The sequence below is a fragment of the Coptis chinensis genome, chromosome 1 (genome assembly GCF_015680905.1).
Source record: "Coptis chinensis isolate HL-2020 chromosome 1, ASM1568090v1, whole genome shotgun sequence".
Lineage (NCBI taxonomy): Eukaryota > Viridiplantae > Streptophyta > Magnoliopsida > Ranunculales > Ranunculaceae > Coptis > Coptis chinensis.
The window spans coordinates 47,188,523-47,260,611 of NC_141456.1; the positions used below are offsets into that span (position 1 = coordinate 47,188,523).

The window sequence follows — 72,089 nt, forward strand, 5'->3', positions numbered from 1 at the left end:
AAAGCCTTTTCAGTACACAAAATATTTAATAGATCCCGGGCGTATGCCCGGGTCCAAAATCTAGTTACCTACCAAAACCAAGACTAAAGCAGTGCATAACATGTTAAAGGGTAAAAGTGCAACTTTAATTTAAATTTCCATAAATACTCCTATTCAGATATCCCAATTACAGGCATGCCTACCTTTTACTTTTCAATATTAACCTCATTGTTGACACAACATATTAACCTCATTGTTGATACCCAACAAAAAACAACCTCAATGTTGACTTTAATTTATATTATCCAATACATATCAAATTAGTAAACTGTACATTAAAAAGGGAAACAATGTAATTCCACAGTTCACACACTCCCCTTCAAAAGACAACATATCATCTCCTTCCAACCAGGACAAACAATTTCTCTGTCAATCTCATCACAGTGACATTCCCCAAATTGGTCTCTTCCAACAAAACACTGTCCTCCACCACCTGGATTGAACATATCTACCCCATTTCCTTTTTGTATTGTCTGTGAACTTCTATGGCTAATCTGACTTGAGACATAGGGTTTTGGTTTCCATCCTTTAAATGGTTTTGGTTATTTATTTGGATTGAAAGTCACTTCTAAGCAATTAAATGGGGTTCATATTTGCTAAGATAAGTTCATTTGAATGCATAGGAACCCAATAACGTTATTGTGGTGCAATTTGAATGAGATCTAATTACCTCCTCATCATCCATTTGCTTTTATTTCAACGAAGAAAACCAAATCTCTTACTCTTCTGCTGGAAGAAGATGCTTGGGCACTGATCCTATACTCAAATTCATATCATGCTAGGTTACTCCCTACAACACTTTGTGATACACGTGCCCATGGACTAGTTATAATTATGCGTACATAGACAAACTTTACCAACCAAAATAACAAAAGGAATTTAAGGAAAATAAAAATTTACACAAGCAGATGAATCATGTATAGTAGAAGAAAGCCCTTTTACCTTGGCCTGAAGACTAAGGGTGTGTTTGTTAAATTTTAACTCATGGAAAGGAAAGGAAATAAAATGGGTGGTCCACTATAGAATGGAATGGAAAGGAAATAATTTTAAATGGTATGTGTTTGGTAAACTAGAGAAAGGAAAGTAAAAACTGGGGAAAGGAATAATCATGTTTGTTTGCAAAAGCTATGGAAAGGAATAATTGTATTGTTGGGTCATGGGTGTATTAGTAGTAAGTCCTATCTATCTATTTCCTTTCCTTTCCTTTCCACAAAATTTTTAGGGGTTAGCTAAGGACACAAAACCTTTTCCATTTCTATGATTTTGTTTCCATATGGAAAAGCCCATTTCCTTTCCATAGATAAACAAACGCCTTAAAAACTATGGAAAAGGTGGACCACTCTTATTTTCCTTTCCTTTCCATAGTGTTTCCATCATAACAAACACACCCTAATTATTGTAGCCCTCATCAATGTATCCCCAATTGCCCATCTCATCCTATGAACAAGTTCATCTCTGCTTATCTTATTACTCTGATAACAAATTCAAGACAGTAAAATTAAATAAATAACTAAATAAACAAATCATAGAGCAAACCCATACACGGAAAGAAAGACAAGACAAAAAGCATACGGGCAAGGTTGTAATATTACCCTAAACTGGCCGTAAAACTGATACACTAACTTCATGGAACTGTAAGGAACTTTGTCCTCAATTGCTGCAAATAACTTGGAGAAAGGCATCCAAGCTGATTTAGGAAGCTTTCCAGCAAACTTGATGCTTGAGTTTTTCCCCTGAGATGTATCCACAGAAAGTGGAGTTTGATGACAATCACCGACCTACATATCAGGTGTAATTTTTTCGTGAGAACATGAAAACTTTTCTTAAGAAGCATATAGCAATAAGTTGTGGTAGATGTATACTTATGAAAACATCCTCAACTTTTTAACAAACTCCTAGCACGTATCCAAAATGTCATATTTATAAAATGTCTCACAAATGTCATATTTCTGTGAACCACTTCAACTAAAGCGTGTATACTTTCCAAACTAAACAAAGTTTACTTCGCAAGGACGTGAAAAAAAAAAAAACTTACTGATGTCGAGGGCAAAATGACGGTGACAAGGGTATGAATGGAACCTCAGAAACCAGTTTGTGGAATTAGACACATGGGCTTGAAAATAATGCCAATAGAGGTACATATTAGAAAAAACAAAAACGTGTGTATCATAATAAATCTCAAAAAGAATCCGAATGAAAAGATGCAAAAGAAAATTATGCAAACTATACACTCACCATATTTCCTCCTACCGAAATATTATGTTCCATAAAATTAAGAATAAAAAGTTCATGATCAAACCAAGACTTTGGCACTACTGGGACTCCATCACTAGTAATTACATTCAAATCTAAACCACCTGTTTCGGCCAAAGTGTGGGCACCCACTACCGAATATGTCGGCACGTAATGCAAGAATCTGTCATCACACAAACCAACTCTTGCAGCACATTCAGAAGTTTCCAAGAGGCAAGAGATAAGACATTCTTTCTTTTAAGATTACCAACCACAGTTTTAGAGTTAACAACAGCTACCATATATCTTACAATCACTACATGAATATGATTCATTTATATAATAATTACCACATCTGGGTAGCAGTCGTTAAAACACACTTTTTCCTCCTCTGTACATTTTTGTTTTGGATTTATAGTCAGTAAAGTAGAGATAACAGGCCACAGTACACCCTACCCAACCAAGAGGCGCGCCTATACTCCACATCCAAATGGCATATCCTCCCTTACACCCAATGATCACTTCCTCCAAATACAGTGTGATAACGCAAGAAATGCCTCCTATACCTTTGCAACAGCATACCACACCAGATCGCAAAAGGTGAAATGTTCCATGTTATGCTACCCACAAAGAAATGACTTCACATTATCTGCCAAGCTAATGACTTCACATACAAAGGAGCAGATCAACTGCTCCTCTTAATCCGGTTGTCAATAATCTTCATTAAGTGCAGCATCATTGTTTAAGGGTGTAAATTTTGTTGATTTTCATGTGCATTGGGATGGGATAGTGAGATGAGTGCACCTGGGTAAAGGGTATTGGGAGTGTGTGAAATTGGTCGAGTAGCTCATGAAGGAAATATTTGTAAAGAAACTTTGGACTTCCAAATAAGAGCTAGTAAAAGGCGAAATTGGGCTAGGTTGGTGGAACTCTAGTAGATGGAAACAACACAAAACTAAAAGGCATTCAAAAGAATCCCTCATTCTTTCCAAAAGTTCACCGACAACTATGCATGTTTGGTCTCGCAGAAGGAATGTAACCAAACTTCACAGAAAAAATGCAACCATAACTAACCGTATCCCACTACGAAATGGCATTATGAATCCTCAAATCCCAACCAAGGTGTCTTTTATCTAACCCCATAAAGCCACAAATTGGGTGATTCTTAATGAGACAGATGGCAAAGTCTCAGAAACTCCAAGGCAATGGTCTTTCCTCCAACCACATATCCTTCCAAAATCAAATACACTCACCATTCTCCATACTAGATGTAATCACTTGCGTGATGCCTTAAGACAAAACCAAATGCCACACCTATACAACCACACTTTGGACCACTAACCAACCTACACAATCCACCAAATCTCTCAAGCAAACATAAACTCATGCGTCCTTCTAAACCCCAATGCTCTATAATATTTCAAATTATATTCTTTCCCAGTTCTCAACCGACATTATGATTCTCTTCCAAGTCATCACACAAGTTACTGATCATTTTTCAATTCTCTAGATCATGCTTTGTGGCATGGTAAACAGACACATCTAATAATAAACCGATAAGATAGACACGGTACTTTTAATCTAAGTAACGCAAGCACCTTAAGGGAGAGATCTACCTTGCCACCCTTGCAACTTCCTTTGGTAACTCAAAACAACATACTTTAACCGAGCTAATTTGTAGGAGTAATTATTTGAAAAGTGAAGCAATTACCTCTGCTACCTAGGGTCCTAAATTGGTTTTGTCACATGGCATATCTGGATGAGAGACCACCTTCCCAACTCAAAGATAAGTGCAGCAATTATAGATCTGTTTAGCAGATGTAAAAGTTATACAAACATTTCCAGTAACAATTTAAAGAATTTTTTTAAAAATCAAATAAAATAAAATAAATCACTACACCTACAAAACTGATAAACACTCCTCATATACGAGCAATTGTAACACTACTTCAAAAGGAAGGGGAGGGGGGGGGGGGGGGCAAGGTGTTTGAACGTGCCTAAGACATGTTACAGCCACCAGATAGCATACATCACTATGCATATAATCTTCAATTACGCAGTTGTCATATATGCACGCGGCAGTTGAAACCGAAATCCCACGATGGGCCACCAAAGCTCTTCCCATCCCTTTGATCAAAGGAATATCAGCTAAACAAGAACGACTTTGACAGTAATTTTGAAAGGGGTAGAAGGTGCTTCATAAATGGTATATCTATCTAACAAAACAGGGAGGAGTGGGAGGACAGATTCCACGTCATAAGGTGAGACGTGGTCGACACACCCCCTAACCATAGCCACTCAAAACTCATGGAGGGTGAATTAAAAAGCTTTTATGGGGTGAGTTAAACAGTTTTTCTCACCTCACCCACCCCTACACAAAAAAGTCAACATTGGACAAAATTTTTATGGGTTGAATCTTTTATGGGCTTGGAACCATGAACATGGGCTCAATTAAAAAAAAATTGTAATAGTGGGGGTAGGCATCCAAAAATCAGCCAAAAAACTGGGCTTATAAACTGTTGGGTCTCCAAATTTGACATGGTACTGCACAATTGGCTGACCCAATTAATATTATTGGGCTTATGGATAATGGGCAATTGGGCTGGCCTTGCGCCGTGACGAGTTGTTTCGCGCCGAAGATGCACATACACCTTGCGCCGAAGGTGTGACGAGTTGTTTCGTGCCGAAGGCGCGGCTGGCCTTGCGCCGAAGGTGCGACGTGTTGTTTCGTGCGGAAGACACGTGTTTCGGCACGCATACGCCTTGCGTCGAAGGCACAACGAGTTGTCTGGGTAGCGCGGCAGGCGCGTTGAGGTCTCACGGGTTGTAGGCACGGGCAATTGGGCTGGCTTTGTGCCGCGACAAGTTGTTTCGCGCCGAAGATGCACATACACCTTGCGCCAAAGGCGTGACGAGTTGTTTCGTGCCGAAGGCGCGACGTGTTGTTTCGTGCCGAAGACAAGCGTTTCGGCATGCGTACGCCTTGCACCGAAGGCACAACGAGTTGTCGGGATAGCGTGGCAGCAGCACGTTGAGGTCTCACGAGTCGTAGGCACGGGCATACCCTAGTCTGTTACAAAAACAGACCACACCGACACTTTTCTTTATCGGAAACCACACCGACACATCAACCTTCACATGTTGCACATGCAACAGATGAGCTTTTTCCTAATGTTAAAATGTCTCCAATCATGTACTTGTTATGCATGTATGGGAGTGTAGCGCTCAAATCCAGCTTAAATCATGTCAAACATCATTCCATAATTGCATTGAAATTACTCCGGTCCAACCAAAGACAACTTTTGCACCTTTAAAGATATTGCACATGATAATCACAAATGAACTTCAAGAAAATTCAGTTCAGTATCCACACAGGGACAACGAAGTAATGAACGGGTTATATTCTAAATAAAGCACACATCTACAAAGCCCATAAACCAATACCACCCACCATCCTTTATTGGTCTACAACTCAATCATATAGCATATATCCAGCTTCAACTTAGCATTTTTGGCATGGGCTATGACCCACTTCTCAACTAACAATAGCACTTGTCACTAATAATCATCCTGGTACTCAAGATAACTTAAAATATTTAGATCCCCACGAGGTGTACAATAATTTGATGCCGCCAAAGACACGAACCCGGGCACCAAATGGCGGTTGGTGCAATTTCATATTCCTAGCCATACATTCAAGATATAGCGGTTGAAACGACCTAACTTTGGCACTAGAATGTTTAACAAAGGGGCAATTAGAAATCTGCTTGAGAACTCACCAAAATATATCTTTGTCTGGATGGCTATTAGAGCCGTTTTGCTAACGAAGGTAACTAAGCAGTATACCGCGCTAGGCGGTGGTCATGAACGAAGACGAGGGGACATAGAAGAGATAGGCAAATGACCACAACGAGAATCAAATTAGGCAGGTTGGATTAGGTGGATGCTTGAAAAAGAAAATGGCTGAGAATGTTTTTTTTTCCCTCCCAAGACGTGTTTTTTTCCGCTCCCCCCCCCCAAAAAAATAAAAATTAAGAACTTACTATGTCTGTGGATTATGCAATCAAGTTCCATAGATCAAGCATGTCTCTATACAAACCGCTAATCCGCTAGACAAAGCATCCATGTAATGTAGATTAATATCTCTCATTTTTACATCACTGAAAATAACAATATCTTGATAAAACCAAAAAATGCGGTCCCACCAACAAAAGGCAAAGAGAAGAGGTGTGCAAAGCTATTATAGGACTTCTCAGATCATCACAAAAAGGAAAATACATTATTAAAATAAAACAATATTTTTAAGAAACATAACCAACCGAATCAGTAGGAGACATATTTGTCTGCATTTTCTCCTAAGAAGAATTAGAAATCATAACAGCCGAAACCCATCTTTGCTCTCACTCCCACTTCCAAGTCCTTTAAGAAAAGAGCTAGTCAGTATTATTAATCCAAGACTTACAATTAAAAAAGCAAAACATGTAACATAATAGAAAACCATAAAGGAATGATATTCCTACACCCCTCCAATAATTGACTGCAAGTCACAAGCTTGCCCACTGAATCACATGTCAAGCATAATTGAACCAAATATATAACTATGAAATTAAACAGATCATGGAATTGGTCGAATCAATCCATCATATAGAGGGTCTAGGAGTATCATCCACAGTGCTAGAAGGAAATAAAATGTGCCGCCACTAGATGTACTTGAAACTTTAAAGATATCACTTTTGGAAGCCCTCTTAAAACTGACGACATATTCTAGATAGATGTGAGTGTTCATATTCATATTCCAGATTGTATAACGCTCTGGATTAAGTAGATCATCTACACCACTATCAAAGTTCTCGCTCTGGGACAGAACTGTTCCGATTCAGGATCAGTTCCATGTTTCCCAGAATGACACGGCACAACAGCATATCTTGGAAAGCTTATACAGTGTCATTCAAAACTTTTTAATTTATGACTTATTAACTTGTTTAACGGACGACACTACATAAGCTTTCAAAAAACATGTAAACGGACATGTCCGTTTAAGAAACTTCATATATAGGCAACATCATATGGAAAGGAAAATTGCCTGAGCTACTTGAAATTGGCTTAAGCGACCATTAGAGAAAGGTATTCATGATCTATGTCTTCAAAATCATCTCTAAATACACAACACCTGGAAGCTAGATGTGCTACTTTTTTGTTCAAATCTTCTTGGGAAGCTAAAACTTTTGGGACAAGCTCCAATGGTCAACTTCCAACTTCCATGTTGTATGTATCACCTGTAGATGCCCTTAGATAAAGTGCATTGTCACAGCAGATGCTGTATATTTTCACCATCACTGTTAATTGTGATCTCTGAAGGTGCAACCCCGGCCTGCAGATCCGAGGTTCCCCTTTGCTGCTCCATTGGTATTGAATTTGATGGTTGGAGCAGTTGGTGGTGGGTGCCAATGTGTTGGAAAAACGATACCAATCGATCCCCACTAAGATAGCTTGCACTTAGACAATCTACTACTCTAATAAAAATCTAAACTTTCACTACAACCAACAGCCAACTCAACTTCCTAAGCAATCAACAACTATCACAAACAGTAATAATAAAGCAAAGAAAATAAAGCATACCACAACACAAGATGTAACGTGGTTCGGCTAATGATGCCTACTTCTACAAGAGCAAATCTTTTTATAAGTGTGGAAAAAAATATTACAATCACTCCTCTCAAGTCTCTCCAAACTTACTAGATCACTCCTCTCTCCTTACAAACTTTTTCTTTTTGCAAGGGATTTCTCTCAATTTTAGTTGCTTTCAAAATTGTGTTTCTCTCTAAGACTTGGTTTTCCAAAATCCGAAACTTTTCTATTTATATTGGGGTGAAATATCAGTGTAAAAACACGATCTTGATTTTCTGGCGAAATATCAAAACTCGGTATGAATAGGCATGGGCGCGGGCGCGCTCTGGGCAAGACCAACTCGAGCGCGTGCGCGCCCTCTTTTATTTCCAATTTTCCCAAACTTTCAGTAGATATGTTTCATGAGAGGTTGAAAAAAAAATTATCTTCTTTTTCCAGGCAAGGGCGCAAGCACGCCTTGGGCAAAGCCAATCTTCACACAAACAGTACTTCTTCATGCCACATGGTGAGGGACTCACACCCAACAATCTCCCCCTCCCGAGCCATGAGGGAGGTACTCCAAACATTTCCGAATTAACAGGAGGTGTGTGCTACTATTCCGGCGGTAGCACAACAAACATCAAACTTACCTTTCGGTAAAACTTTAGTCATCTTATCCAACCCGTTTTGTCGGTATGGATCTTCTCAATGCACAATTATTTCTCTTCAAGAACTTCTCTAATCCAATGATAACACACATGTATGTGCTTGGATCTAGAATAAAACTCGGATTCTTGCTCAAATGGATGGAGCTCTGACTGTCACACAAAACTACAAACTGGTTCTGCTTTAGCCCTAGATCATTGAAAAACCTCTTCATCCATATCATCTCTTTGCAACACTCAGTGACTGCAATATATTTGTCTTCTGTAGTGGAGAGGGCAACACATTTTTGCAACTTAGATTGCCAAGAAACTACTCCCCCTGCAAAAGTAAATAGATAACCGAAAGTGGACTTCATAGAGTCAACATCACCTGCCATGTATGCATCTGTGTAGCCTTCAAGCAAGGTCTTACTCCCATCAAAACACAAACATGCCTTAGAAGTAACCTTGAGATATCTCATTATCCACTTAACACCTTCCCAATGCTCTTTATCCGAATTTGACAGAAATCGACTTACAACACCAAAGACAAAAGCAATATCCGGTCTTGTACACACCGTTAAATACATCAACCTGCCCACTGCGAATGCATAAATAATCTTTTGCATTTCATTCTGCTTATGCTCACCCTTTGGACACTTATCTTTGGTCATGTGGAATTGGCCACCAAGTGGACAACTAACTGGTTTCGCTTGATCCATATTAAATCTCTTCAACACCTTCTCAATGTAGCATTCTTGAGAAAACCACAACTTCCCACTCTTTCTGTCACGAGTGATCCTCATACCAAGTATTTGTTTTGCTTGACCCAAATCCTTCATCTCAAAGGACTTACTCAAGTCTTTCTTCAGCTTGGATATCTTATTGATGTTTTGGCCAACTATCAACATATCGTCCACATACAACAAGAGCACTATGAAATCCCCATTAGAAAATTTCTGAACAAACGCATAATGATCATAAGCGGACTTCATGTAGCCATGCTTCACCATAAAGGACTCAAATTTCATGTACCACTGTCTCGGTGCCTGCTTCTACCCATACAAACTCTTTCTTAGTTTGCATACCAAGTACTCCTTACCTTTGACCTCAAAACCCTTTGGCTAGTTTATGTAGACATCTTCCTCAAGATCTCCATGAAAAAAGCTAACTTGACATCTAGTTGCTCAACCTCCAAGTTTATATTTGTGGCCAAACCCAATACCACCCTGATAAAAGTCATCTTAACTACAGGAGATAAAATTTCATCAAAGTCAATACCTTTTCTTTGAACGAATCCCTTCACAACAAGGCAAACTTTGTGCCTTGGATGTGGATTATTCTCTTCATGCTTGACTTTGAAGATCCACTTATTCTTGAGAACTTTTCTTCCTTTTGGTTTCTCAACTAAGTTATAAGTATGATTCTTATGCAAAGACCCCATCTCATCTTGTATGGCCTTCAACCACTTCTCTTTGTTTGTAACTTCAAGAGCCTCTTGATAGTACATAGGTTCTCCACCATCAAATAGTAAAACATACGTATGTAGTGGATACCTGGTTGAAGCTTGTCTTTCTCTCTCGGATCTCCTTACCCCATTTTCTTATGGCTCAGGAGAATACACTTCTTCTTGCTCAGGTGGTGGTTCATGCACTTCATCTGCATCTTCTATCTCAGTAGGTTCAATCCCATCATGAGCAATAGGATAATCATCATGAGCTTCAAACCCATGGTTCTCTGCATTCTCAATGCCTTCTGCACGTTCCACAGTAGAAACTTTTAGTTCTAAGTCAACAAGATCATCAATGAAAGCTTCTAGCTTTTCACCATTCTCAAAGTCTACTATTGTTTGATATTTTAAGAACACAACATCTCGACTTCAGATTACCTTCTTGTTGATCGGATCATAAAGTTTGTAGCCAAACTTCTCATCCCCATAACCCAGAAAAATGCATTGGTTGGCTTTGTCATCAAGCTTGGATCTCTCATCCTTGGGAATATGACAAATGTTTTGCACCCAAATTCTCTCAAGTATCCATAATCAACATCTCTACCTAACCATACTCTCTCTAGATAATCACTATTTAGAGGCTTCGAATGTGATAGGTTGATCACATGTACGACTGTGCACATTGCTTCTACCCAGTAACTCCTTGGTAACTTAGAATGAGACAACATGCATCTCATCCTCTCTATAATAGTATGGTTCATCCTCTCGGCTATACCATTGTGCTGTAATGTCTTGGGAATTATCTGCTCATGACGAATCCCATGACTCTTGCAATACTCTTCAAACGACCCAATGTACTTTCCCCCATTATCTAAACTAATACACTTCAAAGACTATGGAAAGTCTTGTACACACTGAGAACCTCATATTTGGTCTTCAGACTATATGCATGCCCATATCTTTCTTGACGCATCATCAATAAAGTCAAGAAGTACAAAGTTCCCTCGTGGGACTTCACTTTCATAGGACCACATAAATCTATGTGTACTAGCTCAAGGATATTCTCCTTTCTGTGAGAGGAGAATCTTTGGAAAGACACCCTGTGTTGCTTTCCAACCAAACAATGAGTACATCTATTTAAATGCGTACTTTTTATGTTTGGCAAGGCCTTTTGCTTGGCAAGAACTTCCATGCCTTTCTCTCCCATATAACACAGTCTCTTATGCCATAGTTCGGTGGAAGCTTCTTCTTGTGTTGCATTCAACTCTGCTATACACAAACTATCTTTTGTCTTGTAAATCGAGCAACTCTTCTTTCTTCTGGCTACAATAAAGGAACCTTTGCTTAGTTTCCATACCCCATTGCCAACCAAGCTCTAGAAACTATCATCATCTAACTTTCCAGTAGAAATTAGGCTTAACCGAATGTCAGGGACATGTCTTACATCCTTGAGTGTCAAGGTGTAGCCTGATAGGGTTATATACTAAAAGCATTGCTTTTGTATTAACTCTAATTTTGTATATTTTGAATGAGAATCATATGGGCAAATGTTATGCATGTTATTAGTTATATTCATGTGTCTAATACTTTATGTTGTTGTAGATGATATGGTGTGTGGTGACACACAGAAGATCATATCATCAATACCTTATAAAAGTATAAGTAAACGTTCACAACCTAGATGGATTTGGACAAACCATTGATACGGTTGTAGTATAATCTGGTATTAGTCTATCTTGACTACAGGATTACACTAGTATACTTTGTGTGTATTGAATAGGACCAAGTGAGGTTGTTTCTCTTTATACTGACTATATAAGAGAACAAATACCTCTGTTATTATGGATGTTTGTCCTCTTAATCCGGATATAATAACGAGCACTTATGTGCATTGTACATTGTTTTAAATCATCAATGAGTAAGATTCATTTATGAATCAACAAACTTGATGGATTGGGTAATGACATTGTATGTAAGGTGTGCTTTTGATTATAGAAGGAATCTGTGACCTGCAGGAAGTCGGGCTGATGATGTCCCCTTGAGGAGCTCATAAGGATTGTCATGTAAACCCTGCGGGTGGATTTAATCCGACATGACAATGAGGTTGAGTGGTACTACTCATGGATAAGAAGTTGATTAATGTAGTTGTCAGTAACTTGACTTAATCAACAGGCATTCGATATCTTAAACACGGGAAAATCAACAAGCATATAATATAGAGCCCATAAACGTAACACGTAATTTGGGATTAGGGCGGTAGTGCAACAATGGCCTTTAGTGGAATAAGCCATTTGTTGACGAACTTGGGCCGTGTGTTCTGGGCGAACATGGGAAGCCCAAGCCCGTCAGGAGGCCCAACCCTAATTTCTCCTCATGGTCCCTGTTGTAGCCTATAAATAGAAACCCTTCTCTCCTGGCCAAATTCACTATTCATTATTTCATTTTTGATTGGAAAAGAGAGGCAAGGAAAGAGAGAAAGAAAGGGTTGGTAGACGGCCCACACAACGTCCAATCTAAGGATAGGAATACAACAGAAGATCAAGAGGTTGCTGATTCATATATCTAATATTCTCAGAGTTATCTTAGTCGATCTAAAGGTATGAATTTCTAACCAAACCGTGAGAGACACCCTTTATTCAGCTGCGCGTGGTGCTTTGCGGTTCGTAGTAAATCATTCGGTGCAACCATAACGGTTCCTACAGTAGCCGACATTGGTTTCTACATGAACATCGCCAATGTTATAATCTTAGAGACTCCACTGTAAGGGAATTTCTGGGTATCCGATCCCCTGATCTTCCTTTGTGCCTTGTGATCTAGAAGCCTTTGCTGAACAAAGAAGGGATGAGATGATGGTAAGTTCAGGGTTGAACCGTCTGACGGTTGCCTACATATCTCCTTTGTTCTATTGGAGAATCAAACCCTATTTTGCGTAGTTCCTAAGAGTGAATCCCCATTGTTTATATAGGAAGGGCGATGAGAGTCCTAGGGTTAGGGCTGTCCTCACTGCTTGTGAGTTCCCTTCCATCTTTGGACTCCTGCCTTCTTATTAGGATTCCTCTTTTTATGGAAGTCTGAATCTAGACCATATCTTATGAGAGGTAAGTTTCCTTGTTGGTAATAATGTCCCATTGTGTATGGGAAGATTATATCTAAAATGTAACTCCTAAGATATGTTTTCACGATTCCTTCCTTATCATCAAAGATCACCATCTTCAGTTTCCTTCTGTTCAGGAACTGTCTACATCAGTTCCTAACGATTGGGGTAACTGTTATGTTTGAAGGCGGTCAGTCATGTGCCTGACACATGTCCACTAAACACTCGTGATAAGCACGAGATTACTTATTCATAGAACTGATCCGATGGTCCTCATCTCATTCTAGACATCTATAGTTTTAGGTTACACTACTACAGAATGACACTTATACCAATGTTTTTAAGTGTGGTATAAATATATTTACCACTGTTATACAACCGTGACAATAGGTGGTGTGGTATATAATAATAGCAAAACTGTGGTATATATGTTTAACGGATACCACGGTTTTTTCAAAGAACCGTGGTTTGTATGCCCATTATATACCACGATTGTCAACAAAACCGTGGCATATAAGCTATTGAAACCGTGGTTTATATTAGTGTATGTGTTATAATACCGTGGTATATAGTTATACTAAACACTACGGTTTATGCCAAACCATGGTATATATATATATATATATATATATATATATATATATATATATATATATTTTATTTTTTTTTTTTTAATAATAATGCTAGTAACAGTCTTCCACTTAAAAAGCGAACACGCATAACAAAATTTACCGACTTTTGTCTACATACAACATTTCCATCTTCCCAACAAATTCCAAAATGTTTAATAAACTATCAAACATTGCAAAAAGATAATAATAATAAAAAAAAAACTTCCATTAATTTTTTAGAGTGCACTAAGAAAACAAACTTCAAATTCCTTTTCATAAATTAAAAGGTAAGACTCATAAATTAAATTTGGAGGGTCCGAACATAGCTAAAACTCATCCTCATTTCGCCCATTTGAAACACCCCATTTTCTGGATGAACTAAATAATATCGAAGTCGAACACCGTCAAGTTCATCTTTGCGTGTATGTCTCCTTCAGTTCTAAATTTGTTATCCGGATGAGTCAAAGCACAACACTAACAGATTGATTATTTGCATCTTTCTCGATCTTACACCTGCAGAGTGGAATGCATTAAACAATAAGCTACTACCTAATTCAAAATTGTAATTGTAATCTAGAGGGAACTGGGAAGGAACCAAAAGATTTAGGAATAAATATTTGAAAAGAACACATACTTAGAAAGCATAAAACATACAAAACTATGGCTCGGTCGGGCACAATCCACGAACATGATGTGATATTGATGGTAAATCCAGAGGTTGATCTTGAACCAAAAGTTTAGCTTGACTTTGATTGGAAAAGTAAAGATTTCTTCGGAAAATCTCAATGTATTTTTTGGTCGGTGAGTATTTTTACGTCGCCATAACTTCATCCGCCATATTCATGGCGAGTTTATCAGGATGGAGAAGTATATATTTTTACCACGTAGCATGAAATTTGTGTATGCGCTTATTGGAGCATTTTAAGAAAACTTAGAAGCGGGGGTTTTCCTTTTTCAGAAACACAGAGCTGACAAAGGACAATAAGTTTTGTCCTCGGCTTACAAAGCGACCTTACATATCATATATAAGTTAGTAGAGATTCGATCTATGAGTTTGAGAGAACAACATGTAACATTCAACTTTGCTAGAGGCAGACATTTTCCCTTGACAAAACCTCAGATAATCATGGAGTCATGGAGAGATGACAGAGTAACTTAGTTGTAGAGACCCAGAGGACAAATAGAGAAGAACGGACACATACCTATTGCACTGCGACCGTGATCGATGCATAGTTGTGGTTGCTGCAGTTTGTGCACATCCAATCTCCATCACGCCATTGCTTTGCTCTAACACAGAGAAAAGATGCATCACAAAATCAAAATTTTGAAATATACATGCCCGCATTACGATTTAGAAATTAAACGTAAAATACCTATCACACTTCTTCTATATGAGTCTACAAACAATATAATTGTGTAAAACTTTAACAAATTAGGAAGGCTGCATAATGGAAATTGTTTCATACACTCCAACACTGGAGCCTAGGTAATTCAAATGATTGAACGATTATTTTTGAGCCGGTTACGCAAGACATGTAATAATCAAGCAAGAGATTTAGCTATCAGTAATGTGGTAAGACTATTGATTATTGACAACATTTAGATCCTCTACAGCTAACTTCTCAGGACTCGCATGTACTTATTCCTTCACATTTGATTGATTTTCTTCTCCTTAATTATGGTGTTGTTTGTGGAACTGTGGTGCTGATAATTGGTAATCCAAGTTAACATAAAGCCAAAAAGTTTCATTGGCGGAGTTTAAAGCAGTGAGCTAGCGACTCCTTTCTGATACTAAAAGGTGCGAAGTTCTCATATAAGCAAGTGACAAACTAACAACAATTTCAAATAACCTAAGCCCACCTTTCCGACTAAAAGAGAACCATCCGAAAATATAGCATTTATCCCTAAAAACATAAACCCGGTACATATAGTAGCCTTCAGATGGCTTATTTGGGCGATTGAAGTTCATGATTGCTCCTAGAGAGCCTCACAGACTCATGAGTCATATCCATTCTACTAATGATGTCACCACCTTTTACTACATCCATTGAATTTGAATAAACTTAATGCAATTAGATATAAAAGCAGTAAGATAGATGAGCATAACTTTCTGTGGCTCCCACAAACTTAAAAGTTAAAGTATTGATCGAGTTAAAATCTTTATAATTACTCTTTGGATAGCACGTCCAATAAATTGGTTGCAGAAAATAAAAAGTGAAAAAAGATATTCCTAGATGTTTGTTTCTTTTACTGTGTTGATTGGTAAAAAATGAGTGAAAAGCCAAAAACAAAGAAACAGAAAACCAGTATTACCCTTTTCCAAGAAGTGTAGGCACAGGTGTGAGCTGTGGTAAGCGCACTAGACCTTGTGAGTTCAAGGTGTTATGGAGCTTCCATTTGCGGTATGGGTAAGGTCGGATGTCGATCATTCGGGGCCCCAATATGCTCATAGCCCACGGTATGAAGGTTGTTGATTTGTTTATACTTCCAGAAATAAAGTATGTAAGAGAAACAGTCTAATTCCACAATATATAGTTTAACGTGCATTGGTAAATTATTATCTTGTACACTACATACCAGAAAATTATTGTTTATATCTCCTTCATTCAACCTCTTGTTTTCCCCTTCACCATAAAATTCCTCTGATGCCAATCGCTTTGTCCCATGACCTTTACAACAGGAAAAAACAATATAAATAAATTCCATGAGAGAATTGTATATTGGAAGTATAGTGGTTTCATTCAGGTATCTACACAATAGTTTTGTGATATAAAACTAGAAATATCATTAAAAAAAAAAACATAAGAGACAGAAAAAGAATGGGATGTATTGCACTTACTTGGAAACATTCTGTGGCATTTTGTGTTCACCATGGAAAGTTGTACGGACGGTAAAGAAGCATTGCATTTTTTAAACTGGCCAAAATAACAAGATGGTATAAGAAAATATAAATATGAAGAGAGCACCTTGTGGAATTTGGTACAACTTGGAATAAGATGAACAAGTGTTGTTTATAATTCTAATACGTTTATGTGGAAAATATTACCTCTCCACGAGAGGAATAGTTGTGGAGACCACAATTGCATATCCAATCGCCAGTGCGCCATCCGCTAGGAATCGCAAGCGAATTAGTATTGTTTATATGAGAAAATCCTGAACCATCTGCTTCCACCACCTAACGGCGGGTAGCACCGGTTTGAAGTCCATACCAATCGGCACTCCAAGCAACCAAGTAGAATTCAATGGAAGTGACTGCTGAAAAGCAGAATTAGGTGCCATTCCCATATTCATCCTTAATCCTCCCACGGTGCTCCTTGTGCCCCGGCAAAATAATGTGCATAAGATTGAAGAGAAACTCCGGGCATTGCAATTGCGGGCATTCTTTGCTACCTCCTTGGGTTGACCGCGACTTTTGCACTTTTCTCTTGATGCATAATTGTTGTTACTGCAACCTATTGATCCCATTGGAAAAAACAAACCCAACAACGCACATCCAGCCAGAAATACGCACACCCAAACCACAAAAAAACACACACACCACTCAACCCAATTGTTTACAAGTTCCCAAAAATTGATAAGTAAAACAACAACAACATGAACTAGACATAGCATCTCATTCGATTATATATTAAGGTAAGGATGAATGATGTGTCACCTGAGCAGATCCAATCACCAATGCGAGGTAGCCATTTCAAATCAGCAGGGGTTTTGTTGTCGACTAGAATTCGAGGTTGCTTACAACGGTTGCAAAAGGATCACGAATCGTAGTTTTTGTTTGTGACTTCAGCTTCCAATCCCCTTCTCTCCCTTCAATCTCCCTCTCTCTCCTCTCTCTCTCTCTCTCTCTCTCTCTCTCTCTCTCTTCTTTGCAATTTGAGGTAACACAATTTGAGCGAGAGAGAGAAGAAGACCACGGACGTCTGTAGTGGACGGTGGGTTTTTCACCTTTATTCTTGGGGAATCCTAAGAGTCGTAGAACTGTAAAAGTTGTGGGGAGAGACCGAGAGAATAGCGGGAATCCAATTTGAATGAGTTTCGTACTGTGTATTTTTTTTTCCGTGTATTTGACTATTTGGCATAAAGTCATAAACCACGGTAGAAAGTGGAAAATTTATATACCACTGTTTATGTTTAAGGTAGTGGGGATGTGGGGTACTCTCATGCTGAAAAAAAAACTAACCATGGTATATGGCCCAACTTATCCCACGGTTTTCATGTAACTGTGGCATATACTAGTAAACCAATGACCAAAGAAATTTCCACCGTGGTATATAAGTATTTCCCACGGTTTTTGGAAGAACCGTGGTATAAACGTTCTTATTGACCGTGGTATATGTGTCATTCTGTAGTAGTGTTATTTCCCATACACGTGTCGTCTATTCAGTGACGAGAAATCCCCCCTATAGATGCCCCCTCTCGTGCCATCTAGCACGTGGGCACTTGAAGCGACGTTGCTTTTGGTGAGAGAATCCTTTTCCAAAATTGTTGTTGGGAATTGCTGACATACCCAACTAATTAAGGCTCTAAAAAGACGGCTCGAACAGACACGCCGTTTCCTGAAAAAGGTAATGATGGCAGTTCTATCCTACGCACCACCTGGGCTCATCCTAACCGTCCATCTTATTTGTATATAAGAGATCTGGTGAGAGAACTTTCATTATCGCTTCTACTACTTTTTTCTATATACTGAACATTTTGATCTCCCGTTAGGGTTTAACCAAAGCTTGAAACTTTTCATCTTTCTCGATCATGAATCCCAATTAGTCACTTGTAAACTTCGGAGATCTTTCCTCCCTGGAACTGATCCGTGCGAAATTTCACATCCTTGAAGATATTGGCTTGGAGTGGGGGAGGTTATCTGATGAGTTAGCCTACAAAGAGGTGGCGCTCATCACCATTGGTCAGCTTAGGGCCGGACTCACTCTTCCCCTTCACCCATTGCTACGAGAGTGTCTGATTCACTTCAATCTTCCTCTTGGTCATGCAGCACCCCTGTTTTACAAAACTATTGTGTACTCTGCCCTTCTCGCCAAGATACATGGATTTGCTCTCAACCGTTGGGTGTTCGATTACTTTTATGAGGTCCGGCGTATTTGAGACCAATCGTACTATTACCTCATGACCAGAGACAAGAATTCTCCAATCATCTTTTTTGAGGGGAAGCTGAGTGACGAAGGCTGGGCTGATCACCACCTTCGTGTGTTGGGTGATGCTTGGGACATTCGCCCCTTCGATGATAATGGTGAGCCAATGGGAATTCATGTTCCCAGAAAACACACCCATGCTCCAACTAGTAAGTCTTCCTACTCAGGTACTTTATAACTTGATATAAGAGTCTTTTGTCTGAATATCTTTTACTATTATTCCTTAGATGACTCTTCCCCCTGGAATCAACTAACTGTAACTGATGCTGCTACAGTGGACATTATCAAGGAGATCCCCAAGGAACAGAGGATGCCTTGGGTGATAGTTCCTGATCCCACCAGTCTTTTTGAATATTTCAACATGTCTACTGAAGAATTGCTGCAACTTGTTCTTGGCTCTTCCCCCTTTGGGATAAATACTGTGAATTCTGGGCTCACAACACTTCCTCCTCCTATTGATTAGGATGCCAGACTTCTTCCTCCTCTAGTTCAGGATGAATCTTCTTTGATTACTAGAAGAAGAGGAAACCACAAGGAGGAAAGTTCGGAGGCCGTCTCCAGTGATGCTGCGACGTCGGGTTCAGTTCAGGAACCTGCTGTCAGTGATGATTGTGTGATCACTAGCGGGAAGGGCCCTAAATAGCCTCATGAACTGCTGGAGGCCAACAATTTTAAAAGGGGATTGCGTGTATCTAGCCATTCTAAATTGAAGAGATCTGATACTACTTCTGATGTTGCCCCCTCTGGTAAGAAAATGAAGTTTCGCCTTCTCTCTGTTAGTGAAGATACGCTTTTTAAGGTTCCTGCTAGTATTCCCCCACCTGTTAAGCTTTGTATGAATATAGTTGTACCTCCACCAGTTCCAGTTCCTTCTACATGTTCTAAACAAACTAGTGATAAAGTCCTTCTGACTGTTGACCCTCCCCTCCCTAATAATGCTTAAGGGAAGGGTATTGCTTTGAAACCACTCTTATGTAGAATCGCCTCTCTCCCTCCTCCTCGATCCAGTGATAGGAGGGGCGTGAGTGAAGACATTTCCTTTTCACCAAGATCTCCATATTCCCCTGAGAGGGAGATGATTGTGGAGATGAGGCGTTAGGGACGAACTGATGAACTACCCGTTACCAACAAGCACTCTGTTAAAGATGTCGATATTGCGCTTGGAGTTCTAGAAGCTGCGCGTCTTCCTGTTGATAAGGCTGAAGCCAACATAGCTGGGACCTTGGACCTGTACTTTTGCCGATCTGCTGTTCACCTTGGCAAGGTAAGAATTTCTTCCCTGTTTAGTGTTCGGTTTCTCTCATTGTGTTTCTAACCACCACACCATAACAGTGTTTTTGTGACAGGGGTTTTTTTGGTTTTGTGACGCCAAAGTGGCGTCAGAAAGGAAGTGACAGCATGTAGGCGTCAGTTTGTGGTTTTAGCGTCACTATAATTCATAAATGTATTTTAGTTTATTTTAAAAATGCATAGAAAAATAGTGACGACAAATTGGGGTTAGAGTTATTTTTATACACCGTCACAACTAAAACACGTGTTAAGCATGTGATATGAGATGCGGGCGTCAAATTCATCTCTCTTTCTCGACCTCATCTCTCTTTCTTCTAAACAGTATCGTCTTTTCTATCGGCCTCAATCTCAAAATCAGACTCACTTCACTCGCTAGCTAGGTAAGGTCTCGAACTTAGTATTACAAAGTTTTACACGTTTGATTATTTGTTGGCTTTTTATAATTTTAGGTTTGAGTTATTTGTACTTTTGAGCATCTTCAATTGTTCAGTTGTACTTTCGAGTTTTGATGCTGGGTAAAATATCATGCCAATTCCTCAAACTTTGGCAGATACTGCGATATATCTCATTTCATTGTACTGTAGAAGCTTCACACCCACCCAAATCTCTTTCCTCTTCTTCTCTCTCTCAACTCTCCTTCTGCTACAATGGAAGACAAACCAAACTTAGAAGAACATGAAACAAAACGACCCCAAACCTTATCTTCAAGTAACAGTGTGAGAAAAAGAAGTAACGATCCTAACTCTCCAGAGTTTGAGTTTTGGATGGTTAGAAACCCTTCTTGTCCACAGCCCCATCTTCTTTCTGCTGATGAGTTGATAGCAGATGGTGTGCTTCTACCTCTACACCTCATTTCCCAAGACCCCAAACCCAACTAAGTTCCATTAGAGCTAGAACAAGAAACTGAGCCAGAACCGAGTCGACCATGGCCATAAGTTGAGTCATCATCAACTTCTAAACGTTGGAGAGATATATTCAAAATTGGTGAGAAGAAAAATGAATATAAAGAAGGAAACAACAAAGAGAAAGAGAAGAAGAAAGAAAGAAAGAGTAATGGGAATAATAATAATAGTAATATGAGTTCTTAATAGTAATAATAGTAATAATAGAGCGATATTTTTTGCTTTTAATGGTTTGAGTTATTTGTAATATAGTTGGGTTTATGTTTTGAAATAGATAAATTGGCAAAAGGATTGGAGAAGGTTATTGAAGTCTATCTCTGGAAGTCTCTCTCTTAGACAGATAACTTTTGGCTTTTGGAGGGTATGTTCTTAATGTTTGCTCTTTTGTTTTTTTTTTTTTTTTTTTTTTGTTTTATGAAATTTTTATGTTTTGACATCTCTATATATCAAGTTAGGCAATGTTTTTGCGTAAAATCCTAGCTTGAAATATTTGAAATTGTAAAGTTCTGTTTTTGCGTAAAAATCCTAGCTTTAAGGATTTGAAGTTATAAAGTTATGTTTTTTTTTTCTTGATTGTTTGAAGCTAGCCATTCATAATTCATAATTTGTGCCTGAATTGTTTAATATTTATATCTATTTAGGACATTGAGGCTTTGTTTGGCTTTTGTTAATTGTTTTTTTTTTCTGTGTGACGCATAGTGGTGGACTGGTGGTGCTAGTCCTATAATCTTGAGCACCCTCTGTTTGAAATACTAAAATATGTGTTTGTTCTAAAAATGTTCAAGTATAATGAATCCCAAGTTTTAGTGTTCCAACATTTTTGTATCCATTTTCAGTCATGGTAGCTTGAATTCAAACATTCTGGCTTCCTAACTTAGGTTGGTCTAAGTTCTGATCTAAATGTTTTACGAAAGCAGGTCTTAAATTTTCTTACTGACAGTATAGTGTTATTTTACTTAATTTGTGAATACTTTGACGTTTGACATAGTTTGATTATGAATGTGCTTTGAACTTTGAAGTCATTGTCTCCCTGATTTCTATTAGTAGAATAGTGATTTATGTTGGTAGAATAGTAGCTCGATCAAAAAATTGTCAAGTCTCTCTATTGAAAATCTTTCAAGACTGACAAAGTAATTGAGCTTGGTAGTAATAGTGTTAAGTCATCTATGATTGCTTCAAATTAACTAACTAACTCGAGAGTTATCTTTCTTTTTTCTTTCTTATCTTTGTATCTACATAATGGTAGAATGTCACGGCCGATTCGAGGAAAAAGAGTGGATTCATGAACCAAACCGAAAGTGAGCACCGTCTATAGGGAAGGGGTAGCTAGTTTTATTGATTTGGCACAAAAAAAATATGAAAGGTTGACAACATGTCCTTGTCCTTGTGTAACATGTCGGAATGGGAAAAGATTGGTGTTTGACGAAGTCCGAAGGCATATAATTCAAAATGGTTTTGATCTAAAGTATACTATATGGTCCTTACATGGTGAAAAACAATTGAAGTATCCTGTGATAGACATAGTTGAAGATGAAAACATTGAAGATAGAGGGCTTGGGTTAGAGAATCTTGTTGATGCTTGTTATGGCGTGCATGAAGGTGTAAGGGGTGATGTGTATGGAGGGCTCTTGATCAAATTTCTGATTTTGAACAACCTTTTGTTCCCAACCAGATTTGGGTAAAAAGTATCTTTGAATACAAAAGTAAAGCCGAAGAAAAATTATACCCTTCATGTGAGGGTCATGTGACAACTCTATTTGCAGTTGTAGAGCTTCATGACTTGAAGAAACTTGATAAGGTTGGTCGAGGAAATAGTGTGGCGCACTCTTGTCTATGCTAAGAACTTGGTTGCCAAAAGAAAATACTTTACGAAAAGTGGCGAGAATGAAGAAAATGTTGGCGGCACCTAGGGATGAAAGGAAAAAGCGATCGATGCATGTGAGAATAATTGCATCTTGTATTATGGGACAAAGAAAGATTTGACGATATGTCCTCATTGCGAATCACCTAGATATAAAGTGGAGGGTAAAAAAGGGAAGGAATCCAAAGTGCCTAAAAAATTATTGAGACATTTTCCTTTAGGTCCACGACTCCAACGATTGTATACGATACCATCATTAGCACGGGAAATGACATGGCATGCTCGAGCAACACCTTCATGGGATTATATGCGACATCCTGTTGATTCAGTCCAATGGACAAAATTTAAAGAGAGATGGCCAGAATTCGCTACTGAGGGGCGTAATGTTTGGCTTGCAGTTGCAACTGATGGCTTCAATCCTCGTGGCATTCAATCAACTGGCTACAGTTGTTGGCCTGTCATATTAGTGCCATACAATCTCCCACCTTCATTGTGCATGAAATCCGACTTTTAGATGATGTCTTTGTTAATACCTGGACCGAAGGCGCCGACTACAAACATTGATGTTTTCCTTGAACCACTATTTGATGAGTTGGATCAGCTCTGGAGAGAAGGAGTCCCTGCGTTCGACATGCACAAGAGGGAACACTTTACTTTGATAGCTATGTTGATGTGGGGGATACATGATTTTCCAGCTCTAGGAAACTTATCTGGTTGTGTGACACACGGTTATAAAGCATGTCCTATTTGTGGTGACAACACTCCCTCGGAGCGTTTACCTTGTAGTAAGAAGATTGTGTACCCAAACTACCGTTTGTTTCTTGATCCAGATCACCCGTTTAGGTATAGTAAACACTTCAAATATTGTTTTTTTTTTAAATAATCAAGTTAGGTATAATAAGCAGTTCTAACACTTTCTATCTTTAGGTATAATAAGCACTTCAATGGGGACCAAGAGCTTAACCTTCCTCCATCACATCTTAAAGGAACAGATGTTGATAAATTGTTGAACCGCGTTAAATATGTACCTGGTAAGATCCAAAAAGGTTCCAAACGGTCAAGAGTTGATGGGAGTGTAAATGTTGTTGATAGAGATGATGATGATGATAGTGATGATGATGACGACGACGACGATGACGACGATGATAGTGTTGAAGTTACAAAGGCTTTTTATAGGAGGTCCATTTTGTTTAAGCTATTATATTGGCCAAGTCATAAAGTTCGACATTGTGTTGATGTGATGCATGATGAGAAGAATGTTTCGAGCATATATTGTATCGATCCTAGACCTGAAAAAACAAAGGATACACGATTGGCTGCTAGAGAGGATTTGAAGATGAAGGGCATCCATGATGGTTTGTGGATGCAAGAGGACTTAAATACCGGTAGGCGAGAAAAACCAAAGGCCTCCTATGTCTTAGATGCAAATGAGAAAAAAAACATTTTTTCCAAATTTTGAAAGACTTGAAACTTCCGCCGGGCTTTTTCGTCTAACTTTGAGCAACATTGTCGGTTCCAACCCACCTTCTTTGCTCATGATGAAGTCTCATGACCATCATGTTATAATGCAATATGTGCTGCCTGTGTTGCTTCAACATGCTTTTCCAAAAAACCGCGACTTGTGAAGAGCCTTTCAACAGATCAGCTTATTCTTTAGAATCTTGTGTTCGAAGGTTTTATGTCGTAAGGATATGGAAGGTGCCAAAGTCATGATTGTAGAAGCGTTGTGTGTCCTGGAGAAGCATCTTCCACCATCTTTTTTTGATATTAGTATCCATCTTATGGTGCATCTAGCCGATGAAGCGTTGATTTGTGGACCTGTGTGGCCTAGGTGGATGTATCCTTTTAAGCAGTAAGTCAACAATGTCATATATTTTAGTTCAATTTCTTTTATAAAGATAGGCATTAACAACACACTTATACTTATTGCATTTCTCAATACTAACAGGGCGATGAAAGAGTGTAAAAACATACCTAGCAATAAACGATATGTTGAAGGGTCAATTGTAGAGTCCTATATAGTTTCTGAATCCGTCCGATATGCCATGGAGTACATGCCACGTGGAGGAAATAAAAATTGACTCGTAAAGCGCTACCTTGACGAAAATGGTGAGATCATTGATGAAGGGCCTTTGCTTTCGACTTCAAAGTTGTGATGCTAGAAAGCGGCACAATGGATACAAAAATCTGAGGAGATGGCTTATTTTTCGATTACAAGTTGAAAGACTTGATGAATTCTACAAGTAGGTTGTTCATTCGGCTTTGAATTTGACTAGTTTTGGTAATTTATGAATAATCACGTATATATGGACTTCCATGAATGAATTGCAGTGAGTATCGTAACTTTGCGTCCACTACTCGTGGTAGAGGAAGAGGAATAGCAAAGTCAGAAGTGGAGATTCAGACAGAATTCATTGTCTGGTTATACAATAAGGTATTTTTTTACTTTACATTTCTAGTAGCTAGGGTGAGCCTTTTAGTTTTGTTTGTATTTTGTTAATTTTCTTTTTCTTTGTTGTATAGTTGTAGGCGACTTGTGGCAGTTTGTTAAAGGGCCAATGCACAAGGCTAAATCATATAAGAAGTATCGCATTAATGGATTTGTCTTTTCTACCAAGTCTCATGATGATACTGTTGTCACTCAAAATAGTGGTGTTTGTATGAAGGCTATTACATCATTTATGGCAAGTAGGAAAGACAAAAATCCGGTCGACTCAGAAACCATGTGGTATGGGGTTATCAAGCAAATTTTAGAGTTAGACTGCACAACTTTCCATGAAGTGGTCTTTTATTGCGATTGGGTGAGGGTTGAGGACAAAACTAATGGTTGTAAACTTTGTCCCGATTCTAATTTGGTGATGGTCAACTTTAATAGGCTTAAGAGTGTCCATCATCAACTTGATGAGCCGATCATTCTTGCTTCGAGGCTAGTCAAGTGTTCTATTCAAATGATTTGAAAAATCTTGATTGGTGGGTGGTCATACATCCTCCTCCTCGATTGAGTAGTAATGTAGATGATCTAGAAGCCAACTGAAGTCGAGTCTATTTTTGATGACTGACCTAATTTGCTACCCCCGATCACGAGAAAGTTAATGAAATGATAGTAGTTGTAATATGCACTTTATTTTTTGTTGTTGGTAATGTACACTTCCACCTCTATTTTTCTATTATTATTTTTTTCGTTTTGGTTGATTAATTATATGTTGTGCCAATATCTCTTATCATGTAACAAGTTTGTGCTATATTAGTTTTTGATTAACTTACTTTATTTTCTTCAATCATTAGGTTGTTTTTAATATAATGGCTTCAAGTTCACAACGTCGTGGCGCGTCCCGGTCATCTCCTTTAGGTTCACAACACCCACAACACCGTACAATGCCCCAGTCGTCTCCTTCAGGTTCACATCAACCTAATGTGTCCCAACCATCTAAATCAGCGGGAGACAATACTTTGCCATCTAGTAATGGTAAGCTGCCAATCATAGCGCACGCCGACGGTAGGGTCACAGGAGTTTATAGTGCCAAGTGGAGCAGTAGAGTCGGCTATTGGATACGAGCTATTGTCCCAATTTCTTATGCAAGTTGGGATAAAGTAGATGGTTCTTTCAAAGATGAAGTTTGGTTAAAGTTAATGGTAACTATTTATTTTATTTTATTATTATTTTTGTTTCCATAACCATACTAGTCATAGCATATATATAAATGTATATATGTGATTTATAGGAGGAGTTCCAACTCAATGTGAACCCAACAATGGGGCTCGGAAAAATATAGAGAAATGGTTCCTCCTAAGTTTCGATATTGGAAATATGCTTTATGAGGTAAAATATTGAAGAATTGTGAATCGAGCAAGAAGCTATTTCATCATGTCCAACGGGTTTGATCCAATTCATTGGGAAGCATTTGCAATCCATGAGAACAGACAAGAAGTAAAAGGATATGGCGCTAAGAATCTTTGAGAATAGAAGTATGAACTTAATTGGCCATACTTGTGGCGGAAACCTTATGGAAGAATATTGGAGGAACTTGTATGTATCATTATCACTCTGTATCTCTTCCTTTCATTTGCTATGTTACTACTTAATAACTTTCTATGTATACTTGTTTATGTAGGATGAAGCGAATCCAGAGAAGAAGCATAGACGTACGGATAGTTGGAAATATGGTCATAAACATCGAGATGGGACTGTTTTGGAGCGTGCCCAAGAATACTATGTGAGTTTGTAAAAAAAATTATCTTAATTAAGTCTTGCAGTCCATACTCAAGTATATGCCCCAAAAATTTCAGGATCGAGTTACAAGTGTTGAAGAACAGATGGCTGAAGAAGCAAGTGAACATGGGGGTGAAGTGGTTTACGACATCACATGTGATCCATTGGCTCAAGTTTTTGGGAAGGATAAAGGGAGTCGTACTCGTGGATCGAGCTCTTGCATGTCCAACAAACAATTGCAAAAAGCGTTTGCTATCTTGAGAGGAGCTAGTTGAACAGGGAGAGCTCAAGTAAATCGGGCTCGAGGATGAATTAGCCGAGGTGAAGTCTACGATGGGAAACCTCTTGGCTAGCCAAAGCGAGAATGGAGACTATGATGGCGGTAAGTTATGACTTGTAGGTGTGCTATTTATTGTTTTCCCATAATTGTAACTTCTTTTTATTTATGTAATTGTTGTTGTTCACTTTGTGTATAGGGTATTCTTGAACATGTGAAACTTAATGGATCAACAAATGGCCAACCATCTACACCTACAACTGAAGTTGATTCTACTTACGTCCCCTGTCCCTCGTATTTTCGGCCAAGTTCCAAATTTGATTAATCGAAATGGATCTTTGAACCCTCCTTCTAGGACTTCTTACCCGAATGTGAAGATATTGGGGAGGAAAGGTGAACACGTGGCTAATGGGTATGTTAAGACCGACGGCCAAAAATGTCATTTTAGAGATATTATGGGAGATGAAAAGGTTGTCTATATTACCAATGTCTTGGTTGGTGATGCTCCTGTGTATGATGGTCCCGAGGATGATATTTTGTATCTGAGAGATATAGGCTGCTTTGGAGGCTTCTTGATTTGGGTTGGAGGCAGGTCGCAATATGAAGATTAATTTCGTTTGTTTTGTTACGTTTTAATTTGGAACTCAAGTCACGAGGGACGACCGGTTTATCTATTGCTAGTTTCGTCTTGTATGGACCTTTTGTTCATGGATATGTTTAGTAGTGAATGGACTCTTTTTGTTTATATATGTGTGTATGCTCCTTGCCATTGATTGTTCATATGTATTGTGGTTACTTTTTTGCAGGTTTAGAGAAGTTTACTAACCCTTTTTAACTCCGCCAATGCAACTCATAAAAATTTGCATTGTCGGTCTCAAGCCCGGATAAAAGAGGAGAGAGAAAGGTGACTCTTATGTATTACTACCATGGATTGATTAATTGTTCGTCAACACGAAACTGATCTAGGTCGAGTTACACTCATTTTATTAATTTTTCTTGAATTATAATTGTGTTTAATTAATTTCATCGGTGTGTCGGGACCTTGCCCTAAAATTCATGATCCCATGCTCAAAGAGAGGTAAAATTCACAATATTCCTTCTTATTGCGAAATGGGTTTTATGGATTGACTCATTTTGGTTTTCTTCTTAGTTTCGAGAAGTCCCCTAGACACGATGCGCATGTGCCCAAGTTCGAAGCTGAGCTCGCATAGTTTTGTGAGAGATTGGTGGGTTTCATTCCATCTTGTTAAATGCTTCTCATTGTTACTTGGGTTATTAATGCTTATTACTCCTTTGCGGGTGATGGACTTAGACGGAAAGTTAGGCGTGGTCGGATCGCCCTAGCAGAGAGGTTGAAGTACCACCGGTGCTCCGGCTTTAGGTGAGAAATCTGAGCAGATGATTCCATTATTTATTTATTTCAACTAAAAAGGATTAAGAGATTTTTATTTGTTTGTTGCCAAGGTAGACAGCAGGATATTAAAAGCTGTTTCTATAGAACACAATAAGGACCGCACCAAAGTTACCGATGGTGGTTTAACATGCCCGGTTGAAGAAACTCTGAATCTCATTGATGCTCGGCTAGAGTCCGTCTCCCGGTGAAGGAAATATTTTCCGTTGTATTATTATAGATATTTTCCGGCTAACTCCTATATAACTATATCCCGGAGATTGCCGAATACTTTGTATCGACTATTAAATCACTTCAAAAACTGGGACGATGCTCACATTGATCGTGACATCGTTTATTTGATGGATTTTAGACTTCATCAAGACTTCGGGGTGACTCTGCTTCCCTCTCCGAGTTTTAGGGTGAGTTGCTTTATCTAGTGCAATCTAAGAATAACACGCTTTATAGGTAAAAACCTCATGGATTATTAGATAAGGGTTATCACGGTAACCTTAGCCCCGCCAACACAATTTTAAGCACGAGTTCCTTTTCAATTAAATAAATAAAATAGTGGATATCATGATCTTCACTGTCCGGATCTTCACATTACCATCAATATTAAAACGCACATCTTTAAACAAAACAAATTAAAATGTGCCACATTACACTTTTTTTATCATCTTACGTTTAGAAATGACAAAAATATGTTAGCCCTAAATTTGTGTATAGATCTTTCATTAAGTCACCTTGTGGGTAAGCGGTCAAAAAGAGCATAGTAGTGGAAGGACCTTTTAGTTGCCGTGGAGTACCAAACTGTTGTACTTGAGAAATAGATGACATCAAGTCTGCTTTCATGTGAAAGATTTTTGATAAGATTTAAAAGAAGAAATCTTGTTAGATTTGTTTAAACAATAACAAAGATAGCTTAAAGTATATATCAGAAGTGGAAATTTTGAGATCAGTCCATATGGTTTATCATCATTCCCCATCATATTCTTATCAAGTTTTAGTTGGTATGCTTGTGTCAGCACAACACTGAGAGCAGCCCACCCATTAGAGGGCACAACGGAAAATATTATAATACAAAGAGAATTTATAGACTTGAACTTGAATTATGTGTGGTTTTATTTGGACTTTTGTGGTTAGTTAGAAAAGAAGAACAGGAGGCATTACACTTTCATGGAGATGTAGAACTGTTTATATGACTATACTGAATAATGGCATTGTTGGAAGAATGTATAGGAATTTTGCTCAGTTTCGTTGGACTAGATTAATTAAGCTAGAGAAGGAGATGTTTGATACAAGTTTCGTTGATTGCAGGGAACCTATTTGCTTTTGTGCTGATTATATTCACTCCATTATATTTTACCAATTTACTTTTGAACAGAATCTCTCGTTTCTCTATACTAGAAAGTTACTCGCATTACAACTGTTTTTTACATTTACTTTATGCTATTTTGCATTTGAATTTTCTAAGCAGCAGGCTCTACAAATGCTCAAGTGCGCATCCTGAGGTCACGACTATGAATGAGCTAAAGCGGTGTCTTCGACAAATCATCTTGTTCACTTGGTTTGTCTATGGTCGACTTTTTGTTATTATTATTATTATGTATTTATGTTCCAGTGTATGCCCAATCTGTCTGACACACATTACAAATTTACATTGAAGAAAAGGTGTGAATGGCTAAGTTTATGCAGAGATGATGCATTTATAGATGTTAGCGTACTGAACTGACGATATTTATGCAGGCAAAGAGCAGCTTCTGTTAAAGGCCGTGAATCCGAATCTGGTGTGTCAGGACCTTGCCCTAAAATTCATTATCCCAAGTTCAAAGAGAGGTAAAATTCACAATATTCCTTCTTATTGCGAATTGGGTTTTATGGATTGACTCATTTTGGTTTTCTTCTTAGTTTCGAGAAGTCCCCTAGACACGATGCGCATGTGCCCAAGTTCAAAGCTGAGCTCGCACAGTTTTGCGAGAGATTGGTGGGTTTCATTCCATCTTGTTAAACGCTTCTCATTGTTACTTGGGTTATTAATGCTTATTACTCCTTTGCAGGTGATGGACTTAGACAGGAAAGTTAGGTGTGGTCGGAATCGCCTAAGCAGAGGTTGAAGTACCACCACCGCCCAGCCTTTTCGGCTTTAGGTGAAATCTGAGCAGATGATTCCATTATTATTTCAAGAACTAGCTTTTGATCTCGAGTATATTATAATTTCTTGATATTCCCTTAATCCTGCATTATATAATGGATCCATATTCCCTTAAGCCTGTTTGCTTTTAGCTTGATAAGGAATTCGTCAACCCTCGATGACTGCCTAAAGTCAGTAATGGGCTAAGGGCGGCGCTCCTTGTAGCAGGTTTACTATGTCCACAATGGATTCTTCTCCAGTTAGTGAATAACTTTTTGGCTATGAAAGACTCCATCTTTGCGGCCTCCGCTGATTCATCCACTGATGTTATGGCTACCGGTGAGCTGATCTGGGTGAAAGAGGTCGCTGAGAAGAGAACTGCGGAGCTGCAGATCGAGGTTAATTAGCTCTTGGGGAAAGAGAAGAAATCTGATACTGGCTTCAAGAACATGAGAGACACCATCTCTAACCTTCGGAGCTCTCTAGAGAAAGCCCAAAAAGGAGCTGCTGATGCTGCAACTTGGAAAGTTAAGTTCTTGGAACTGCGCGCCCACTTCACTACCCTGCAAGCAAAACGTGACCAAGTCCAAGGGGAACTTAATCGTAGGAACACCGAGATGAAGACCCTTGGGCAAGCCATTGGCCATGCAAAGGAAGTCATTTCAGGCTATGAGAGGGTTCTAATAGCGAAACGTCTTCTCTCTTATAAGAAGGCTGGTGACCTATTGGCGGAGACCTTTGAGTTCTATTCTTGAGTGGTGAAGGAGGTGAAGAAAAGGTTAGCTGAAAGTGCCATTCGCTTTACTATGAGAGTACTTGATGTTTCTAGAGAGTCCTTTGATGCTGCCAGACAAGTTAAGTTTGAGGAGGCTATTGAGGCTACTGGATGTCTCTCAATTGGATGCTCAGGGGCGAGTGGCCAACCCTTTCATCTTGTTTCTTGTTCTAGACACTAGTATCTTGTAGGAACCGTTATTTCAGAATGACTATTTCTACAAACCGCGAACACCACGCGCAGCGGAATCAATGGGTGTCCACGATTTGTGATTGGAAAACATACCTTTTAGATCCGGTTTAGATAACTCTGAGAATCCAAGCTTTATCAAATCCAAAATCAACCCCTTGATCTTCTGTTGTATTCCTTTAGAACAGATTGGACGTTGTGTGGACAACAATCTACTAACCCCCTTCTTTCTCTCAAGATCATAAATGAATTTAGATCTACTTTTCTTGCCTCTTTTTCAGAACCAGTGAATAGTGAATTTTGGCCAGAGAGAAAGAGTATTCTATTTATAGGCTACAACAGAGACCATGAGGAGAAATTAGGGTTGGGCCTCCTGACGGGCTTGGGCTTCCCATGTTCGCCCCGAACACACGACCCAAGTCCGTCAACAAATTGCTTATTCCACTAAAGGCCATTGTTGCACTACCGCCCTAATCCCAAATTACGTGTCAGCATTTATGGGCTCCATATTATATGCTTGTTGATCTCCCCGTGTTTAAGATATCGAATGTCCGTTGATTAAGTCAAGTTACTGACAACTACATTAATTAACTTCTTATGTCCTTGAGTAGTACCACTCAACCTCATTGTCATGTCGGAATAAATCCACCTGCAGGGTTTACATGACAATCTTTTTGAGCTCCTCAAGGGGATATCATCAACCCGACTTCTTGCTGCACATGGATTCCCTTCTATAATCAACATCACATACACCTTACATACAATGTCATTACCCAATCCATCGAGTTTGTTGATTCACAAATGAATCTCACTCATTGATGATTTAAAGCAATGTACAATGCATATAAGTGCCCGTTATTATTTCCAGATTAGGAGGACAAGCATCCATAATAACAGAGGCGTTTGTTCTCTTATATAGTCAGTATAAGGAGAAACAACCTCACTTGGTCCTGTTCAATACACACAAAGTGTACTAGTGTAATCCTATAGTCAAGATAGACTAATACCAGATTATACTACAACCGTACCAATGGTTTGTCCAAATCCATCTAGGTTGTGAACAATTACTTATACTTTATGAGGTACTGATGATATGATCTTCTGTGTGTTCACACCATATCATCTACAACATAAAGTATTAGACACATGCATATAACTAATAACATATATAATATGCATAACATTTGCCCATATGATTCTCATTCAAAATATAAAGAATTAGAGTTAATACAAAAGTAATGCTTTTAGTATATAACCCTATCATATCTCAACTATCCAGGAAGAACTTATGCCTGATGCCTCCTCATCCTCTAAAGAAGACACTGATGATGACATACCTCCCGTTCAACTTCCTTTTCTACCCATTCCAGTTTCAAGTGAGTGTTATGTTCTGCCTTCAACCGTTCCAGCTAATCCAACCACACAGTCTGTTCTCGTGAGTAAAGTACGAGCTCCTGATGATGGTGCAACAACAAGCACTAATGGTGAACCCAAGTTTGATTCTACCCCTATTTCATAAGCTTTTCAGTTGATGATTCACAAAAATAATTATTTTTAAACAATTATTCTATGGATCTGTAATATTGAGCTATGTAGCTCACATACAATTTACTTACTGAGCTCTGTAGCTCCTCTATTTTAGGCATGCATACTATTTACTTACTGAGCTCTGTAGCTCTTCTAGTTTATGTATATATTTAGAAGCACTTTATGTTATATGACATGTGTTACTATGCATACTCTACCCCTGATGCCCCCAAAGTTCATTTGGAACAACAATAGGTGACCCTAGTAGGCTAAACAGATTAAAATAAGGCATGACCAGAATCTAATCAGGATATCATGGGAGCCATTCAAGTTAACTGTAATTAGGAGTTCGATCACAAGAGAGTCATATGGCTTTGCGAAAGTAACTTGGTGCCTTGAGCACAACACTATGTTTAATAACGATAGATCCTATTTGTTTAAAAAATAAATAGGTTATTGCCTGAACAGCAGTAGGGGAGTCTTCCTCAGTGCCTATCATGCCGATACAGTTCCAGGCCCATGATTTGCGTGCTAGGATATGGATCCAACCCAAATCTTCCCAGCAACTCCTATGTTGATGTTTCAAGAGCAGTAAGAACTGGCATACAGTTCTGGCTCTCAAGAACACTATCTCTTGCTTCAAGTCAAATGAGCATACAGTTTACTGAATAGTTAGTGTGGTCGGATTCCCTAAAGGCTTAACCCATTGAGGATAACCACAGTTTGAAAGAACTGGCGTACAGTTCCAGCTGCGTGGGAATGGGAAAGGACCTAGCGTATAGTTCAACTTTCCCATACTCAGTATCACTATTCTAAAGCAGATTGGCATACAATATTCTTGAACAGATAGTGAGAAGATGATTCCCTAAAGGATTAGTCCATTGTGGATCATAAATAAAGAACTATTGCAAGGAATAAATTCGATGGCAATGTGAAATACTTTATTGATGACTTGGAGAAGAGTGAACAATGTATATAAAAGCATAAAATAACAATTTACTGATAGTACTTGCGAAGGTGCTGTGCGTTCCATGGTTTGACAAGAACGTCCCCATCAATAGTGCATAGATAATAAAAACCAGTTCGACCAAACTTGTTGATGATGTATGGTCCTTCCCAGTTGGGCCTAAGCTTGCCGTTGGGCTCTGGAATTTCTCCTAAAACTAGATCTCCTATTTTGAAAGATCAAATTCGGACTCTCTTATCATATGATCTCTTCAGAATTTGCTGGTTAGCATCTAAACGAAGTGCGACACCTTCTCGCTTTTCATCTAAGAGATCCATTTCTCTGCATAACAACTCCTTATTGTCCAGAGTGTGCATAACATCTGACTTCTGAGTGGGAGCTACCAGTTCTGGAGGTATGACAGCCTCAGTTTTATAGGTCAGTGAAAATAGGGATTCACTAGTTGACCATCTAGGTGTAGTTCTGTATGCCAAAAGGACCTTAGGCAGTTCCTTAACCCATAAACCTTTCACTTCATCTAATTTATGCTTCATGTTATCCAAGATGACCCTGTTAGAAGCTTTAGCCTAGCCATTTCCTTGTGGGTACCTTGGAGTTGAGAACAGATGGGTACTGTGAAACTCCTCACAGAGTTCAACGACCAATCCTCCAGCGAACTATTGCCCATTATTTGAGATGATAACTTTGGGTATGCCGAACCTGCAGACAATGTTGTTCCAAATGAACTTTCTGACGTCATGTTCTCGAATGAAGATAAGGGGAACTGCTTCTATCCACTTGGTAAAGTAATTCGTCGCAACTAGTAGGAATTGGACATTGCCAGGAACAGGTGGTAGAGGTCCTACGATGTCAGTTCCCCACTGTGCAAATAGCCATGGACTGGCCAATGGGTGCAGTTCTATTGCTGGAGCATGGATTAGCGGAGCATATCGTTGACATTTTTCACATTTGCGGCCAAAAACCTGTGCATCCTTCTACATATAAGGCCAAAAGTACCCTTGCCTTAGGATCTTGAGAGCTAGTGTTCTGCCCCCAGCATGGTTGCCACAAATTCCTTCATGAACTTCTCGCATAACCTGTTTAGCGAGGTGTGGGGAGAGACATCTAAGATGAGGTCCTAAAAAGGACTTCTTGTACAGATCATCTCCAACGAAGGTGACTCTTTGTATTTTTGCAAGCAGACGCCTTGCTACATTCTTATCCTCAAGGAGTGTTCCGTCTTTGAGGTAGGGCTTATATGGATCCATCCAACTAGGAGTAATGGCCGGAACAATAGAAACTGTTGTAACTGGGATTTGAATGCTAGATTTCTCCTGGAAATCTATAGGGATAGAACGTGACTCACTATTGCCCAGCATTGAGGCAACATATGCCAAAGCATCTGTGTGCCAATTTTCAGATCGAGGTAGCTGATAGAACTGAATGCTCTCAAACTTTCCTTGGAGACCCCTTACCAGTTCCAGGTATTTGGCTATTCGTTCGTCCCGGGCCTCATACCCTCCATCAATTTGGAACACAACCAGCTGTGAGTCACTAAAAACTGTGAGGTGTGTTGGGCCCAAGTCTAGGGCCCATTGTAAGGCCAACAAGTGTCACCTCATACTCTACTTCATTGTTAGAGGCGTTCCAACAAAATTGGATGGATTTCTCCAGCCGCATATTATCGGGAGTAACTAACACAACTCCAACTCCTGCACCTTTGTCATTTGAAGATCCATCCACAAACAACCGCCATCCGGAGCTCGACTCCCATGGGTCTGGATGGGAGTTTGGAGATTTAGGCAGGATGCCATCATCGGAACTGGGAGTGGTTGAATCGTACCTAGTGTAGGTCATTGGGAAATCTCCCAAGAATTATGCTAATGCCTGACCATTCTCTGAGATTCTGGGGACGTAAATAATATCATATTCTGACAGTTGCACAGACCATTTAGCTAGCCTTCCTGACCTGTTCGGTCGTTCCAGAGCTGATCGCAATTGGTACTCTGTGATCACTCTGATGGTATGGGACTGGAAGTACGGTCGTAATTTCTCTGTGGAAAAAACAAGTGCTAAAGTGACTCTTTCGAGTTTAAGGTACCTTGTTTCTGCTGGTAGGAGCATCCAGCTCAAGAAATAGACAGGTTTTTCAACCTTCTTTTCATCCACGCGTATCAGTACCGAACTGATGTCATAGTCAGATGAACAGAGATAAAGACCCAGGACTTCTCCCTCAACAGGCTTTGAAAGTATTGGCGGTGCCCCCAGGTATGTCTTGAGTTGATCGAATGCCTTTTGGCACTCTTCTGTCCATGCGAAGGAGGTGTTCTTTCGTATTAACTGAAAGAGGGGTTTACACTTTTCTGAACTCTTGGGATGAACCTGTTTAGAGCTGCTAACGTACCTGTAACTTTTTGAACCTCTTTCATGTTTTTAGGTGAAGGCATTTCTATGAGCGCTCAGATCTGATATGGGTTCGCCTCAATCCCTCTCTTAGTTACCAGGTACCCTAAAAACTTTCCTGATGATACAGCGAAAGCACATTTCACAGGGTTAAGCTTCATGCGATATTCTCGAATAACGTTAAATGCACGTTTCAAGTGGGAGAGATGATCCCCTTGTTTCAGACTCTTGATCAGGAGATCGTCCACATACACTTCCACAATGTCGCCTATTAAACCTTCCAACATCTTGTTCACCAAATGCTGGTATGTGGCTCCTGCATTTTTCAATCCGAATGACATGACCTGATAGTAGTATAGGTCATCCTCGGTTGTGAAATTGGCATGCTTGTGCTCCTCTTCATGTAAAAGGATTTAGTTGTAGCCTGACAGCCCATCCGTGAAGGATAACAATTTGTGTCTAGCCATCGCATCCACTAACTTGTCAATTTGTGGCAGGAGGGCTGTCTTTCGGACATGCACGGTTCAGATCCATGAAGTCAATACATATTCTCCATGACCCATTCTTTTTTCTTACTAGAACAATATTAGAAATCCAGGTGGGGAAATTGATTTCCCTGATAAAATTAGCTGCCTTTAGTTTTTCAACTTCAGCTTTTACTGCCCTGGATCTGTCAGCCCCTATCCTTCTTGGTTTCTGCTTGACTACTACTGCATCATTGCGGACATTGAGCTGGTGGCATGCCACGTGGGGGTCAATTCCAGACATTTCTTCGAATGACCAAGCAAACACATCTCTATGCTCTCGGAGGAACTGTATCAGAGCTTGGCGCTTTTCAGGACTCAACAAGGTACCGATGAAAATGGTCTTTGGTGAGCTACCACCTACAATTTCCACTTCCTCTAACGGCTCCAGTGAGGGGGGATCCTGCCTCTCTTGTGAGACCAGGTCCGGGAGAGGTGGATCCAACTATAATTGCTATTTGGCGGGTCGCTCCACCTCCATTGGTTTAAAAGGGAGTAAGGACTGCTTCATCGCCAACGCATAGGATGCTTCGGCAGCCACCTAATCCCCTCTGACTGTCTCAATTGTCCCGTTATGCGGGAACTTCAGACATTGGTGATAGGTGCTAGGAACAGCTCGGAGTCTGTGCAGCCAGGTCCTGCTTAAGATCATATGATAGGGTGTGTTAGCTTGTACTACGACAAAGTTTATGATGAGAGTTACCGGACTAGTAGCTAAGGGTAGTTGGATCTCCCCAACTGTCAGAGCTTTGTCCCCACTGAATCCATATAGGTTGGAGTTGGTGGTGACCATTTCAGAGTCAGGAATTTACAGTTTTTTGAATGCGGCGTAGTATAACACATCTACTGAGCTGTCTGGATCAACCAATATGCGATGCAAATCATAATCTCCAAAAGAAAGTGTCAAAACAAGCACATCCTCATGGGGGCACTGGATGCTACAACAGTCAGCCTCAGTGAAGAGGATGGGTGGATCTTTATGGGGTACCACCTTAACCTGAGCTCCTGTAGTTAGCTCGCTGTTCATGATCCTCATTTGCTTGGCGATGCACATCTGATATCGCGCACCCTTTTTAGTGATCTGTCCACTCCATTTACTTGCTTTTCAGGCGATCATATTTATCTGGAGTCGGCCATTGAGTGGTCCAAGCACTGGGAATCCTGAATCGACGCGGTTGATCTCCTCGGGTTGCAGATCAAGGCCATTCGCTTAGATGCCACAAACTGCTTTAGATACCTCTTTCCAATCAGATCATGTTCATTTTTCAGGGTCCTGCAAGCCCTAGTCTGTGACCCTTACTCTTATGGAACTTGCACTAGGTCCTTTAGTCTGTGGTACCCAGGGAGCCTAGCTTTAGCAGAGCTGGCCATTTGAGGTAGCTCTGATTTTTTATTGTGTCTAGGACCTCATCTGGCATCTTATTCAGAGGGGCGAAGTTTCTATCCATTGAGGGAAGAACTTCTTCAGTTCCTTCCACACGTGGCTTCTTCTGTGGTTTTCCATCTGCACTACTAGCTACATTTTGGTATTGCCCTCTAGGCATTCTTCCCTTTGATGGGGATTTGGCCCTTTGGCGATTACAATTACGGTCTCTCTTCGACTTTTGAGGGGAAGTATTTCCATTCCCTTCTCGGGGAAGCCCAGGAACTAACCGATTTGTCTTTTTCGCTTCTTGACGTCTGTTCAGGACATCTTCTTCCCACCCTGCATGAGTTTCAACCCTGTCAAGGAGTTCCTCTAAATCACGGGGTGGTTTCCTGGAGAGAGATCCGAATAAGGCGTTGTTTTCATCCAACCCTTGTTTGAAAGTTATTATAGTAGTCTGTTCATCACAAGACTCTATTTGGATTGAAATTTCCATGAACCGTTGCATGTTGGATCTCAATGCCTCTCCATCCTTTTTCTTGATGTTGAATAATGCATCAATCCATTTTGGCTGATGCTTGTTGCATGAGTACCTGTCTATGAAGGTCCTAAATAGTTTTTTGAGGACCTAATCTGACACTCAGGTAATCTATGATACCACTGGAGCAAAGATCCAGACAGGGAGGCTTTGAACTCCTGACACATGACATGGTCATATCTCTCATATTGTCTCATAGTGGCACGATACCTAAACACATGATCCACTAGATCTGACTTGCCACTAAGGACACTGAACTTCGGTTGTCTGTACCCTCGGGGATATGGCTTCCTTATCACCCGTGATGCAAAAGGAGATCTGCCTGCCCCCATTATGGTAGATTGAACAAGGGAGTCTTGCATTTTTCTCCCCTTGCCTGTCATTCGATGCATCTGATAGATTAGGTCATTCTTCTCAGTTTTCCATGCACTTTCTTTGGTAGAAAGTTTCCTGTTATGAGTTCTTTTTTGGTGTCAAGGGTCGACATCGCGATCTCGGTCAGTGGAATCTGGCTATGAGGTTGTTCCTGAGTCCTCATCTGAGTTGTTGTATTCTGACATGACCACCTTCCGGAGGGTCGTCATCATCGAGATTGGTGAGTGGCTCCTTTCCAGTGGCAAACTGATACAAGTGCCTAAGTATCTATAATTCTCACTCGAGGTTGCTCCTTTGCTGTTTCAGAGCCTACACCGCCTGACTAGCCTGAACAAACTATGGGTTCGTATGGCCAGCATTCTCGCCATTTTGATGTTCCTCCTGAGCGTTATTCTTGGGACTTGCTCTGGGAACAACTGGTCCATCGGTGCTGGTCATAGGTCCTTGGGGGGTGATAAGAGCCCAAAACTGTAGTTTTAACCCTATAACAGTCATACTTTTAGACCAATTATGTGAGTAATAATTAAGAGTTAACACTGATTACGTGTTTTTATGCATTTCAGGTTTCAAAGTCCATTATGTGCAGAAATGTGCCACTTTAGCAAGATAAAGGAGCAAAGGTCGGTTACTAAGTAGTTCTATGATTAAAGGCCAAGATTCAAGAAGACAAAGCCTTCCTAAAGCCCGGTCAAAAGCTGAAAAGTCGACACGGGCAGCAACAGCAGACAAGTCAGCAGAACTTCCGAATGCCGTATCTTTGGACTCAGACCTCGGAATGGGGCCTACCTTATGTCAAAACGACTGACTCGGAAAGAGATTTCCAATGGTTCAATCCTTTATCCAATCAGAGGAGCAAAAGTGGACGAAAAGTCTGTTGAAGCCAACTGCAGTTGAAGAGGCCTTTTTGGACTGAAAGAATTGGGTTTTGGGCCTGATTCTCTGGCCCAAAACATGGCTCCAAGCCCATGCACGATTTTTGGATCTGAAAGTATAAAAACCTAAGCTTAGCTCTTTGTTAATGGTAGCTAGTTAGACCTAAACAATATAGATAATTCTAGATCTAGTTTCCAGTATTTTAATTAAGTTTTAGTTCCATTTTCAATTCTTGTTTTAGATTAAGTCTTTGAATCATTGTTCTTGATTGATTAGATAAATAAAATAGTTATTTTGTTAATTTCGATTTTGTCATCTCAGTTTATAGATCTAGTTTTAATTCTTGTTGATTATCATTTCGTAGTTTAAGTAGATTGAAACATTATTAGTCAATTTAGTTAAGTTAGAATTTTAATATGATGAGTAGTTATAATTCAATGGGAAATGATGGTTTGATGACTCAAGGCTAAAACCTCCATTAGAGGGGTTGATGAAGCTTTGATGAAAACTTAGTGGTATAGTGTAGAAACATTGTAGAATCTATTCCACTCTAGAAGGTCGTGATTCGCCATGAGAATGGGTGGACGACCTCACATGCTAGTTAGTATTTGGTAGAAATGCCATGAACACTAGGGATTAGAACTCGAAATTCTTGCCGTAAGACGCGTAAGAATCGAGATACAAGAATCTATGCTAGGTTATTAAGTTGGATTCGAGGTGGATTCAATTCCCTCTAATCCTTTATCTAGATTCAAAACAATCATATTTCTATAGCATTAAGTAGTTTAAATTCAACATAATCAATTTCATATTGTATCGTAGTATAACACCCTTCGAAAAGCTCTCATTAGACTTAAGACCGACTAATTAGATTAGAAAACATTCCATGCTAGAGCACTAGGAGTGGAACGAATTTGTTACTCCACTCTATTTCGATAGAATTGAGAGTAGAAACTTTGATAAAAATAGACACGAAAAATAGTTTTAGTTTACTTACGTTTTGAGTTCATCAATCATTTCGTAGGTAGACTATTCAATTTTATCTTTTATCAAATGGCGCCGCTGCCGGGTTAGTTGCACTTTAGCATTGTTTTCATAGTAGAATTAGTCATTTTTTAAGTCCCATTAAACCCACCCACCCTTGTTTGATTCATACTGTGGTTATCCGTTTCAGCGTTGAAAAATTCCGCGACAAAAGTACCTTTGGAAGCGCGACGGCTTATAAGGAGCGCACTGCGCCTATAGTCTGGACTACACGAGACCGACCCGCTAAGTTTCTTGGAACACGGAGCGACCGATCACGCTTCTATCGCGGCGCACTGCGCTCTAAGCAAAGTTTTTCGATTTCTACGAGGTTTGTTTGAACCCGATTTTTAAGTTTTTCAGTGTTCTAACTTGTTATTTACGAACAGCGTAAACAAGACGCTATTCATAAAGCGAAGCAAGGACTATCGGGTATTCCTTTCTTCCATACCTCGCATCTCCGGTTAGAGGTTCATACTAATATATCAAGATTGTGCGGATTGTTGTCGTGTTTAGACTTAGACTTGCATGAGATTAAGGTGCGGTGGGAGAAAAACACCGAACGTAATTAACCGTCCAACGTCAATAAACAAATCTATCGAGTATACCAATCACTACACCTCTAGCTACTATTCCACCAACCACGCGGACATAATGGGTGAAGAAAGAGAGACTCCTCTCTCCGACTTTTACAAAGCCTTGAAAGCAATAGCCCTAAATCTTGCATCGTTCTAGCAGACCCGATTGGGGATTTTTGAATTCCCCAAACATATTTAATTTGTTACCCGTTTTCCATGGTTTAGACCATGAAAACCTTATCAACACATCGTAGGATTGAACAAGTCCTTACAACATTCCATCATCCTACGGTTGGTGCGGAACAAATTAAACCGAGGGTATTCCCTTTCACCTTAGCCGGTAAAGGCGTCTTGGTTAACTGCCAAGGCCTAACTCTCACGTGGACTCGTGGGCTAAACTTGTTGTTTATTTATGGAACATTTTACCCACCCCTAAAGACGGATAAGATGCTTTCCAAGATTCATTTTTTCCGACAAAATCCTCATGAATCGTTTTCTGAGGCTTGGAATTGTTTCACCGATCTACTTATTGAGTGTCCACACCATAACCTAGCAAAAGACATGTTAGTTCGTGCCTTTTTCAAAGGACTTTAACATCACCATAAAGAATTCCTTGACATAATGAATGGGGGTAGCTTCCTAAGTAAAGGAGCCTCGGAGGCTTACAAATTTTTAGAAGATCAAACTAAACGTAATAACAATTGGGGAGATGCTTGATGATATCCCCCGCCTCTAGTTAGTTCTTCTTCAAGCGATTAAGGCTGCCGGTATGTTTGAGATGAAACCCGATCTAAAACTTAAAAATTTAATCGCATCTCTAACTAAAAAGGTTGAGGCTATTTCTGTGCAACAAAAGCCTATCCCCGTCATGAATGTTAACTCCAACCCATGTAATGTCTGTTTGAGTCCTGAGCACCCTGACTCCTATTGTCCTCTCGCCTATGAACAACAACAATTAGAGCAAGATAATGTTTACTCCATTAATAACTATCCTATTCCTAATGCCCCATGGAGACAACATCCAACTTTAGTTGGCTTAAACAATCAACAAGTTTCACCTCCGTGGTCAAATAACCAAAATGTTAGGCAAACAAACAACTATAATCAAGCTCCACCTAGGCAAGGCCGAGGGGACTAAGTCGGGGAAATTATAATAATTATAACAACCAAGTTTAAAACCACGACAAGGTTTAGCACAAGGTCAGGGTAATTATAATAGTTATAATACCAATAGAGGTATCGTTCCGGTTAACAATAGTAACTATCACAACCCACCCATAAATAATCAACGTGAGATAGTTCCAATCGCACCACCTGTGACTACTACACAATCACATCCGGATCGTATAGACGCCTTTATACAGGTTACCCAACAACTTTTCCAATCAATGACTCAATCAAACCAACCGGATATTACAATCCATAAATCGGGGCATACAACAGTTAGCCCAATAAAAGCCCAACCAAAAGGCGTGTTTCGTGACAAGCCATACCCAACCCTAAAACAACAAACCACGACCTTTGAGGTAAATGGTAATACTAGTAATGCGAAACGACAACAATAGTAGGTGACTGAATGCCATCACCACTCTCCGATTACGGGAAGAGTGGTTGATAACAAAGTAACTATGCCTATAGTTACCCCATCAAGATACTCCTACACGGATATCAAACTAGATACCAAAGTAGAAAGCTGAAGACCCTACCATTGTAGATGTACCGGTTAAACAACAAACTAAGAAACGAAAAGCCAAGGTAACACATCAAGTCGAGCCATACGCTAAATATAGAGCAAAACCACCATTCCCTCGAAGTTAGCCATGCTAACCGGGGATACAAACTTTGAGGGGATTAGGAACGTTTTCAAGAATCTAACGATAAACCTTCCTTTTCTCGAAGCTATTAAAAGCTCCCTAACCACGCTAAGTTTCTTAAAGAGTTGTGCACTACTAGGGTAATACCAACATACCTAAAGGCGCTTTTTAAGCTGAACAGTTCCCAACTTTATCGAAAATAATGGAATCGTTAAGTACAAGGACCACCGGTCGCCCCATTGTAAAATGCACCTTAGGAGATTCCTACACGGCGACCGCTTTTTATTAGACACGGGGTGAGTGTTAACTTACTCCCGTATTACTTCTATAAACAAATAGGTCTACAGAAAATGCAACCTACAAAAATAACGTTGCAATTAGCGGACAGTCAATTAAGTATCCTAAGGGTGTAGTGGAAAACGTGCTTGTTAAGGTTCGGGATTTTACTATCCTGGCTGATTTTGTTATCCTCGATACGTAAATCGCCAACGACTCAGAGATCGATCATCTTAGGGCCCTTCTTAGCAACCGCCAACGCGACTTATAAATTGCCGCGATGGTAAGATGTCCTTATCTTTTGGCCATCTTACGGTTGAGGTAAATGTTTTAAAATGATGAAACAATTACCAGATTCGATCTATAGATGGGGAGGTTAGCATGATCGAGAGCTTAGCTCAAGATTATTTTAACAACACGTTTCACGAAAATAATATGTACAAATTCCTTTCTTTTGGAACTTTAGATTTTGTAAATAACTCCTACTTAGAGGAAGTCAACACCATCCTTGAGTCCACACCAATTGTTGACACTTCGGTTGCTCCACATATTGAGTATGAAGACTTGCTACCTAAGCAAGTATTCATTATGCAAAATGAGGACCCCGGAATTTAAACATCTATTGATTTTCCTTCCCCGGTCTTAAACCCTTCCCCCGAGTTAAAATATATTCAACTTGATCCGGATGGTAGTCATCGGTAATTATATCTTCTCTGTTATCTAAGAATGAAGAGACACGTTTAATCCGGGTGATTAGGGAACATCGGTCTGCGATTGGTTGGTCCCTAGCCGACATTAAGGGAATTGACCCTAATATTTGCATTCATCGTATCCATTTGGAGGATAACGCGAAGACTTTCGCGAACCTCGGTGATACGCTTTGAACCCAGCCATGAAAGAGGTGGTTAGGGAAGAAGTCTTACGATTACTCGATGCGGGTATCATATACCCAATCTCTGATAGCGAATGGGTAAGCCCCATTCATGTAGTCCCTAAGAAATCGGGAGTTACCATGGTACGTAATGGGAAGGGTGACTATGTTGTCACATAAGGCCCTATGAAATGGAGGATCTGTATTGATTACAGACGTTTAAATGCTATGACACGAAAGGATCACTTTCCCTTACCTTTTATAGATCAAATGCTCAAACGCCTAGCTGGTCATGCTTTTTATTGTTTTCTGGATGGCTACTCAGGCTATTTTCAGATTATTATTGATATTGATGACCAAGAAAAGACTACCTTCACATGTCCCTTTGGAATGTATGCCTATAAACGAATGCCTTTTGGCCTTTGTAATGCTCCTGGAACCTTCCAGCAGTGTATGCTTCATATATTTAGTGACATGGCAGAGCGCTTTATGGAAGTTTTCATGGATGATTTTTCTATCTATGGAAACTCCTTCATTGATCGTTTGTCTAACTTTGTCTAAGGTTTTGACACGGTGTGAAGAAAAGAGCCTCGCTTTTAAACTGGGAAAAGTGTCATTTCATGGTGAAAAGGGCATAGTACTAGGTCACATTGTATCTAGTGATGGCATCGAAGTAGATAAGGCCAAACTAGATAAGATAGCGACTCTACCTAAACCACGGACAGTCCGTGATATTAGAGCCTTTCTAGGCCATGCAGGTTTTTATAGGCAGTTTATTAAAGACTTCTCGAAAATAGCTAGGCCGTTAACTAATCTGCTTTTGAAGGATGTAATCTTTGATTTTAATTTTAACTGTAAGAAGGCTTTTGAAACTTTAAAAGCCGCCCTAACCTCTGCACCAATTATACAGCCTCCCGATTGGTCTAAACCTTTCGAACTCATGTGTGATGCTAGTGATTATGCAGTTGGTGCAGTCTTGGGACAAAAACTAGATAATAAGTCCATTGTTATTTATTATGTTAGTAAAACCTTAAACGATGCTCAACGGAATTATTCAACTACAGAAAAATAATTCTTAGTTGTCATTTATGCTTTAGATAAGTTTCGTCCTTATTTGGTTGGTTCTAAAACTTTAGTTTACACGGACCATGCAGCCCTTAAGTACCTTTTTGCAAAGAAGGATGCTAAGCAGAGATTAATCCGATGGATCCTTCTCCTGCAAGAGTTCACATTAGAAATAAAGGACAAAAGAGGGGTCGAAAACGTAATTGCCGACCACTTATCTCGACTCACAAACGACGATCAAAGTGATTCTGAGTCCATACCAGACTATTTTCCTGATGAGCATCTGTATGCGATTTTTTCAGCACCATGGTATGCTGACATTGTAAATTATTTAGCGGCTGATGTTATGCCTTATAATTGGTCAAGAAATGAACGTAAGAAGTTCTTGGCCAGAGTTAAGTTATACTACTTTGGGATGAGCCATACCTTTTTAAGTATTGTGCGGATCAGATTATTCGTCGTTGTATTCCCCAGTGGGAATACAATGAAGTTCTATCATTCTGCCATGACAAAGAGTGTGGTGGCCATTTTAGTGGGATGAAAACAACCGCTAAAGTGCTTCAATGTGGTTTTTATTGGCCTACCCTTTTTAAAGATGCCCAAGTGCATTGCAAGACGTGTATTCGTTGCCAACAACTTGGGCGAATCACGAAGCATAATATGATGCCATTAAATCCAATCTTGATAGTAGAAATTTTTGACGTTTGGGGCATTGATTTCATGGGTCCTTTCCCTATTTCCCACGGTTTCATTTATATTCTAGTTGTCATGGACTACGTGTCTAAATGGATAGAGGCCCTAGCTTGCCGTAGCAATGACCATAAGACCGTTGTATTTTTTATTAAAGAATATATTTTCTATCGGTTTGGCATTCCTAAAGCCATCATTAGTGATGGTGGAACACATTTTTGCAACAGAGTTGTTGCATCCCTAGTGAAAAAGTATGGAGTTACACACAAAGTAGCAACTCCGTATCATCCACAAACTAGCGGACAAGTAGAAGTTTCTAATAGGGAAATCAAAAAGATTTTAGAAACAACTGTAAACCCTGATAGGAAAGACTGGTCGAAGCGTCTATCGGATGCCTTATGGGCGTATAGAACTGCTTTCAAAACTCCTATAGGTATGTCTCCCTTTAGACTTGTATTTGGGAAACCATGTCATTTGCCCGTTGAATTAGAGCACCGTGCTCTGTGGGCTATAAAAAGCCTTAACTTCAATATTGATGAGGCGGGTGTCAAACGCAAGTTGCAATTGAATGAGCTTGAAGAAATCCGTAGCGATTCTTACGATCTCGCGAAGGATTATAAAGCTAACATGAAACGTGTTCATGATAAGCAAATCTTGCGCAAAGAGTTTGTAGTCAGTCAAAAGGTCTTGCTTTACAACTCCCGCCTACATATTTCCGTGGAAACTAAAAACTTCGTTGGTCCGGTCCTTTTACAGTTCTTGAAGTCACCCACTACGGGGCAATCACCTTGGTAAATCCCAATGACAACAGTACCTTTCAAGTTAATGGTCAACGGTTAAAACATTTTCACGAACCACGTCCCACGATGTAGATGAAGTCCTTTTACAGGACCCTGGCTATGAGGATTGACCTTTGTCATTGGTGTACTTCCTTTCACTTCCATATAGTGGTAAGTGCACCATTCAGGTAACCGGGCCCTCCCTATGGAGTGTGTGGCTGTAAGTACCGGATCCTAAGTCCACGGTTAACATAATTCACGTTTTCCACTTTTGCATGTTTTCTCGGTTTTTGAGTCATGTTCCTCTAAGGGGTGAATTATGTATTTATTGTTTTTCGTTTTTTTTATAATAAACTAATAAATAACTAAATAAATAAAATAAATAATAATAAAAAATTCTTAATCATAGAAATAGTAATCCAACAAGTCTTGGGAATCTAACTTTAAACGACCCACGTTAGAACAAATTTTGTGTTTAAAAATTTGTTTAGGGGTGGGCAATCGGTCTTTCCATCTGGATTGCTCGAACTTTCCGTTTGTGTTGCTTAGGCCCATTACTTGTAGTTCAATTGGGTTGACGTAATCTTAACTTAGATTTCCTTCGTTCACATAACTTACGTCACACACGCACTTCGAGGCATTTTTCCACCATTTTATACGTCACCCATGGTTGGAATTGAGTGTTTTATGGATCATTGGATTGGAAATTCTCTACTGATAATTTCCATAACTCATTCGCCAAAATCGTGCCAGTAACGAAGCGGCAAATTGAGTTTGAAATTGCGCAAAAAATCGGAAAATTTCAGAATTCATACTGGGCTTGGGCCCAAACCGCACGCACGTTTGTGCGTCTCCTTCCTTCCCAAAAACAAACGCACGATTTCTTTCTTTCCCTTTCAATCCCACCGGTTACAAAGTTAAATCAAACCTTGAACACCAAAATAAAAAAAAATAGAGAGAGAGAAGGAAACCTAACTACACCCACACCAACATAATTAAATCCAACTAAAATCTTCTTTAAACCATTAATACCACCACCCCAAACTCCAAAACCGCCACCAATCCAAGTAACCACCGCCACCACCGTTGTTTTAGTTGTTTTTCTTCAATCTCGCCTCCCCCACAGTCCACAAAACCATTAGTTGTCTCAGAAACTTCAATGTTGCTACGATGAAGAATTTTGCCGGAGCACGCGTTTGAGTCCGACAGCTTCGCGTCATTTTACGACGTGGAGATGATTAGGAGGCATTGGAATGGACTGTGGTACTCGACTGAGGAGTTCTATCACCATGATTTGGTAGAACAATTTTATAAAAAGCGAGAATTGGAGGGGAATAGGATTTTCATAAAGGTAGCAGGAGCGAGGAGGGAAGTAACGAGACAGTTGTTGGCTGAACTGTTAGGAATTACGCTTGAAAGCAACCTGGTAATGACAATTCAGGAATCCTAGTATACTGGAGTTCCTACTTTGATGAAGGATACTGTCGTGGAGGGTGAATACAATCTGACATCTCATTGCGTCCGCCCGATCGACCACGAGAACCAATCAATCGGGGCCGTAGCTTCGATTGGATTGGTAGGAACGCCCGGGAAAGACAAAGTCGATGATATCGGCCTGCAATGTCCGCGACGTTCTCTGGATTTTGCAAACAAATAAGTATAATTTATGCATCATTGATTTAATGTTTAATGTGATTCGAGGAGTGGGGAAGAGCTTGGGCCTCTTCCTATATATTGATCACTAAGATCATGCTCTCCTTTAGAGCGCCGCAAGATCTACTCCTATTAAGATCAAATTGCATTCTAATGCAAGTATCTATCTGGATTGCATCCAAGAGACTTGGCCGTTGTCGAGGAAAAAAATGGATGAGTCGAGGAGGATGAAAGGGAGGATATGACATGTCCGGATGACGATGCATTAGATAAATGTAGTTCTAATTTAGACGCGATGCAAGTATTACAAAACTGCCTTGCGTTGCGTTTATGGTATTTGTGAAGATATCCGAGATAGACAGATTGTAATTCGAAAGAAGCAAACGAACCTTCAGACGAGACTTGAAATGCTCGAAGGGGTTCAGGACGATATCCTGTCTAACATGGAGACTATCCACCAGCATCAACAAGCCCGATTATCGCGACGCGCCTTCGGTGAGATGGAAGCACAACGCTTGTTCCGAATAGAGATGTTACAACGCATGCCACCAGTGGAGGAATCGGTTTCAGCCGAGTCCGACAGGCTTGAGCGTCGTCGCCGAAGGACAGATGGTTCAAGCCATTCTCCATCCCAGGGCCAATCTCCATATCAGGGTCCATCTTCATCACATGACTAGGTGTTCACCATCAGTTGTGTTCGCTGTTATTTCATAGTTTTGATTGTTTTATTAGTTGAAATTTAATTAAGTAGTTAAATTTAAATATTAATGTGTTTGTTTTATGTTGTTTGGATTTAAATTTTATTTTTAATATAATTGGTTAATTTCGAATCTTGCTTGTTTTATCATTAATCCCACCTTCCGACTTGTTTGGGGGTGATAATATTTATACCGAGCATAATTAATTTATATGATCATCCGCGGTAAAGTAGTCTTGAAGGAAAGGTTGATAATTTGGCGATATCGGCATATCTATGATTTGTGTGGTGGTAGCATGAAATGTAGGAGAGTTTAGAAGTTACTATTCTAAATCCATTATGAAAGATACCAGGATTTTTAGAAAATCGAAAATGGTTTGTTTCGTTTTTGGGTTTGGATTTTTCTATTTCGAAAATTGCCTTAACACAATTTGGGAACTTGCCGATTCGTTTTGGAAGCTCAAAACCTATTTAAACTCCCTTCATTCTACACTAACAAACCACACTACACCCCACCATTATCCCATGACCTTTCACTCCAAGGTTTTCCTTCTTTTTCTTCCAAATTTCTGTTTTCAAGAAGATTTACGGCGCTGCGCCACTGTACACTTTCCCAAATTTTAGTCAGAGCACGACCCGCACCCAAAACACTGTAATTCTAAAACCCACGAAGCAACCGGCGCCCTATGTGGCCACCAGCGCCCCCGCCTTCGATTAACGGGAAATTCCAATTTTCAGAGGGTCAGTCCAGGATTTTTTGGAACTGTTCAAAGAGTAGTTAAGATGACATCTCCTATAGTCATACCTGAACAGTCTTTCGAAGATATGTTGGGCACCGAGACCTATGGACATTGGTTCCGACACAGGATCCTGCAGTTAGGATGGCGTCATCTACTGGTAAGTGATGACGATTCATATTCACCACAGCTTACTGCTTATTTCTACAACCATGTTAAATTCTATTGTAATCAGGATGGAGAACAAGAATTCTCCGTCGTAGTCGAAGACACGACACATCAATTCGATAAAAATGTGGTCGCTTTAGTTTCAGGATTACCAATACCTGATCCTGTTCACACATTGGCATATATGACCGATAATGCATATCTTTATGATTATACATATTTCCATGAGTATTATGGGGGAGAGGTATTTCGAGTAATGGACCAGGGGTGATATAGCATTGCCCTTGGTAGCCTTTCCCTAAACGTAGGCACCACCATATTATTCATCGATGAATATTTTTTGGGGAATGGCGGTTCATTTTCGCAAAAGCGATCTGCTGGGGTGACATTTTCCTCGCTTTAGTTGAGGGGCGTCGCCCGATATGACATTCGAAGTTTTAGTCGCTAGTCTTAAGAGAGCCCAAACCATGAGGTAAGTATCTTCTTATGCCTGTGTTGGTAAGCCGCATCATGCGTAGTTGTTTACATGTATTCTGTGCACAATTCACAGATTGGAAAAGGGTTGAAGTCATGAGACCCACTAATTAGGTGGTTCGCTCATTGCGAATAATGACTTGGCGGGATGGCGGTGCGCGGCCTCAATTGGTCGCCCGTACATCCCATCGGACATAATAACACTTAACAGGTTAGCATTAGTAGATGATAAATGGCGGCAAGCATGGCAAATTATAATAGAATGGCAGGATGCGAAGGAACCTCGTCTCATTAACGAGGAGGAAGATGTTTAAGCGGGAGATAAGGTAAGTTTTTAGTTTTGTTAGTGTCGTTTTATGTCCCAAGCAATTTAATTCGGTTAACCCCATAATGGGTGGAACTCTTATAGAGTTGCGTCGGTTTTATTTCCTATATTAATGCGTTCTAACTTTGTTTTGCGGATGTTCCGAATTTCACACGTTTCAATGGTATTTTTCCTACCCTCTTTATTTACAATACTTTGAGGACAAAGCATGCTTCTTGTTTGGGGGGGGGGGGCATAGAAACACGTGTAATTAAGGCATCTGTTAGGATATAGATATGTATAATATGCATTTGTTTTCTAGTTAAAGTTTCAAAAAATTTCAAAAAATATAAATAAATAAGTTTATGCTATACACTTAGGAATATTGGTATTGTTTTCTTTCTCTATGCTATTAACAATCTAGAAGTCTCACGTAGCTTTTGCATCAGAATAATTGTTAGAAACTTAGGTTAATATGTAGGTAATAATCTTTGCATCTATCTATAAATATATTACATGAGTATCTATGATTGTTAGCGATAAAGTTGAAATCTAGGCTAGAGTACTTATTCTACAAATCCTGTGAGAATATAGCCTAAAGCCTTATATGAGCGAAACATTTGAGAAATGACACAAGGGAAAAGTAAAATCCGGATAGAGAAATCACACGTCCACTTGCTTGATCACTATGCCATATCCTAAGCGAGAATTTAGGCCCTCTTTGGATCGATATAGTCAGAAATTCAAACCTATGAATTATTTTTCGCTAGTCGCCCCTCTGAGCCTTTCTTTAGCCTTTCATAACCCACAAATCCTTTACCCTGTTATAAAAACAAAACAAAAATAAAAAAAAATAATAATAATAAAAAATCAACCTACCCAATCTAGAATAAGTCTGAGAATAGAATGAGGAAGAAAGAAGAAGAGAAAAACCAGTGTAAACAAAAGTTAGTTAATTGCTTCAGAAAATAAAGAAAAGGAGTTTCCATCCAAAGAAAAGAAAAAAAAAATAGAATAAAAGGAGTTAAAAGCCAAAGAAAAAGAAAAAAATATGGCTAAGGATGGAAACAAAGTGTAGAAGCAAAAGTAAATAACAAGGTTTTCTCTAAGTTACATAATATGAAGACTCTACTATCTCAGACTTGTCCTATTGAATATCCATTTCCTTCCTTCTTAAACCATCTCCTAATCCCCGTAACACCTAATAAGTGTGATAGTAAGTGGCAGATGTGTTTGATCGACTCCGACTTCCTTGTTGTCATTGATTTGTAAAGTGTGTAAAGTGTGCTTGTTTACCTTTGGAGTAGCTTAAACTTGATTAAAAAAAATCAGAGTGGTTTTCATCTTGACATTTATGTGAGGACCTACTTAATATTCGTATTACTCATAGTTTTGCTAGGCATTTCATGGTATTACTCATAGTACTTATATTCACATCATAAATGATTGATTATTATGCATATATTAGCTTAGGTTTTTGACTTGGTTATTCTTATTCATTTGCTAGTGAGATGTATAGATAGTTGGGACATGAATGAGGAAAACAATAGTTTTATTTCTTAGTCGTTGTAGTATAGTTGAAGTTTGTGAGTACCTTCACTGGAAAACTCTCATGAGGCTATAACTCGTCCACTAGGGAATTCCTAGTGGTTTAAGGCCTTGTTGCATATGGTCAATGCAATCGCACTCAGCGAAACGAGAGTAGATAAAACTCTATTTTTGGTCACTTATTCTAATTTCTCATCTTTTCTTGAGGACAAGAAAAATGCTGTTTGGGGGTGGTTTGATAAGAGCCCAAAACTGTAGTTTTAACCATCAGAATATCATACTTTTTAGACCAATTATGTGAGTAATAATTAAGAGTTAACACCGATTCGTGTTTTTATTCATTTCAGGTTTGAGTCCATTATGTGCAGAAATGTGCCACTTTAGCGAGATAAAGGAGCAAAGGTCGGTTACTAAGTAGTTGCATGATTAAAGGCCAAGATTCAAGAAGACAAAGCCTTCCTAAAGCCCGGTCAAAAGCTGAAAAGTCGACCGCGGCAAAGAATAAAGACACACAAGTCGTGAGAACTTCGAAAGTCGTATCTTTGGACTCAGACCTCGGAATGGGGCCTACCTTATGTCAAAACGACCGGCTCGGAAAGAGCTTTCCAATGGTCTAAGCATTGACCCAATCAGAGGAGCAAAACTGGACAAAAAGTCTGTTGAAGCCAACTGCAGCTGAAGAGGCCTTTTTGGACTGAAAGAATTGGGTTTTGGGCCTGATTCTCTGGCCCAAAACATGGCTCCAAGCCCATGCACGATTTTTGGATCTGAAAGTATAAAAACCAAAGCTTAGCTCTTTGTTAATGGTAGCTAGTTAGACCTAAACAATATAGATAATTCTAGATCTAGTTTCCAGTATTTTAATTAAGTTTTAGTTCCATTTTCAATTCTTATTTTAGATTAAGTCTTTGAATCATTGTTCTTGATTGATTAGATAAATAAAATAGTTATTTTGTTAATTTCGATTTTGTCATCTCAGTTTATAGATCTAGTTTTAATTCTTGTTGATTATCATTTGGTAGTTTAAGTAGATTGAAACATTGTTAGTCAATTTAATTAAGTTAGAATTTTAATATGATGAGTAGTTATAATTCAATGGGAAATGATGGTTTGATGACTCAAGGCTAAAACCTCCATTAGAGGGGTTGATGAAGCTTTGATGAAAACTTAGTGGTATAGTGTAGAAACATTGTAGAATCTATTCCACTCTAGAAGGTCGTGATTAAGCCATGAGAATGGGTGGGCGACCTCACATGCTAGTTAGTATTTGGTAGAAATGCCATGAACACTAGGGATTAGAACTCGAAATTCTTGCCGTGAAGAGCGTAAGAATCGAGATACAAGAATCTATGCTAGGTTATTAAGTTGGATTCGAGGTGGATTCAATTCCCCTCTAATCCTTTATCTAGATTCAAAACAATCATATTTCCATAGCATTAAGTAGTTTAAATTCAACATAATCAATTTCATATTGTATCGTAGTATAACACCCTTCGTAAAGCTCTCATTAGACTTAAGACCGACTAATTAGATTAGAAAACATTCCATGCTAGAGCACTAGGAGTGGAACGAATTTGTTACTCCACTCTATTTCGATAGAATTGAGAGTAGAAACTTTGATAAAAATAGACACGAAAATAGTTTTAGTTTACTTACGTTTTGAGTTCATCGATCATTTCGTAGGTAGACTATTCAATTTTATCTTTTATCAGGGGGGATCATTCACATCTTGACGATCGATGCATCTCGTGCATGTCTTCTCTGATGGCGATGTTGCACGTGTTAGCGCCACCCTTTGTTTTCTTTGCTCATGTCATCACAACAGTAAGAGTTTTTAGAATAAATCAATCATTTGCAAAGAATATTTACCTGCTTTCGTCCCCACAGATGGCGCCAAAAGATGTTGGGGAATTTTCGAGTATCCCCTGATCTTCCTCTGTGCCTTGTGATCTGGAAGCCTTTGCTAGATAGAGAAGGGATGAGATGATGGTGAGTTCAGGGTTGAACCATCTGACGGCTGCCTACATAACTCCTTTGTTATATTGGAGAATCAAACCCTATTTTACGTAGTTCTTAAGAGCGAATCCCTATTGTTTATATAGGAAGGGCGACGAGAGTCCTAGGGTTAGGGCTGTCTTCACCGCTTGTGAGTTCCTTTCCACCTTTAGACTCTACCTTCCTATTAGGATTCCTCTTCTTATGGAAGTCTTAATTTATACCATATCTTATGAGAGGTAAGTTTCCTTGTTGGTCATAATGTCCCATCGTGTATAGGAAGATTATATCTAAAAGGTAACTCCTAAGATATGTCTTCACGATTCCTTCCTTATCATCAAAGATCGCCATCTTCAGTTTCCTTCTGTTAAAGAACTGTTTATATTAGTTCCTAACGACTGGGGTAACTGTTATGTTTGAAGGCGGTCAGTCATGTGCCTGGCACATGCCCACTAAACACTCGTGCTAAGCATGAGATTACTTATTCACAAAACTGATCCGATGGTCCTCGTCTCATTTTGGACATCTATAGTCTTAGGTTATTCCCCATACACGTGTCGTCTATTCAGTGACGGAAAATCCCCTACATCCACTGTTACCCATCTTTATCTCACCAAATTCACCACAGTTGTAGGTAGTGAAGAAACCCCTGTTCGGTGTGACGTGATAGGACACTCCTGTATCTATCACCCACTCTGTATCCTAGCATGAGGTACTAACACAACACTTACCACAATATGACACAATTCCCAGTAGACCATCGTTTACTAGTGTGGTAGTATCTCAGCATGTGCTTCCGTTCCTCTTTACCATATTTTCATGTACACAGTTATTCTTCTCATCCCTCTTCAGTGTTCTACACTCATATCTGAAGTGACCCTTGGTAACACAATAGTAACATTGTCTTTCTGCCTTTTGAGTTTTAGTATCACCCATAGATTTGCTTCTATCATCTCCTTTAGAATGAGATGGTTTTCTACTTTTACCTCTCCCCTGCTTCTCTGTGACAATGATCTCTGAGTGGGAGGAGCTGCTTCGTGAACCCCTTTTTGTCTCCTTATTCAACAATGCCCCAGTAGCTATCTTCATGGAAATGATTCCTTCCTTAGCGGCTCCGCTAAGAGAAACTGCTAAAGTCTCCCAATTATCAGGTAGAGAATTCAATAGTAACAAAGCCTCAACTCTGTCACCCATATCAATCTTCATCAAATGCAACTGATTGATGGTATTTTGTACTTCATTAAGATGCTCATACATTGAAGAACCTTCTTTGTACCTTGTGTTAGCAAACTTCTTAATGAGTAGTACCTTGTTTTCGGCCGACTTCCTCTCATAGAGGTCTTCGAGTTTCTTCCATAAGCCAAAAGCGATAGTCTCTTGGGATACATGGTGAAAAACACTATCGTCAATCCATTGTCGAATGTACCTAATAGCTTTTCTGTCAAGCTTGCTCCACTTAGCCGCGGCTATTACATCTAGTTTTACTCCTCCATTTTCAATGGGTTGTGCCATGTTCTTGCAATAAAGCAAGCCTTCCATCTTGGCTTTCCAAATAGTATAGTTACCTCTATTTAGACTAGTCATGCGAGTGTGTACATAATGCTCCATCTCAACAAGCTATTTCAACTCAACCCTCCTCTCAAGAATTTTATCAAACACCTTCCGAGCAAGATTTGGATAATAATATTTGTGATTAATCTAACCTAGCTCTGATACCACTTGTTGGGGAAAATGATACCAATCGATCCCCACTAAGATAGCTTGCACTTGGACAATCTACTACTCCAAAAAAAATCTAAACTTTCACTACAACCAACAACTAACTCAACTTCCTAAGCAATCAACAACTATCATAAACAATAATAATAAAGCAAAGAAAGTAAAGCATACCACAACACAAGATGTAACGTGGTTCAGCAAATGATACCTACTACCACAAGAGCAAATCCTTTTATAAGTGTGGGAAGGAAGATTACAATCACTCCTCTCAAGTCTTTCAAAACTTACTAGATCACTTCTCTCTCGTTACAAACTTTTTCTCTTTACAGGAGTTTTCTCTCAATTTTGGTTGCTCTCAAAATTGGGTTTCTCTCTAAGACCTGGTTTTCCAAAATCCGAAACTCTTCTATTTATATTGGGGTGAAATATCAGCGTAAAAACACGATCTCGATTTTCTGGCAAAATATCGGAACCCAGTATGAATAGGCATGGGCGCGGGAGCGCTCTGGGCAAGGCCAACTCGAGCACATGCGCGCCCTTTTCTATTTCCACTTTTCCCAAACTTCCAGTAGACATGTTTCGTGAAAGATTGAAAAAAAACTATCTTCTTTTTCAAGAAGCAAAGCGAAGCATGCTTTTGGGCAAAGGCCAATCTGGCCTTGGCTCTAACTTCTTCTTCACACGAACAACACTTCTTCATGCCACATGGTGAGGGACTCACACCCGACACAATGTACGCCTTCAATTTTAGGGGCACGTCTAAGTTTCCCTTGAGCTCCCTATTCATTTAAAATCAATATATCCTTTGGGTACATAAAAGCTTTAGACAAGTGCGAAGAGCAATAATGAATGTGTCTTCTAACCTGTCTGTATCATTTGCTAATGTCTGGCTTGAGTGCTTCCAAATGGTGGTAATGCTACCAATCACTGCTGAGCATGACAACTATTTTGTAAGAGGTTGCAGTGCTTAATTAGATAGATTGATTGCCTCATTAAGACTGGTAAAGGACTAAAGGTGCCTTGCATTTTGAACTTTTGTCTAATCCAACTCCATAATTGACCAGAGAATGAGCAATCCCATATAAGATGAGTTAATGTCTCTTCATTACTGCAGCAAAGTCGACAAAAAGAAGCCAACTTAATACTATGTAAAGTATGTAAAGTATCCCATGTTTTTATAAGTGTGGATACGTAATTAATAGTTGCTGTTATCGAGTAGCTTGACACCCAAGTAAGTCAAGTATAAATATATGAACTAAGGTGCAGAGAAATAACTCTCTAACCCTAATCTCCCAACCTCCACTCTTCTCATTCTTGGTTTCCCTATTACAATCATGTTCAAACTCTCATAGCATCACCACTAACATGGTATCAAAGTATTAGGTTCAAATCTAAGTTTAGTGATATGCTAGGAGAGGTAACCCCCAAAATAAGTATACAAAACAAAAATCAATTCTTTTTCAGTTTTCAGTATAGTATTCAATTCAAGTTTTAATCTTTCTCACAAGAAATTTTCGCTGGTGTTTAAACTTTGTTTGAAGAATGCTAGGAGAGAGATCCGAAGTTTCTCAGTATTGATTTCTTAGTATTGTTTCTCTTCCGCAATCTCTGTATTCCACCATCTCTTTGTCTCAGTATTGATAACGGGGTGCACGTCCTATTCAAGTAAGTTTTTTTTCAGAGGGGAGAAACCTCTTTGTATCTCGCAATTTCTGGTTTCGTAATGTTGTAGAGGCACACACCCTCTTAAGTGCCTTCGTCAAAGGGTGCACACCCCTCCCTCTTTAGAAGTATTTGAAGTTTATCTCTATGGTTCGAAGTGATATAGGGGCGCCCACCCTCTTCAGTGCCTTCGTCAAGCTGGTGCATGCCCTCTCTAGAGTATCTCGCGAATCTTTCTCTGTTTCTAGTACTGTTTCAGAAGTTCTCCACCTTGGTATCTTGATTGGAGGCTTCTGTTTCATCTTGGTTTTCTCGAGAACTTGCACATTTTAGAAACTTTATTGCATTCGTTGGGTTTCTTGATTGAAAGTATTGGTTCGCTTCCGCAGTTGGGGTATGGTGAAAATAGGGAGATATGAGGTCGTTAAGTAATTTCAAGTATTGTTGGTATGTCAAATTTGAGGAATATAAAGTTTGAAGTCAGTCTTGTTATGGATGTTTGAGTTTCTAGCTTCTGCGTAGTTGGTATTGATGACCAAAGTGATTGTTATATGTTTCAAGTTGTTTGTTTGAAGTATTATAGGGGCACATGACCTCTATCTCGCGAGGAATTATTCTTTCTATCTTCCTCTGTTTCTGATATTGTTCTAGGAGTTCGCAGTCATAACAAGGAGTCCGACCCACCCTCTAACCTCTACAGTCAGTATTCCTATTTTTTTAAAGTTTGAAGTTGTTCCAAGAACTAATGAATTCGGTACTACACCTGTATCTTATCATGATGAATAAGGATGGAGGAACAAGATGCATAAGGATATTTGATACATGTTATGTTAGAATTTTTTTTGAGTATTGTAGTATGAAGTTTTGTTCTTTGAAGTAGGCATTGGTTGATCATTGGTCGTATAACTTCGTCTTTTCTTTGTTCTTTGAAGTGGGTATTGGTTGGTTGTATAATTTCAAGTTTTAAGTTTAGTATTGGTGGGATGGCCAGTTTATTTATTGGGTTGGTATTTGGTCTCCTCTATTTTCAGTTCAAGTCGGAATAGACAAGCCTCTGTATATTCCAACTCAGACTTGTATATTCCAACTTGTGGGGGAGAATATGGAGATATAAGAACATTGAGTAGTATATGAGGCACGACAAATATGGAGACATATGTGGAAGAGTATGAGATCCATATTCGTATGAGATAATGATATCCCCACCATTCAGTATATTATTCAGGCAGCAGTCAAGCCTAAACTACACGTATGTTTTAGGTAGTAGTCACGCCTAAACTGGACATATATTTCAGGTAGCAGTCAAGCCTAAACTGCACGTATGTTTCAGGTAGCAATCAAGTTTTAACTGCACCAGTAACAGGTAGCAGTCAAACCTAAACTGCACTCATTAGTATCTAGGTAGCAGTCAAGCCTAAAATGCACTCATCAGTATTCAGGTAGCAATCAAGTTTTAACTGGACCAGCATTCAGTATTCAAGACTACCCATAATAGAATTTTGTTGACGGCAACAGTGATATTAATAGTAGCAGCCAAGAAGCGCACATCAAATCAGTGTTATTGTTTTCAATTTATATTATGACAGCCATAACAGCGAATGGAGTGAGTAGTAGCCAAGCAGCGCGCCACTAAACCGGTGTTATGGTTTCAGTTTGTGATTGTGGTACACCTTCTGTATTCAGGTTAGGCCATTGCCTACACTGACCGTTTCACTTTCTAGAACGTCTCAAGAGTTGTTCGAGTTCTTCAACTAAAGATAGTTTTATGCAAAAGGGGTAGTAGTATTCTTATATTTTAGTTTTGCAATCCAAGCTGTAATTTGCATAGTTTGCGTAATTATAGCTTGAAGGGGAGTGTTAAAGTATGTAAAGTATCCCACATTTCTATAAGTGTCGATACGTAATTAGTAGTTGTTGTTTTTGAGTAGCTTGACATCCAAGTAAGTCAAGTATAAATATATGAACTAATTAAGGTGTATAGAAATAACTCTCTAACCCTATTCGATCTCCCAACCTCCACTCTTCTTCAATCTTCTCCTTCTTGATTTCCCTATTACAATCATGTTCAAGCTCCCCTAGCATCACCACTAACAATAATTTACCAGAGAATGAGCAATCCCAAATAAGATGAGTTAATGTCTCTTCATTACTGCAGCAAAGTCGACAAAAAGAAGCCAACTTAATGCCCCTCTTTTTTATACTAATTGGAATTAATGTTCATGGCAAAAACTAGGCGCATCAATAACCCCAGACTAAAAAAAGTAAAGATCAACTGAAAAAAGTCTAAAATATAACAACAAATTGGAATTGAAATTAAGGGTTAGGAACCCATGCTTGCATCATAGACATTTTGGATCTTTAAGTTTGATGGTTATGCCTTTCATTTGTGGCAACATTGGGATTTATGGCTGATCAAATAAGAACTCCAGTGTGCCTACTGTGATGTCAGGATTTTCATATGATGTTTAATTTCTCTAATTAGCGGAGGATGCTTTAAACAAGCATTATTTTTTTCTCTTAAATATGCTCGTTTCTTGAAACCACCGTATTAAATATGTCTTTCTTTTTGTGACTATTTCACACTTCCAGGAGCTAGACAACAACAAGCCAAGCAATGCTGTTTAGGGCAATGGTGTCAAGTCCTAATGAGAAAGCAAGTCTATCCGCAGTTGAGATGACGGATCAGATGGAACAATTCACTCACATCATGTAACAAAAAATTTTGTCACAAAAAGATTTTCAGTACTTAGTGTTGGGATTACTTTAATCCTACATCTTTAACATGCTAATCTATTATTGATCAAAAAAGAAATTAAAATAAAAATACCTTCAAAGCCACCGGAATTGGAGATTGACAGTAAATAGAAACTTTCCAAAGCTGAATCCAAGTCACTTAGTCTTCAGCCTTCTAGTAGTATTCACCACACAACACACCATAAAACACTTTTGTTTTACTCCTACTTTTAGTTGTACTTTTCTTGGAAAAACTAATGGTCCCTTTCTCCAAAAAGTCATTATCTTATATAGAGAAACTTTGAGAATACGTGTGTGTAGTGGGATCCAATTAGGATTCCAAGTCTTATCTTAAGAGGACAAGTCCTTGTTATACAAGTACTTGTACTTGATATATTAAAACACTTTTAATATATATCTCTTTAATATAAAAGTGCCCATTAACAAATCCATATTTATAATAAAGCCCTTGGAACTTTCAAGAAAGTCCTTTCCTACCATTAATTATATCTAAGTCCCTCCACCTTATTTGTATTCACAATTAGACCATTGGGAATTTGTTCTTCACTGTCACACCCATGCCTAATTGACCCAATTTGACATTTAACATTAATTGAGCATTAAGAAACTATTTCTTATACCGGCCGGGTTTGAGCTCAATTAGTTATGTCACAATTTCCTAATACATAACTCCGTAGAGTGGTGGATCCTTTATTAGAATTCGTGATTCAAGACGTCCTACATTCATTACCCAAAACGTCAAGTTTAGTCTATGAATAGACATTACTTTTTAACGTCTCAAAGTAATAAATTTGAGACACAATTTTCATAATTCCTCAAGTCTAGGGATTAATTGGTAGAGTGAGATTTGCACATTATCCTTAACAGCGAATTTATAGAGTGTTCTCACTTTGATCCCCTCAGTGTCAGTCATGTGACTACACCAATATACAAACTTAGAGTCATACTTAAATGATTGAGATATCATCATCCTATCATATAACAGTTATGTATATTATAGTTTTATAAGTGAAGCGTTCGACTTCACCCCTAACTGTGAGTATTCTAAATAAATGGATACAATCAAATCTTCCGCACATGACTCTTCATATGCTTGATTGTTCTAATTCTATTACCTATGGAACTTACGGTTTCATCATATGATATTAGTTCACCCATATGTATGATAATAAGATTCGTGTATTTAATTAAACATCATCATGTATAATCAATAAATGTTCATTGGCTTTGTAAAGGCCAAATATCCCAACACTTGGATTACTCCATAATTGACAATGATGAGACGCTGGATGATAACTGGTTTAGGGAAGCCAATCATGATGCTTAAGAGAAGTACTTTACAGACGATTAAGAAAAGGAGTAGCAATTTACCCTTCAGATTTTACTTATTGCTTAGGATCTTCCACCATCAATTTAGGATGTGATACAAATTTAGCTCATCCATATACCAATCTTACCAAATAAATTTCTTCCTTCATTAATATTGGTTCAACATAATGTTGGTTGGAGAAAAACCGCTAGTATGGGTAGCTTGAAACACTTCTCTGTTTTTGGCTTTCATTTTCCAATAAAGAACAAAGAAATATGATGCCAAAACCAAAAACATGGCGACACTGAGTGTGATTGCTATTTTGAAAGCAAGAGGCCATCCTTGTTTTGCAGTATCTTCAATTTGACACTTCGGAAGTTTCAGTTCTTGAACACCCCCACAAAGCTTGAAATTTCCAGCAACTGTAGTCGAACTTGTGTTTCTAAAGATACCGTTTATTGGTACCTCACCTACAAACTTGTTGAAGGACAGATTCAATCTCTGGAGATATTGAAAGCTCTCCAAATATGTTGGAATCTGACCAGAAAAGTTGTTACTTGACAAGTCCATATACAAGAGATCCTTTAATGAACTTTAGGAATGAGGAATTGTTCCTTCAAACAAGTTGTTCTCCAAGTAAAGTTCTTCCATACTTAGACAACTACCAAGAGTACTTAGTATCGTACCATTGAACTTATTTCCAGAGACGTCGAGTCTCCCAAGATCTTTTAGGTTACCTACTTCAAGTGGTAGGTAACCTGAGAATGAATGCTTAGAGAGGTCAAACAAAATTGACAGGGAGGATATACCAAAGATTTCTCAAGGTATGGTACCATTTAGGTTGTTTTGGCTAGTGTTTAGTGATTGCAATCGAGTGAGGTTCGCTAGAGAAGATGGGATGAAGCCAGTCAAATGGTTGTTACTTAGATTGTAGCTTTGTAATGTTTGAATGTTTCCAATAGAAGATGGAATACTACCACGAATATGATTGCTTTCCATTCTTAATCCGATCAGGTTGACAAGGTCCCCTATCCCGTCTGGGATGATTCCTGATATTTGATTGTGGCCAAGATACAAAAACTCAATCTGGGTGGAGAGGTTGGCAATAGAGTTGGGCAGAACACCTCCAAACTTGTTACTGTTCAAGTTGAAACTGTGCAGGTTACTTGAGTTGGTAAAAGAAGTTATAAAACTCAAGTCACGTGCTTCTCCCTTTCCAAGATTATTTCCACCCAAATTAAGCAAATTGAGATATTGCAAAGCTCCCAAATTAGTTGGAACCTGTCCCGTTAAATTATTTTGTGATAAATCTAATAGTTGGAGCATAGAAGCATTAGATAATGACGTCGGAAGAAATCCTGAAAGTTGATTTCTACGCAGTCCAAGAAATTCGAGATAAGGAAGAGTGATGAAAATATCTGGTCGAAGAGTACTAGTGAATTTGTTAGGGCCGATAGAGAAATCAGTTATAGATGAGATGTTGTACATTAATTGTGGGACTTCACCAGACAATCTGTTAGCAGCAAGTAGGAAAATTGTTAAAATCGACAGTCTACCAAAGGTATCTGGAACATAGAACAAAATATTAGGATATGGGTATTTATCGATATTCAATTTCTAGATATGTATCGTGGATATATCTTTCTCTTTGGGGATATTAGACATTGTTTCACATACAAATATCATGGATATATCCAAAATATCGACAAATATTGTGGATATTGTGAATATTTTTTGATATATCATGATACATTATTTATATTTATTTGAAATATAATGGTAAATATTAAATAAAATTATTATATACACAAAATATCGCTAAATATCTCAAAATATCGCAAAATATCCCAAATATCGCAAATATCGTCGAAATATCACTGATATTTACAGTCGTATATATCTCTGAACATATCGTGCTATTTATATATCTTTCTTTGAAATCTGGATAGATATCCTCAAATATCGCGATATATTGAGATATTTTGTACTATGATCTAGAATACTTCCCCCCAAACCATTTTCAACTAATGATAAGACTTGAAGAGAAGAAAGATTACCTAATGAAGGTGGGATCTGTCCAGATAGATTGTTCATTTCGAGATTTAAATAAACAAGATTTGGTAGTGAGCCAAGTTGTGGGGGAATGTTGCCAGAGAAATTATTCTTACCCAAGTCCAACATTCTGAGTTTAGTACATTGGGATAAACTCACTGGAATTTCACTTCCAAAATTATTATTGTAGATATGGAATTCACGAAGACGAAACAAGTGGCTGATTTCTTTAGGGATTTCACCATATAATTTGTTGTTATGGAGGTCAATGAACTGAAGAAAACTGAGGTTACCGATATGTGGTGGAATGCTGCCAGCTAAACTCTGCTCAGTAAGGCTCAATGCTACTACCCTTTTATCATGACCCTGTTCGCTACTGGTACATGTAATACCATGCCACTGACAGAAATGGATGGAGTCGTTCCACGAGCTCAAGCCTCCTTGTAATCGATCTTTAATAGCAATTAAAGATACAAGATCGGTTTCGTTGCTTGAGCCTTCTGTTTGTAGCAATAATTGGTTCAGTGAACATAACAAGAAGATACTGAGATAATAAAGGATATTGAGTTGTGGGAATTTTGGTCTTGATATCATATTTGGCAAAATGGAATGAAAAGGGAGTGGAAAGATAATAAGGTAGTTAAGAAACTATAAGTTTTTATATAGGAAACATAGGGAGAGGGGAACATGTTGAGAATAAATGATATTTCCTCTTCTTTATTAGATCTGAAACAATGATACGTTTTTGAGAAAGTTTAATTTGAGAAAAGTGATCGTCATGGATTGTGTGATGTCTAAGAACACTTTCTTGTTTATGCTCTAAGATCACACAATAAAATGAATGAAGGGAACAGAATCAGAGAAGAAAATGAAGTGAATATTTGTTTTATTAAAATGGCAATAACAGTTTACAATTTCTCTCTTTGTTCCTCTCTATTTCTCTCTCCTCTTTACAATGATTTTTGGATAATGAATTCATGAATCCTTTTCTTTTGCTCTTCCAGTCTTTATATAGTGTCCTGATTTGGCTTTGACCCAGTCAATCTTTGACATGTGTCCCTTATCATTCTTCCTCATTTCCCGCCTTCGACCTGCAACTCAATTTAAACAACCACGAGATTTACCGAGATATATGCCAATATCTCGAGTTTTAAAATACTGAAATGAACATGTTTATAGGTACGATATTTGCCTACTACATCTTGTGCGTATGGCTTGGGCAAAAGTTGGCAGGTCACTCTCGTCAAATTAAGGAAACATCATACGGAGAGGAAAAATCATGTTTGATTTACCACTCGGTCGTTCCCTTGGGACTTTTCATGGGTCACCATTCTTTCTCACCAAAGATATTTTTCGCTTATTTTGGTCCGACCTCTTGCTCATGACAATGTTTTGACTGGAATCAAATTGAATTGAATTGCTTTTTGCTTATTTTTAGAGTTCAGACAGCAGAGGTCTAAAAGGAACAGAATTCCGCAATTTCAGTAATCTGATGTGACAAACGATTTCAGCGATTTTCTTTTTTCACCGCTAACTTCCATGGTACACCAGTTCATTCCAATATCCTAGTTATATTCTGAGAGGAATCACTCATCATTACATTTCTTTCCTATCTCTATTGCAACAAGCATTAGATCAAGCTTTCAATCTCTTCCTATCTCTTTCAAAACTGCTACAGTTTCTCTTGGTTTACACAGAAATTTTGCAAATAATCTCAAGCTGATTGGAAAGATATGATGGGCATAGGATCAGGACTGTAGGATTTTATCGATATCTCATGCATGATTCCTACGATATATACAATTACGTTATACCACATGCATAAAATAGCGCAGCGGAAACAGAAGATCGTACCTTGGTCACAGCTTTCAATTAGAAGTTCCAAGCTTTGATCTACAGGAGAAGATGTTCTTGGCACACTCAAGATCTTCTTCTTCTTAACTTTGCTGGAGTCAAGTTCCAACCACGAACGGGAAGCAACCTTTTTTCACGAACCAAGAACCAAGAACTGACAATGGCTAGGGAGGATACCAACCTTGGGATCCTCCAAAAATTACGGGCTTCTACTTTAGAAAATGTTGGAGGCTGCCATTAAAGGAGAGTTTTTTTCTTGTTGTTCGGATGATTAATATGTGAGAGGTGGGGGGTCTATTTATAGAGGTTCCCACCTCCTCAATATTGGATAGGATAGAGTCCTATACTCATCTAATATCAGATAGGATAGAGTCATATACTCATCTAATATCTGATAGGATAGAGTCCTATACTCATCTAATATCAGATAGGATAGAGTCATATACTCATCTAATATCTGATAGGATAGAATCCTATACTCATCTAATATCTGATAGGATAGAGTCCTATACTCATCTAATATCAGATAGGATAGAGTCCTATACTCAGTGGTTTATCCTTATCTTGGTGGGCGTCTATCCAACCTTATTTCCAACATCTCCCACTCGCCCACAACGGCGAAGAAGGTTTCTAAGAGAAGCATTTAAGTAGAATGCTTAGCCATTTGTGTGTCTCACACGGCAAATGGTTCGTGTGACCCTAGCACACGTATCATGATATCTGTGAAGTAGCAAGTCGCAATGAAAAGCACGACACAGTGATCTACCATGAAAGTGATCTTAAAGAAGATGAATCCGAAAACCTAATATCCGAAGAGTGTGTGTATACCCCAAGATCTGTTTGTTTCATCACTTTGACAAATAGCACTCATCCCTATGAGTCCACACCATAAAGTCAAAACGTATCACATGATTCACAATTATCATCAATTGTCCGGCGGGTAGAATCGGTGATTGTGTGATAAACTTTCAGTTCTTTTACCCTTTGCACGCAAGTCATTGTCGTCAGAGTTCTACCAACTTCCTAGTATGCATCAAGTCAGCCTTTTAGTAAGAGCTTGTGGGGAGCAAACCAAAGTTACAAGTAGTCCTCTTATTTTCTTGACAAGGTCAAAAGTTCAAGGAGGGTACCATTCGATATGTTTTAAACAAAAAATATATCAATAGAGCTCACATAGCAAGAATTTTAGGGATATTTCTTTTCTTGCTCTCAGGTGGTCAACTATACACATGTTGTGTGAAAACATGTCATGGCAAGAGTATCTAATTTGTTTACTCAACAATAGATATCTGTATGTCCACTCATACCATGCAAGTGTTGTCATCCCTAATGACAATTCCAAGGATACTATGCTCCCACTTGGCAACAACCGTTTGTAGGTTTAGACAGAATCTTCCCTATGAAGCCTGTTTCTTCTTATCCAATTATAAGAAGGGGCATGACTCGGCACTAGGTCCACCCTTCCTATAAGGTTTAGTGACTTGTCAAGCTAAACTCCCATTTGTTTAAAATGGAAGTGACTTTGTTCATGTGAGTGAACCCGGTCAACCCTATTGACATACATATGAGATGATAAGCGATAATGAGAATGCAATCGATCCGGAAAGAACGACTTTTATTCATTAAACCATCAAAGTGTTCTTAACATAATCACATCCTCTTTAACCCAAGAATTTTTACATGTGCAAGGAAGAGTTCCTTTGGAATAGGTTTGGTCAGTGGATCCGCAACCATCTGGTCAGTGGATATATGTTTTAGAACCACTTTCTTCTTCAAGATCATTTTCGTGACGTAGTGGTATTTTAACTCTATATGCTTGGTTCTTCCATGGTACTTTGGATCTTTAGCATATGCAAGAGCAGCCATGCTGTCAGTCCAGATGTGAACTGGTTCAGCAGCTCTTGAGAACACTTACAAGTGTTTGATGAATCGTCTGAGCCACACAGCCTCCTGTGTGGCAGAGCAACATGCAATATACTCATCTTCCATAGTTGAAAGTGCTATGGAAGTTTGCTTCTTGCTGCTCGGGATATAGCACCTCCATTCATTATGTAGGTATATCCCGAAGTTGACTTCCTCTCATCAAGGTCTCCCAGCCGGCATCGGAGTACCCAATCGACTTAAGATCTTTCCCTTGGTAGACAAGTGAGTAGTCCACGGTGCCTTTTAGATACCTCATTATCTTCTTGACACCTTCTAGTGTGCGACCCGAGGATTTGTTTGGAACCTTGATACTAACCCAACTGCATAGCGGATGTCCGCCTTGTACACAACATTGCATACATAAGGCTTCGATGGCGCTTGAGTATGGTACATTTTTCATAGCCCGAGTTTTGATTAGGATTCTTGGGAGACATTTTAGAACTCAAAGACTCTCCTAGACTTCTTTGGGAGATCCACTTGCTTACAATCAGTCATGTTGAATCTTTCCAAAACCTTCTTGATATATGTCTCCTGAGACAAAGATAACAAGCGTTTGGGCCGATCACGAGTTATTTTAACTCCTAAGATATAACTAGCTTCACCCATGTCCTTCATTTCGAAGTTTAATGACAACCACTCCTTAGTGGAATTTATTAATGCCTTATTGTTACCTGCTAACAAAATGTCATCCACATATAGAGATAGAATCACAAAACCATTTTTAGATGTCTTGACATATACGCAATGGTCCTCATTTACCATTTCGAATTTGTCTTGAAACATTGCTTCATGGAATCTCAGATTCCACTGTCTAGAGGCCTATTTTAAACCGTATATGGATCTGTTCAGTTTACACACTTTGTGTTCCTGACCCTTGATTGAAAAACTAGTGGGTTGATCCATATAAATTTTCTCTTGTAATTCTCCATTGAGAAAAGCAGTTTTGACATCCATCTGGTAAAGCTCTAAATCTAAATGGGCAACCATTGACAAGAGGAGACGTATGGAGGCAAATCTCACTACTGGTGAGAAGGTGTCCTCATAGTCTATTCCTTCTTTTTGGGTGTAACCTTTTGCAACAAGCCTAGCTTTGAATTTGTCTATGTTCCCTTCCGCATTTTTCTTGATCTTGAGAACCCACTTGTTCCCAATAGATCTCCTGTTTGGAGGTAGATCAACTAAGTCCCATACTTTGTTTTTCTTCATCGACTCCAATTCTTCCTTCATAGCTTCCATCCACTTACTTGTATTGGACCCGAAATAGCCTCCTTGAACGTTTTAGGTTCATGGATATTTTGTAAGTGCATTGGTCATATTTATCTCCCTTCAATCTCAAACCGGCGTTTGGGGATATGGCCTCTAACACTCTTTACGAGGTTGGGATTGATCAATCATTTGACCAATGCCATTGTTACTAGAATCGGGGTTGATGAAAGTTTCATCTTCGCCTTTGTTCATCGCCAGTTATAAGGTTATCAACTTCGTAAAGTTGTATATCCTTATCAACCTCACCCCTCATTGGGTATTGATCCTCTAAGAATCGGACGTTACGTGCTTCTATTTCGTGACATGCCCTTGAGTATCCTCCCCAGGAAGACATACCCCTTAGAAGTCTCACGTATCTTATAAAGATACACTTCTTTCCAGGGAGCACTCAACTTTCCAAATTTCGATTTTGAGAAGTGACAAAGGCAAGACACCCCCATGGTCTAAGGTAGTTCAAAACGGGTTGTCTACCAGTCCATAGTTCATAGGGTGTTTTGTCAACATTTTTTGAAGGAACTAGGTTAAGTATGTGCGCAGCCGTTAACAATGCATCACCCCAAAATGAGATAGGCAAGTTAGCCTGAGCCATCATAGATTTAACCATGTATAGCAGGGTTCTATTCCTTCTCTCAGAGACACCATTCTGCTGAGGGGTATAAGGAATAGTTAGCTGTCTAGCTATACCCTTATTTTCACAGAGTTTCTTAAACTCATCAGAAAGATATTCACGTCCGTGGTCAGTTCTTAAGGCATTTATTGTCCTATCAAGTTGATTCTCAACTAGGTTCTTGTACTTCTTAAAATAGTCCAAGGCGTCTGATTGGTGAGACATCAAGTACACGGTCCCATAACGTGTATAGTCATCTGTGAAGGTAATGAAATACAAAGCCCCATGCCTTGCTGTTACATTCATTGGTCCACAGATGTCTGAGTGAATAAGTTGTAAAGGATAAGTTGCCATTTGGGCTTTCCCAAAAGGTTTCTTGGTGGCTTTTCCAGCAAGACAACTTTCACAGGTTTCCATTTTAACAGAGGTTAAGTTACCTAACAACCCTCCCATTGCTAAGCGGTCTATCCTACTGTGTCCAATATGTCCCAGTCTAGCATGCCACAATTGGCAACCAACCATTTTAGACATAAAAACTTCAGTTTGTGCTAAGTGTAATGTCATAAAAGAATTCATTAAATAAGCATGACCTATCAAACTGTTATTTAAAGATATCTCAAGCGAGTTCTAGGAAAAATTAAACACATAGGATTCTTGAAGTAATTTCAAAACTGATAAAATATTTCTCCTAATTGAGGGTACAAAGAGTACTTCTTCAATAAGGATGAATCTCCCACTCGCAAAATCCAACCTACAAGTGCATGTGCCCAAAACATCAGCTACACTTTGGTTTCCCATGTGGACTCTCCGAGTTCCTTGTGGAAGTTTCCGAAAATCTTCAAATAGGGACCTATCCCGGCTTATGTGTGGTCGTCATTCTGCTGAATCTACAATCCAATATTGTGATGAATCAGACAGCATGACAGTACTTATCACATTGACAGTACTTAAAGTAAAACTCACCTCAGGAGAAGGACATGCCCTAGCATAGTGTCCCATCTGATGACAACGGAAGCATTCAACACTAGTCATGTCTATCGACTTCCTAGGTTTCTTTTGCTGTGGGTTAGGCTTGGCCTTTTCCTTGCCTTTCCCTTTTCCACTTTTCTTGTTCCAAGGAGCCTTCCTCTTTTTGGAGTTGACAACATTTGCTTCAGTTTGAACAACAGGCTTTTCATTGAGAAGCCTTTGTTCCTCAAGTTCACATTTCCTTTGCTTTTTGTGCAAAGTTTGTGATACTGTCGTCATGCGACAAGATAAGATGAAATTGTTCCCAAGTTTTAGGTAAAGACCTAATGACAGCTTGAATTTGTTGTTCATTTGACAGGACCTGCCCTGCTTGGGCTAACTCAGCAACCATGTTTCTCATCACCGTGCAATGTTGTGTCATAGAGGTATGGGGCAGCTTGATAAATTTATCAAAACTCATTTGTAGCCTCCTCACTGGCAAGAGTCGTACCCCAAGGTCCGCCTTTTTATCGCTTCCCATAGCTCTTTAGCCGATCCAAGGCCATCATACCGCATCATGAAGTCATTCCTCATGGTGCCAAGTATGGCAATTCGGGCAACATTATCTTTGCTTGTATACTCATTGTACTTCTTAAGTACAGCAGTATAAGCAGCTTGTGTTAATCCTTCAGCGGTAGGTTCTGCTACTGTCTCAGTTATTACATCAATGACCTTCCTATCTGCCAGAATTAGCCTAACTTTCCTAGACCAAAGTTCGTAATTCTTATCGTTTAACAAGTCCTTTTCGGTAGCATAAAGTAAACGGGGATTTTCCATGGGTGCCATTCTATCAAGTTTGAATTCCAAAAATAAGATACTACTTAATAAGAATCATCTCTTAAATTAAATCTAAGTAATCCAC

At 39.0% G+C, this 72,089-nt stretch overlaps 2 protein-coding genes, 2 long non-coding RNA genes and 1 pseudogene across 6 annotated transcripts; 2 read left to right on the forward strand and 3 right to left on the reverse strand.

The window, feature by feature from the left end:
* Positions 1 to 1,428: 1,428 nt before the first annotated feature.
* Positions 1,429 to 6,887, reverse strand: LOC147524316 (uncharacterized). Of its 2 annotated transcripts, none has more exons than XR_015196929.1 (3): positions 6,591 to 6,887; positions 1,632 to 1,817; positions 1,429 to 1,511 (listed from the first exon to the last, which is right to left on the reverse strand). It is a non-coding gene; the product is annotated as an uncharacterized LOC147524316 (long non-coding RNA). The 2 variants fall into 2 exon arrangements; XR_015196930.1 differs by lacking the exon at positions 6,591 to 6,887 and adding an exon at positions 3,983 to 4,069.
* Positions 6,888 to 14,946: 8,059 nt separating this feature from the next.
* LOC147524317 (uncharacterized) lies at positions 14,947 to 19,521 on the reverse strand (annotated as a pseudogene).
* Positions 19,522 to 21,285: 1,764 nt separating this feature from the next.
* On the forward strand, positions 21,286 to 30,599 carry LOC147524318 (uncharacterized). Of its 2 annotated transcripts, none has more exons than XR_015196931.1 (3): positions 21,286 to 21,374; positions 30,232 to 30,321; positions 30,501 to 30,599. It is a non-coding gene; the product is annotated as an uncharacterized LOC147524318 (long non-coding RNA). The 2 variants fall into 2 exon arrangements; XR_015196932.1 differs by having other exon boundaries at positions 21,287 to 21,374; positions 30,235 to 30,321.
* On the forward strand, positions 26,683 to 27,359 carry LOC147524319 (uncharacterized). Its single transcript, XM_086557649.1, has 4 exons — positions 26,683 to 26,694; positions 26,839 to 26,901; positions 26,987 to 27,088; positions 27,162 to 27,359. The coding sequence occupies exons 1-4, from the start codon at positions 26,683 to 26,685 to the stop codon at positions 27,357 to 27,359; spliced, it is 375 nt and encodes a 124-aa protein (XP_086413775.1).
* A 3,962-nt stretch (positions 30,600 to 34,561) lies between the features above and the next one.
* Positions 34,562 to 34,876, reverse strand: LOC147524320 (uncharacterized). Its single transcript, XM_086574256.1, has one exon. It carries the CDS (start codon positions 34,874 to 34,876, stop codon positions 34,562 to 34,564), a length of 315 nt encoding a protein of 104 aa, XP_086430382.1.
* Positions 34,877 to 72,089: the final 37,213 nt, after the last annotated feature.

Bases quoted from the DNA above. Each gene is read 5' to 3' on its own strand.
- LOC147524319 (XM_086557649.1), top strand. The intron at 26,902-26,986 runs GTATGTATCATT...TTGTTTATGTAG, and splicing joins GAAGAATATTGGAGGAACTT to GATGAAGCGAATCCAGAGAA. The intron at 27,089-27,161 runs GTGAGTTTGTAA...CAAAAATTTCAG, and splicing joins AGCGTGCCCAAGAATACTAT to GATCGAGTTACAAGTGTTGA.
- LOC147524320 (XM_086574256.1), bottom strand. From the start codon at position 34,876: ATGAAGCATAAATTAGATGAAGTGAAAGGTTTATGGGTTAAGGAACTG.